The sequence below is a fragment of the Giraffa tippelskirchi genome, chromosome 4, assembly GCF_054371585.1.
Source record: "Giraffa tippelskirchi isolate mGirTip1 chromosome 4, T2T-mGirTip1v1.2.pri, whole genome shotgun sequence".
In the NCBI taxonomy this organism is placed as follows: Eukaryota; Metazoa; Chordata; class Mammalia; order Artiodactyla; family Giraffidae; genus Giraffa; species Giraffa tippelskirchi.
Window position 1 is genome coordinate 195,468,782 of NC_137278.1, and position 72,089 is coordinate 195,540,870.

The window sequence follows — 72,089 nt, forward strand, 5'->3', positions numbered from 1 at the left end:
CTGGTGGTCCAGTGGTTAAGACTCAGCTCCCAGTGTAGGAGGTATGGCTTTGATCCCTGCTGGGGGAGTAAAGATCCCACATGGTGCATGGCACAGCCAGAGAAACAAACAAACAAATCCTACTGAGTTTAATATTCATACATCCATGGCAGTTTTGATTTTTGTTTCTTGTATTTGTGATTGCTCAATTGAGATTGTGGAGATATATGTGATGTTAATAGAAAACTACTTTCCTTCCTTATGGGAGGATCCCTAAGCCCTTGAGTAATAACAAGAAATTAATGAAGCTCACCCTTGATGTTACACCACTTCAAGCTCCTCCTTACTTAATCAAGGAGATTATAATATATTAATAAATGTTCTTCAGTCTTGGTCTTGATGTAATAAGAATGTTTTATCACTTTTACAGATAGATTTCAGTCTCTTCCACTTTGCAATTATATTCCTGAACAATATCCATGTTTATTTATGTAATTTATTATGTTAACCCTTGTTATCTAAATCATATCTATTCAATCAGACTTTTGCTCACTTCCTAGGACTATTAAACACACTGGTTAAGTCTTACATAAAACTCTATGTAAAAATTGGCTTGTTGTTTAGTTGCTAAATGATGTCTGACTCTTTTGTGACCCCATGAACTGTAGCCTACCAGGCTCCTCTGCCCATGGGATTTCCCAGGCAAGAATACTGGAGTGGGTTGCCATTTCCTTTTCAAGGGATCTGCATTGCCCAGGGATTATACCCAAGTCTTCTGCATTGGCAGGCAGATTCTTTACCACTCGGCCACTAGGAAAGCCCCCCAAATTGGCTAAGCACCACTGAATCAATTACATCTTACAAATAATTTTTTTTAAAGATTCCTACTCTGTTCTGTGTAGGAATCAGAGAGAGAGACTTTCTGTCAGAAAGTGAACAAATGGTGTGAGTATTCTTGTTGCAGTTCTCTTGAACAGTTTAGGCTAGGTTTCTCAGTTTCTCTTTCATTTTACCCACTATTTAAAAATCGCTGGAATCTGTAGTCCAAACCACGACTTCTTCTTTCAAGGTGCCCTTTATATTGGATGTCTCTTAGTCACATCAGAGTGTTCAGCAGTTCATCTCTGAGCTCTGACTTCTTTGAATGAAGCCAGAGCTCTAGGTAACATCTTCAGAGAGAGAGAGAGAGAAAGAGGCTCTTGGACCTTCTGAACACAGGGAACCCACAGAATGGTGCGGGAAGGTAGGTATTCCTTTTCTCCGTTCAAGAAAAGAAGGTATAAGTGTGTGATGGAACGATGAGTCATCTGTAGAGAAGAGGTAGACAACAGACAAATGGATAGGAAAGAAATTGGACCACATTGTGGAGTCATGGGTGACTGAAAGAAAGAATAATTCCTCAGAGGCCAGACTCATTTGAAAGTGTAAGAAACCACATACCACAGAGGTTTATGAAAACTAAGAGACAGAAATGATATTTTGAGAAAGATGGGGAAATCAACAGATGATTATAATATTAAGAAGAAAGAAGAAGGAAATGGAAATTACCTTTGGCTGAGGATGAGTTTTGCCTGGATTGTTTAAGACCTGAGAGCTGCTGCTAAGTTGCTTCAGTCATGTCCGACTCTTTGTGACCCCATGGACTGTAGCCCACCAGACTCCTCTGTCCACGGAGTTTTCCAGGCAAGAATACTCAAGTGGGTTGGTTGCCATTTCCTTCTCCAGGGGATCTTCGTGACCCAAGGATTGAACCCATGTCTCATATCTCCTGCATTGGCAGGTGGGTTCTTCACCACTAGCTCCACCTTCAAGAGCCACTATCTGGTTATTTAATCTTGAGGGTGTTTCTAAGCTCTCTCTCTATTTTAAAAAAGATACTTATTTACTTACTTGGCTGTGTTAGGTCTCATTTGAGGCATGTGGGTTCACTTGCCCCACAGCATGTGGGATCTTATCTCCGTGATCAGGGATGGAACCTGTGTCTCCTGCGTTGCAAGGCAGATTCTTAACCACTGGATCACCAGGGAAGTCCCCTAAGTTCTCTTCTTATTTAAGTCTTTTAATTACTCTGAGATTCTTCATCTGGTGTCTTCATTGCTCTAAGCTTCTTAGGGTCTCTTGCTTCCTGGAACTCCTGGTAACTACATCTGTCTTGCTGACTTGACAGGGAAAGCAGAATCCTGCTTCCGTGTGAGGCTCTGGTGTATCGCGGTACTTGGCTTAGCCCTCCTCAGTGCATGTTTCATTGTGAGCTGTGTGGGTAAGTGCATCATTGAGGGGCTACGTCCCTTGATCCCTTCCCCATCAAGTTCTGTGTAGACCCTCTGGGCAGTGATCCTCAACCTTTTTGGCACCAGGCACCCACTTTGTGGAAGACAATTTTCCCACAAACTAGGGGTTAGGGTGGGGAATGGCTTCAGGATGATTCAAGCCCATTACACTTATTATGCACTTTATTTCTGCTATTATTATTACATCAGCTCCACCTCAGCTCATCAGGCATTAGATCCCAAAGGTTGGGAACCCCTTCCCTAGAATATGTTCTCCTTCACGCATTAATATGTTAGCTCTTACTCGGAATGCCATGCTTTTTCTTCATTTTCCTCTCCCCTCCTCCTCCCTTTTCTCTGCTACCTCCATGTTTTGATAACTGGTTCTTCTTCCAGATTTATTTTACCTGGTTTTACTAGCATTTACCCAATCATGATCTCACCTAGATTGTGTGTTGCTTGTCGCCATCCTCGAGGACTCGATCTTCACTCCTGGGTTCACTGTGATCACGTGTCATAAAGCCCTCTAGTGAGAGGATGACCATAACTGCCTTTATGATCATAATATTTTAGATTAGGGTCTTTGGTTTTCATGTGGGAGTCTTTCCCACTAGGAAAGGAAGAAGTTTTCAAGTGGAATATTGGAACTAGGAGAGAATAAAGTATTTCTTTCCTGTTCCCTTTGCCTCCAGTTAAATAGTTCAAGTTCATTTTTTGAGAAGTCTCAAGGGACTTTTTGCTCTCTAATCCACAATTTAGTTCTCTATTCACTGACAAGGTGGTTAAAAACAGTTATTGAATAATCTGAGGGGATGAAACTGACTTCCTATGTCAAATGGGCCATATTTGAAGCTCCTTCTGACATATAAATCAATTTTATAGTCTTCATTAAAGCACAAAGAATTATCGCCAGGATTAGAACTTGCTTTACAGGGTCAAGTGCAAGAGAGAAAGGGGTTTAAGGGTAGTTATTTCAGTAATCAAGAGGAAGCAGGTATGCAGAACTCTGAGACATAGGCTAAGAGAGAGGTAGTAACATTTGACACTCCAGGGTTTCAATAACAGAAGGATGAGAAGGATATGAGTGAAGAATCAAGTCAGGACCTGAGAGAGAACAGGTCTTATTCAATGTGCACACCCTGGACATAAATGTTTATATTCATTTGAGACATTTAAAATGTCTCTAAATGTTTAAAGGCTCCCCTTGGTTGTTATTTATCCTCTATGTTTAAGTGTAGCTACCAGCAGTCAGAAATTTTTAAAAATCCCGGAATAAACTGCAAACTCACTTCAGGATTATTAACATTAAGGAAAGCTACCATATGACACCGCAACCCCACTCCTGGGCATATATCTGGAGCAAAACATGATCCAAAGGATACATGTACCCCAGTGTTCGTTGCAGCCTTGTTTACAATAGCTAAGACATGGAACAACCTAGATGTCCATCAACAGGTGAATGGATAAAGAAGATGTGGTACATATATACAATGGAATATTACTCAGCCACTAAAAAATGAAATAATGCCACTTGCAAGAACACAGATAGACCTAGATATTGTCATACTGAGTAAAGTAAATCAGACAGAAAAGGAGAAATATCATATGACATCCCTTATATGTGGAATCTAAAAAGAAATGATACAAATGAACTTACTTGCAAAACAGAAAAAGACTCACAGACTTGGAGAATGAACTTATAGTTGCTGGGTCAGGGGGTGGGGAAAGTATGGAGGAAAGAGATAGGGAGTTATGGATGGACATGTACATACTGCTGTATTTAAAATGGATAACCAACAAGGAACCTACTGTATAGAACATGGTATTCTGCTCAATGTTATGTGGCAACCTGGATGGGAGGGGAGTTTGGGGGAGAATGGATACATGTATATGTATGGCTGAGTCCCTTTGCTGTTCACCTGAAACTATCACAACATTGTTAATAGGCTATACACCAATACAAAATAAAAAGTTAAAAAAATTTAAAGAGAAGCAGATAGCCAGTGAATGACCAGCGTCTGTCTATTATTGTGATTGTCACAGCTCTAGGTGATTAACTGGCATAGAAAAGAGAATCTCAACTAATGAGAACATACTATATAATAGCACAGGGAGCCTTATTTAATGTTCAGGGGTGACTTGAATGGGAAGAAAGCCCAAAATGGAGAGGATATATGTAGATGTATGGCTCATTCACTTTGTTGGACAGTAGAAACTAATACTATATTGTAAAGCAACCATACTCTTATAAAAATTAATGAAAAAAAAAAAAGAAAACAGAATCTCTGCCCTAGAACATAGAGCTTAAATTTTAATGGGGGAAAGAGTCAAAAATAAATGTGTAGGCATAAAAACAAACATGATAATGCATACAAGCAAGCAGTAAACAATTTTTTTTTTTAATTGGGGTATAAATGGCAACCCACTCCAGTATTCTTGTCTGGAGAATTCCATGGACAGAGGAGCCTGGTGGGCTATAGTCCATGGGGTCGCAAAGAGTTGGACACGACTGAGTGACTAACGCACAACACATAATTGCATTAGTTTCTGTTGTGCAACAGTGTGAATCAGCCATAGGGATACATATATCCTCTCCCTCTTGTGCCTCTCTTCCACGGCCCCATCCCACCCCTCTAGGTCATCACAGAGCACCCAGCTGAGCTCCCAGTGCTATATGGCAGCTTCTCACTATCTATCCACTTTACACATGGTAGTGTAGATGAGTCAATGCTACTCTCTCAATTCGTCCCACCCTCCCCTTCTCACCCTGTGTCCACAAGTCGTTCTCTATGTCCAGGTCTCTATTCCTTCCCTGCAAATAGGTTCATCAGTACGTTTTTCCTAGATTCCATATACAATCAGTGTGGTCTTTATTGAGTTGGCTTAGAAAGAAGAGAGTGGTGGCAGTTGCAGGTAAGCCAACATTGCACAGATTTAGAGCAAAAGGCTCTATAGTGAAAGAACGGATGGATACTAATCCTTCTCCTCCTTTTACAGTGACTTATTTTACATATGACAACATTGGCAAAAGGCTGTCTGAACTGCACACACACCATTCAAATCTAACCTGCTTCAGTGAAGGGACAAGGGTGACAGGTAAGGTGTTGCCATGTTTAACTAGACTTCCCCTTTTCTCAGAGAGAGGTCAGGGTTGAGTTCAAGATTGGTTTATTCTATTTTAAAAAAATTAAGTTGCTGCAGGCTTCCCTGGTGGCTCAGATGGTAAAGAATCTGGTGAAATATGGGAGACTTGGGTTTGACCCCTGGGTTGGGAAAGATCCCCTGGAAGAGGGCATGGCAATCCATTCCAGTATTCTTACCTGAAGCATCCCCATGGACAGAGGCTCCTGGTGGGCTACAGTCCACCAAGAGTCAGCCACGACTGAGCAACTAAGCACAGCACAGCACGCAAAGTTGCTGCATGAATATATTTAATGTATCTCTAAACTTCACTGTTCATATCAGGTTCTAGACTTGCCTTCAAAAAATGCCTCCTCCAGCCTTGTTGACCTCAATATCTGCTACCAACATACTCTCGTAATTTGCTGAAGCCCACCCTGGAAATTATTCCTAACAGTTCTTGTTTCACATTACCCTCACCCTCTACCAAATGGATAAAATCTCTTTGATATCTAAAATGCCCAATTAATAATGCCCATATCGAGGCTCCCCTGGTGGCTCAGTGGTAAAAATTCCACCTGCCAAGCAGTAGATGTGGGTTTGATCCCTGATCCGGGAAGATCTCACATGTTGTGAAGCAACTAAGTTCCTGTGCCACAACTATAGAACCTGTGCTCTAGAGCCCGGGAGTGGCAATTACTGAGCCCACGTGCCACAACTACTGATGCCTGTGTGCCCTAGAGCCTGTGCTTGGCAACAAGAGAAGCCACCACAATGAGAAGTATATGCACTGCAACCAGAGAGTAGCTTCCGCTCACCACAACTAGAGAAAAGCCCCCACACAGCAAAAAAGACCCAGCACAGCCAAAAATAAATAAATAAAAATAATGTCCATATCCATTCCAAGAATCAGTTTTATTACTGGTCAACTTGGATCTCAGAACATGGCTCAGGGTGGTGTTACCACGTCCTTTCCAGATCCTTGGACAGTGATACCGTAGAAGTGAATATTGATTCCACAAGAGTCTTAGGCAGGCAAAGCTTTTTATTAAAGTAGACAGCTTGTACACAAGAGAGAAAGCAGGGGGGAAAATGCCAGCTCCTCAAGCAGTAGGGGGTGAATTGCTTTTATAACAATAAGGAGGGTTTGTCCCATGATCACTGATAATTTCCAACAATTGTCAAGCATTAAAAAAATATTTTAGCATTTTGGCTGTGTTAAGTATTCACTGAGGCACACAGGCCCTAAACAGCAGAGGCTCAGTGGTTTCAGGAGCACATAGTTACCAAGAATCTGCCCGTAATGCAGGAGACACTGGAGACATGGGTTCGATTCCTGGGTGGGGAAGATCCCCTGGAGGAAGAAATGGCAACACACTCGAATATTCTTGCCTGAAAAATCCCAAGGACAGAGGAGTGTGGGATCTACAGTCCATGGGGTCGTGAGAGTTAGACACGACTGAGTGGCTAAGCACAGCACATGTGGAATCTTAGTTTCCTAATGAGGGATTAAACCCAAGTCCCCTGCATCAGAAGGAGAATTTTTAACCACTGGCCCACCAGGAAAGTCCATCAAATTTTTAAAATCAATGGCAGATGTGTCCATGGTGGCTGTCAGGAACAGAGAGAGCTTGTGTGAGGGAAAAGGAATGCATGAAGATTTTCTGCAAGAAAGCACAGAAACAGATAAGGTTAAAATATTTAGTTGAGCTTCTTGTGGCAACTAGGTATACTCATTAGCGCAGCAGAGATAAAGTCAATCTTTTATTCCTGCAAGTGTGTTTTTGTTTTGTTGCTTTTTTTCACCCCTGTCTCTAGGGCTCAAGCTCCTATTTAGCTTCCAAGGGCTGTTTTGTGCAAGGTTGTTCCCCGGTCCTTTCAAAATGGTTGTATTGCTGTCTTCCTGTCTCAATGAGACTGCCCCTACTTTAAACAATAACCCTGGTAACTTAGCGTATGGAGAATTGAAAGTAAAGTGAAAGTGTTAGCTGCTCAGTCATGTACTGTAGCCCACCAGGCTCCTCTGTCCATGGGATTCTCCAGGCAAGAATACTGGAGTGGGTAGCCATTCCTTTCTCCAGGGGATCTTCCCGACCCAGGGATCAAACCCAGGTCTCCCAATCACATTGCAGGCGGATTCTTTACCAGCTGAAAATCTTTACCATCTGAGCCACAGAGAGAATTGGTTGAGTTCAATTCAGAATCAACACTGGTCTGACTCACAAAAGACCAAGAAAGGCAAAATGCATGTTTGCAGTGGTCATTGTGACTTGACTCCTTCCAAGTAATGAAACCCAAAAAGACATTAGACTCCTGCTATTTCAGGAACTAAATATTTCCTCCTCTGCTTTTATGAAGAAACTTGTGCAAGTTAACGAGAGGGCAGAGGTTTCTTTGTATTTCTATGAGATGTTGAAAATTCCCCCATTTTTTTGGTATTTGGCAAGAATGTAGTGCATGGGGGTGTTGAGGAGTAATTTTCCTTACTATCCCTGACCTATGGTTTTTGTTTTCACATTAGAGTGTTTTTTGCCAAACAGCTGTAGAGCCGGCCCTTCTGGGGAGGAAAACATAAGTCTATCAGGATTGTCTTTCTCCTGACTTCTGGAGACACTTCAACAATAACTACTGAAATTTTAAAGAATATTTTTCTGGAAGCCTTTGCCTTCAGAATACTCTGAATTGAACAAAACAGATGGACATTAATTAAGTTAACTCCACATTCATCTGACATAAGAGACTGCAAATTCACTCTCTAAATCTATCCAACTTAATGTTATGGCCACTCAGGGTGTTCAACACAGCCAATTTAAGTTACAGATAAGCTTATAGGATGAAATTATATTGTGTAATACCATATCATCAAATAAAAATACCCAATTTTTAAACAATAAATTTTCAAATTATTATGACAATGAAAAGGAAAAATGAAAGTTCAAACACAAAATTCCCATTTGATGAAGTTAAAATCTAATCGAAATCCACATTGTATCTCCCATTTTTTTCCCCACACAGTCCTGGTGTTGAGATATTCAGAGGCATGGGTAAAGTCAGAGTTTTTTCAGTGGACCTGTGCTCTGCCTAGGCCTGTCCTCTTTTTTCTTTTCTTTTTAAAAAGATTTATTTATTTTATTTTTCGACTGTGGTGGGTGTTTGTTGCCACAGGTGGGCTTTCTCTAGTTGCAGTGCATGGGCTCCTCACTGCAGTGGCTTCTTTTGCTGTGCAGCGTAGTCTCTTGGCGTGCAGGCTTCAGTATTAATAGTTGCAGCACACAGGCTCAGTAGTTGTGATACATAGACTTAGTGGCTCCACAGCATGTGCAATCTTCCTGGGCCAGGGATCAGACTGGTGTCCTTTGCATTGCAAGGCAGTCCTAATGACTGAACCACCAGGGAAGCCCGACCTGCCACATTTAAACTGTTCTGCTTGCCAAGCCCCTAAAAGGATTTTGAAAAGCAGTTATTATATCTAGAGGGGTAGAAAGGGGCTTGTGATTAAGATGGGGCACATATATGCCATCTGGGTAGCTGGTAAAATTCCATATCTTGACCTAAGTGGGAGTTATAAGGATGTTCAACTTTCAATAATTTGTTAATGTATATATCAGTTTTATACAGTTTTCTGTCTGTAATATGTTGGGCATACAATTTTTTTAAATAAAAAATAAATTTATAAATGTAAAAAAAAAGATTATGTTCTCCCTTACATAATTTAATTCGATGTCTATATTTTTGCATCATATTATAGAAGCAAAAAATGGTGACCCACTCCAGTATTCTTGCCTGGATAATCCCATGGACAGAGGAGCCTAGTGGGCTACAGTCCTTGGTGTCACAGAGTTGAACACAATTTAGCAGCTGAGCACACATAGAAGCAAAGGCTTCAATTTCTGGAGCATTGCTAATACTAACGTTTTAAAAACTTGCTACATCTTTTATAAATGTATCTACTAGTGTCTTAATGGCATTACAAAGTGTTACCTCTATTCTCAACATTCATTAAAAAAAAAAAGAGTAACCAAGACTTCCCTGGTGGTCCAGTGGTTAAGACCCCCACCTTCCAATGCAGGGGATGTAAGTCTTATTGGGAGTCAAAAAACAAAACAGAAGCAAAAAACATCAAACAAAAGCAATACTGTAATAAATTCAGTAAAGACTTTTAAAATGGTCCACGTTAAGGAAAAGAATAACATATATTATTTAATGGTTAGATGTTTTACATGATTCTTTTTCCCCCTTGGACTAATATTTACATCACACTTCCCCCATTTGCCAAAATATATAGATAAGTATACATTAATATTTTTATTTTTTCTTCTGTTCAGAAGTTTATTCAACATTATTATTTCAGAAAATCACATCACCAGTGGCAATTGTTTGCGGTATCAGTCTGCATATTTAGTTTTCACATTCATGGTGATCTATGTATAGGTCCAAACATTTTGACTGCTCAATGGCACCCCACTCCAGTACTCTTGCCTGGAAAATCCCATGGACGGAGGAGCCTGGTAGACTACAGTCCATGCGGTCGCTAAGAGTCGGACACGACTGAGCGACTTCACTTTCACTTTTCCCTTTCATGAACTGGAGAAGGAAATGGCAATCCACTCCAGTATTCTTGCCTGGAGAATCCCAGGGACGGCGGAGCCTGATGGGCTGCCGTCTATGGGGTCGCACAGAGTCGGACACGACTGAAGCGACTTAGCAGCAGTAGTCATGCTCCACTTTCATTGATATATTTATATTCTGTGGAACACTGGGCTTTAAGTGTAACAAATTTCTTGTGTTCAAAAACATCACAAATGTACTTTAAGTATTGATAAGTTAAATATCAATAATTGATTGATAAATTGATAAAGCAAAATCCTATTGGAATTCCATCTCTTAGTTAGATGAATAGGACTTGAAACATGCAATCAGATTGTATCTACTTGGTTAACATTATTACTAGAATGAGAGAGAATTCAACATCAATTCTGTTCCTATTTTTCACTTTAGCAACCAAACTTTAGATAAGCCTTACTTACCTAATAAGTAGATAGGCATAGAATGTGCTTTGTTAGGATGTCACTCAAGTTTTTGAAAAATTTCAGAATTATTTGCCAGAAATTATACAGTGTTCTAGTACCAAAAATTATTTGTGATGGTCTGCTGAGAATCTGATTAGGTAATTTTTCAATGCTGTTGGATGTTAAGAATAATAAATGCAATAATTTGCAAAGTCTTGCTATTTTTCAGTCACTAGTCATTTGCTTTCTCAATTTATGAAAAGTACACCAAAAACATTTAAGAAGTCTTAAATAGTCAAATGACTATTAATTACATCTGTTTTTCAATACTTACAAAGCATTTTTTTTTGAGGTTGATTGATTTTATTTTGCTATTTGTTTTTGTGTTTATCATATATTTCTCCTACATGAACATACACACACACACACACCCCCCTCATAGGCTGTCTACTTCAAATCTTAGGAACCCATTTTAGGTCCCCAAGTGGTATAACTGTTTTTTTTTTTTCTTTTTTTTTAAAAATAAATTTATTTATTTTAGTTGGGGGCTAATTACTTTTCAATATTGTAGTGGTTTTTGCCATACATTGACATGAATCAGCCATGGGTTCACATGTGTTCCCCATCCTGAACCCCCCTCCCACCTCCCTCCCCATCCCACCCCTCTGGGTCATCCCATTGCCCCAGCCCTGAGCATTTGTCTCATGCATTGAACCTGGAATGGTGTTCTGTTTCACATATGGTAATATACATGTTTCAATGCTATTCTCCCAGAACGTCCCACCCTCACCTTCGCCCTCAGAGTCCATAAGACTGTTCTATGCATCTGTGTCTCTTATTCTGTCTCGCATATAGGGTTATCATTACCATCTTTCAAATTCCATATATATGCATTAGTATACTGTATTGGTGTTTTTCTTTCTGGCTTACTTCACTCTGTATAATGGGCTCCAGTTTCATCCATCTCAATAGAACTGATTCAAATGTATTCTTTTTAATGGCTGAGTAATATTCCATTGTGTATATGTACCACAGCTTCCTTATCCATTCGTCTGCTGATGGACGTCTAGGTTGCTTCCATGTCCTGGCTATTGTAAACAGTGCTGTGATGAACATTGGGGTACATGCGTCTCTTTCAATTCTGGTTTCCCTCTTACACTGTTGGTGGGAATGCAAACTAGTACAGCCACTATGGAGAACAGTGTGGAGATTCCTTAAAAAACTGGGAATAGAACTGCCATATGACCCAACAATCCCACTGCTGGGCATACAAAGCATTTTAATCAGTCCATTATTCTCAGAACAGTTGGGAAGATGAAATATATTAAAGTCAATATGACCTTTTGACAAATTCTACTCATCACATTTTTCAGTATTTTTGTCAACCTTGGAGCTGGAGATTTGTATTTAATATGTGAAAAATGTTTGCAATGGGTAATTAATTGGCAAAGCCAATCCCTACTATCAAAACAGTCAGTCAAATTAGACTTTTAAAATTAAAATAATCTGTTAAGGCACATTTTGAGAAGTCTTATGAAAAGCCAATTTTTAATAATGAACAGAATGTATAATTAAGATAGATTTCTAAAAGGGGCCAATATTAAAATGATATTCATGTAGTCTATTTTATTCATTTTATAATGTTATAAAATGAATAAGCCTTTAAATGTTTTTGCATTACTTAATATGTAATAATTTGACCATAATTTAAAAAACACAAACAGAATGCTACTGCTGCTAAGTCACCTCAGTCGTGTCCGACTCCGTGCGACCCCATAGACGGCAGCCCACCAGGCTCCCCCGTCCCTGGGATTCTCCAGGCAAGAACACTGGAGTGGGTTGTCATTTCCTTCTCCAACTCATGAAAGTGAAAAGTGAAAGTGAAGTCGCTCAGTCGTGTCCGACTCTTTGCGACCCCGTGGACTGCAGCCTACCAGGCTCCTCCATCCATGGGATTTTCCAGGCAAGAGTACTGGAGTGGGGTGCCATTGCCTTCTCCGACAAACAGAATAGAGCTACATATAACAACATGGATGAATTTTAGCATTATGGAATGAGAAATTAAGCCCAAGAAGACTACATATAATACCTTTAAGAAAGTTCAAAACCCAACAAAGTTATGTTATTTAAGTATACATATACATGTGCTAAAATTATGTATATATATATACATATAAAAGACATCAGTGGATATTTTTACAGTTAGTTGCAGATTTTTTAATCTAAGGAGAGTGACAAACTGGTGCTTTGAAGGATAAAGGGGAGAACTATTTGTTCATACTCTTAAGTGCTTGATACTGTGTAAAAATTACTACTAGGTAATATTTATGAGCAATTATTACATCTTAAGCATTTTTTAAAGTGCTTTGCATATATTATGTGATTAACTCTCACCTTGAGTTTGGTATTGTTATTTCCATTTTAAGGATTAAAAAATGAGGTGCAAGGAGGTTATGGAATCTGCTCAAGGACATATATAATAACTGGTAGAGCCAGAATTCTAATGATAAATAATTATAATTCCCACAATCATCCTGAGAATAATTGTCATTATTAAAATGTTAAAAATCTGAGGCTCTGTGGCTTGCCCAAGATTATTAAGCAGAACTGAAATTCAAGACTCACTTGTGTTGATCACTTGAAACTCCAAAAGAATTTGGTGTTTCTAATGTATAAAGGACATGAAGAATAGGAAAAAAATATTGATAGTGACTTTTTTTGGCAAAAAAAAAATCCAGAAAAATGTTGTGGGCAAACCTTAGTAAATATTGAGGGCTTAATGTTGAAGAATGTTTATTTACAAGCAATTCTATGGCATCAAATTATATAATTACGGTAACTGAAAGAAAATACATGAATTAAGAAACCTATCTTTGAAAAATGACTATGGATCCTCAGAATTTTATATGTATACAACATGCCCCTTTAAGATTATTTGTCTCATCTTAGACTCACCCTTTCCTTTCATGCAACGCAGAAAAGATTTGGGGATGTTGCCCAGGTACCTGGAAGCCATTTGGTTCCAGCTGCTACTTTATTTCTTCTAAGGAAAATTTCTGGGCTAAGAGTGAGCAGAACTGCGTTGCGATGGGAGCTCACTTGGTGGTGATCAACACAGAAACAGAGCAGGTACTTCGGTTTTCTTTATTTTTCATTAAAATAAAAAATGAGGAAAGAGAATAACAAAACTTACCATCTTAACTCTTTTTAGGTGTACAGTTTAGTAGTGCGAACTATATTTATATTATTGTATTTGTAATGTCTTATTGTTGTTTAGTCGCTCAGTCATGTCTCACTTTTTTCTACCCCATGGACTGCAGCACGCCAGGCTTTCCTGTCTTGCACCATCTCCTGGAGCTTGCTCAAACTCATGTCCATTGAGCCAGTGACGCCAGCCAACCATCTCATCCTCTTGTCATCCCCTTCTCCTCTGGCCTTTGACCTTTCCTAGCATCTGAGTCCTTTCTTACAAGAGTCAGCTCTTCACATCAGGTGGCCAAAGTATTGGAGCTAATGTCTTATGGAAAAACCCAAATGAACTTTTTGACCAACTCATTAACAAGATCTAACAACTTTTTCATCTTGCTAAACTGAACTCTATACCCAATGGACAGTGACAACCCATTTCCTCCTCCCTCCAGTCCCTGGAAACCACCCTTTTAATTTCTGTTTATATGAGTTTGACTATGATACCTTATAGATACCTCATACAAGTGGCATCATACAGTATTTTGTATTTTTGTGACTGTCTTATTTCACATAGTATAGTATCTTCAAAATTTATCCATTTTGTAGCATGTGACAGGATTTTTCTCCTTTGTAAGTCTGAATAATATTCCACTCTATGTATAAAACATGTATAACTTATCCATTCACGTGTTTATGGACATTTGGGATGCTTCATCACCTGGCTCTCCTGAACAATGCTGCAATGAACACAGGTGATCTTTGTAATTTTGCTTTTAATTATTCTGCATATATACTCAGATGTGGGGTTGCTGGATCATATAGTAATTCTAATTTGGATTTTTTGAAGAACTACTATACTGTTTTACACAGTGGCTACACTATTTATAGTCCTACAAAGAGTACACAAAGGTTCCAATTTCTCCATTTTATTTTCTTTGTCTTTATTCCAGTAGTGGCCATCCTAATGGTTGTGAAATTATATTTTATTGTGACTTGATTTCCTTTTCTTTAATGATTAGCAGTATCAAGCATCTTTTCATATATTTGTTGATCATTTGCATACTTTCTTTGGAGAAATATCTATTCAAGTACTCTCCCTATTCTAAAAATTGAGATATTTGTGGGGGTTTTTTGTTGAGCTATAAGAGTTTTATATATTCTAGATATCAATTCCTTATCAGATATATGATTATCAAATATTTTCTCCCATTTCACAGGTTGCCGTTACACTCTGTTGATTATTTCCTTTGATGCTCAGAAGTTTTAGAGTTTGATGTAGTTAAGTTAGTTTATTTTTTCTTTGTTGCCTATGGTTTTGGTGTCATAGCTATAAAATTGCCAAATCCAGTGTCATAGAACATTTCCCTTGTGTTTTCTTTCACAATTTCTATAGTTATGGGTCTTATATTTAGGTCTTCCTTCCATTTTGAGTGTTTTTTTTAATGCAGGGTGAGGTAAGGGTCCAAATTCATTTTTGCTACCCCTGCTCTGTTTTGGCTTCATTTGTGTGGAATATCTTTTTCCATTTGTTCACTTTCAGTCTGTGTGTGTCCTTAAGACTGAAATGAGTCTCACTGGAGTTTGTTTTTTAATCCAGTTAACTACTCTATGGTCTATTGCTTCTTGTAGACAATCTCTGTAATTTTAATTATCATCTCATCTGTGGGTTACCTATCTGGGTGTGTGGATCTTGACTTCTCTGTGTCTCTGACCCATCTTCCAGTCACATTGTGGTTAAGTTGTACAAGATCTTTTGACTAGCCTGCAGGTCATTCTCATTGCCAGTTGCTCTATAAATAGTTGTAATCCTGGTGTGCTGTGAAAGGGGGGAACTCGGGGTCTTTCTACTCTCCATCTTGGCTCCTCTTGGTCAAAACTAATAATAATTTCAGAAATTAATCACACACTGCAGTTTAAATTTTGTTAGAACTCCTTTATGTTTAACTTTTGCAAGTATTGAAACCTACTTCTTAGAGAAGTACTGCTTAGGAAAGTAGACAAATGAATTTGAATTTTGATGACCCAAATGTAATTTTACTGATAAACAATGATAAGATGTCGCACACACATTTGTAAAATTTATTAAAGATTTAAAGCACAGAAACTGATCTGCACATTGAAAAAGAATTGTCTCTTGGTGAAGAAAAGAATAAATTGTCTGAGATGGGAATTCATAAAACAGAGCTTTCTTCCTTCTGGGATAATGTTGGTGTTTTTAGCCATCACTCTTGTCCAGTGTGCTGTCATGACATTGTTCCTCATACCTGCATTTTCTTTTCTCCAGAGCTAGAGATAACCCTTACTTGATCCAACCTGGAAATTTCAGTCTGTGACTCTTTTTCTTCACATAGGATTTCGTTATCCAGCAGCTGAATAAAACATTTTCTTACTTTCTGGGACTCTCAGACCCACAAGGGAATGGCAACTGGCAATGGATTGATCAGACACCTTACAAGGAAAATGTCAGGTGAGTACAGACTCAGATTAATGAGCCCTAGTGCCTATTTTACACAAAAAAATTAGAGAAATTTTGTTAGCAGCAACTATTAATGCTAATACTAATGGATATAATAATGAAAACTAGAGTCTAACAATCATTAAGTTCTAACTAAGTGCATGCATTATCTTACCTAAATTTCATAAAAACTTCTTTTTCTAAACTCATTTTACTGATAAAAAATAGAATAAATTGCCCAAGTTCAAGAAACTAGTAAGATGAGAAAATAGTCTCAACTCTGTGTTTATATAAGTCCAAAGATGGTGCTCTTAACTGTTACTTTTGCTGCTCCTAAACAATTCAATTAAGTATTTCTCCAATTAATAAGATTTAAACATCTGAAGCAGTATTATGTTCAAATTCTAATAGGATAATTACATAATGATACTATTTGTTTGTGGCTTTAAAAAACCCTGAATTTAATTATACATTATTACATTTGATTATTACACAACCTTGTAATTGAGCTATTTGGGGAACTTATGGTGATTCCTATCTTTGTAGATGAAAAATTTAATTACTTCCTTAAAGTCAAATGAGTCAGCAGCAGTACCAGGTTCTTTTCATTTCAAAAATAATGTCCTGTCCCTTCCATCCCACCCTACCACAGATTGTATCCCAGATTCAAGCATTCTGATACTCACTTCGTATAGCTCCATGAGAACAGAGAGATTTAGGAATATGATAAGAGTGCATAAGTGAGAGAGGTCAGGATAAGTGCTCTGTATAGGAGAGGAAGTGAAGATCAGATTTTAAAACATTAAATCTTGCCTTGTTTCACAAAAACTTATTTTCCAGGAGAATTTTATATTAGCAAAGAGTGAAAGTATGTGTCTGCACATGTTTTATTCCTAAGACTTTTTTTCAGTGTGGGCCATTTTTAAAGTCGTTATTGAATTTGTTACAATACTGCTTAGGTTTTGGTTTTTTGGTCTCAAGGCATGTGGGATCTTAGCTCCCTGACCAGGGATCAAACCTGTGCCCTCTGCATTGGGAGGCAAAATCGTAACCACTGAACCATCAGGGAAGTAACCTGCATATCAGGTTTTTGAGGATGGCTATATGACAAAAAAGAGGCATCATTGGGATGTTCTTTCATCCTGAACCCCAATTTTTTCAACCCTAACCCTATGAACTTTCTAATCAATCACTCAGCATTCACTGAAGTGTTTTTACCCTTTGTTTCTCCTTAGATTTTGGCACCAGAATGAACCCAACTTTTCTGCAGAGGAATGTGCTTCAATTGTTTTCTGGGATGAGAGAGGATGGGGCTGGAACGATGTTTTCTGTGATTCTAAAAGGAAATCAATATGTGAGATGAAGAAGATTTACCTATGAGTGGAACTTTATTCACTAACATCTTTAAAATTTAGACCCATTGTAAAATTATTATTTCCTCTTGTAACTTACAATAATCCTTATCATATCAGGTCATGGGGATACTCTGATGCCTTTCTCTTTCCAGTTCGTCCTCTTATATTAACCTCTTTTCCACTAATCTTAGGATGAGCTTTCCTTTATTTTGTTTTTTTTTTTAATTTAGTTTGTTATTCATTCTTTTCTTCCCTTTTTTTCATACTTCTTTTCAACATTCCTTGTTCTAGATATTGTACTATTTTGTCTATTAAAAGGCTTTGTTGTTGTTTAGTTGGTAAATTGTGTCTGGCTCTTTTGCGACCCCATAGACTGTATTCTGCCAGGCTCCTTTGTCCATGGGATTTCCCAGGCAAGACTACTGGAGTGGGTTGCCATTTCCTTCTTCAGGGGATCTTCCAGATCCAGGATTGAACCCGTATCTTCTGCACTGGCAGGCAGATTTTTTATGAACTTGTGTTTATCAAAACACTTTATAGTGTTTTTAAATTTAAAATTTTTGAAAACTGAGCTGGGAGAAGATATTTCAATTACTTTTAATGAGCACAGTATTAATACCAACAACCTATAAACAACTGTCATGAAATAATTAGAAAGACAAAAACTGGGAAAAATAATTAAAAAGCATTTCATGGAAGAGGAAGTACATAACCTAATAAGCTGTATTTTTAGAGATGCCCAGCTTCATTCATAACTTGAGAACTGCAAGTCAAGATCATAGTAATATAATATTTCATACCCATTTTAATGGCAAAAACTAATAAATAGGTAATACCAAGTGTTGGAAATGTAGATAAATGAGATCTCTTACACTTTACTGATCTGAATTTATGTTTGTACAACCACATTGGGACGTACATATATCTACATTTTTCATTTATAAACATCATCCAACAAATGCTGTATTAAGAGAAATCTAGGGTCTAAGAAATGTGGTTATTAAAATGAAGAATTGTTTTGTGGGGATAACTTTAATCAGTGTGTGCCTGCTTAGTCACAAAGTCATGTCTGACGTTTTGTGACTCCATGGACTGTAGCCCACCAGGTTCCTCCCTCCACGGGATTTTCCAGGCTAGAATACTGGATTGAGTTGCTATTTCCTTCTCTAGGGGATCTTCTGACCCAGGGATCAAACCCACGTCTCTTACATTTGCAGACAAGTTCTTTACCTCTGAGCCACCAACTTTAATCAGTATGCTTGCATTATTTAGGCACATATATGGTAAAAGTGGAGAAGGCAATGGCACCCCACTCCAGTACTCTTGCCTGGAAAATCCCATGGACGGAGGAGCCTGGTAGGCTGTAGTCCATGGGGTCGCTAAGAGTCAGACATGACTGAGTGACTTCACTTTCACTTTTCCTGTTCATGCACTGGAGAAGGAAATGGCAACCCACTCCAGTATTCTTGCCTGGAGAATCCCAGGGATGGCGGAGCCTGGTGGGCTGCCGTCTATGGGGTCGCACAGAGTCGGACACGACTGAAGCAACTTAGCAGCAGCAGCAGCAGCATGGTAAAAGTGAAAACAAATCAAGGGTTTGATAATCAAAGCTCAATATAATGGTGACATTTGTATGGTAGGCAGGAGGCAGGATTGGCAGGAGCACATAGACATGTTATAACGTTCTAGCTTTTATATTGGCTAATGATATTCATATAATAAACATCAAACACAACAAAAGAAAATGTCAAGAGGCTAGTGTACTAGGAATCTCAAATTATAATTAAAATTTTTTTGTGCACCCAAAGTTTAAATATGAAAAATAATTGATTGCAGACTAAATTAATGAGAGTTGAGGATTCTTTTTTTTTTTTAGTAGATACAGTGTGATATATTTATAAATGAGAATAACCACAATAAGAAACCATGAACGGTATTTCAGAAGTTGAAAACAGTGACACTAGCGGCACTCAATACACAGCATTTTACTTTTCTTCACATTTGGAGCATTTTGTTTTTTAATTATATAAAGATGAGATCATAGTATATAGTATATTAATACTAGTATATTAATTAATATATAGTATATTAATACTTTAATAGTGTGTCAATTAGTATTTTATTAATAGTATATCAGTTGATTAGTATTTTAATTAATAAAAAGTGTGTTAATACTTTAATAAATGACAAAAAAGATGAGACAAACATGTACATTTAGAGAACTGCATATCAGTCCTGCCAGATCCCTGAAGAGGGAATTCCCAGCACGACCTCATTCGAATGCGATGACACAGAGCAGTCCTTGTTTAGATGCACACATTCATCTAGCTTGTCCAGCATGGTCAGCATTCCATTTCTTGCCGGTTTCCTTCTGCCAGGAAAGTTCACGTCCAGTTGTCTGCTTCTTAAAGCAGACATGCACCTTCCTCATCCACTGGCCATTGGAGGAGGATTAGGGCCAAGCAGGTGGCTAAGTGATAAATTCAACCCATTCTTCTGGAGATAGGGGGGAGTTTCCTGGTGGCCCTCTTCCTTCATCATATCTGGAATTGGATGAGATTCTGTAACCTCATCTCTTTTTCACAACTTGCTGAAGCAGAGTTCTGAAAAACAAAACCACAAGCTCAGCTATCCCGCAGAAGAAACCTGTGATAAAAGATAATGTTCATGGAGATTGACTCTTGCTGTCTAACACTTGTCCATTTGAGATGTCCATTGCCTCTCCAGAGCAATGGTGGGGCCTGGCCCCTTTCAGCTTCTATATCTCTCCAAGTTGGTGATTCTTGACTCATGCCCTTGAGGTCAAGTTCATACTGCAGTAAAGGTGATCCCAGGGTCTGCAGCATCCAGAGAGTTTTGCCTCCATGCCACCCTCATCACGATTTTCTCTTCTTTTTAAAGTCTTTATTGAATTTGTAATAATATTGTCTGTTTTATGTTTTGACTTTCTGGCCATGGGAACTTTGCATCCTGAACAGGGATCAGACCTGCACCTCCTGGATTGGAAGGCAAAGTCTAAACCACTGGGCCACCAGGGAAGTCCCATCACAACTTTCTTTTCACCCATAAGGGGCTGGTGGCTGGACACAGGAATACTCAGTCTAGCCACAGTTGCATCTGAAAATTCACAATTTATGACCTTTATTATCAGTAGAAAGTTAGCTCCTGCTTTATTTTTACTCCCAGGTCTCACACACTATTGAATTTAATTGGTGGTTACAAATTTGCATCAAGAAAATAAAAGGGAGTCTGGAAAATGTCATTCATAGCTTTCCATTCTCCGAAGCAATGGTAGGTACAATGAAGGAGGTGGGAGTGGAGACTGAGGGCTGAGGGACTAGGTCTAACATAGCTGGAATACAGCATTCTTTAAATACATTGTAAGGTTTGCTCTAAGCATTTCTATGTGTAAGTGGGAAGACCCATAGTTTTTATGTGTGTGTGTGCTCTGCAAGTTTGAAATCAGTTTATCTCTACTTTGTAGAATGAGTCAGAATGCTCTTCTTCCTTTTCTATTTTCTGAACCATTTGATTAAATTTACCTGTATTATAGTGTCTTTGCATGTTTGGAAAGCTGTAACAAAACATTGGACACTAGGTAGCTTATAAACAACAGAAAATGTATTTCTCAAAGTTCTGGAGCTGGGAAGTCCAAGTCAAGGCATCAGCATGATCATGTGTTGGTGACAACCCTCATCCTGTCTCTTCCCAGGATGGAAGGGAAAGTCTAGGGGTTTCCTGGAACTTCTTTTATAAGGCACGAGTTCCATTCTTTTTTTTTTTTTTTAATGAGTCCCATTCTTGATGGCCCCGTCCTCATGACCTAAGCACCCCCAAAGGCCCCACCACCTAATACCACCATCTTTGGGCATTAGGATTTCAACAGATATATTTTTGAGGGACACAAACATTCAACCGTAGCATACAGGTGTATATATACTTCTTAGAAATTTGGTTAAATTTGCCCATGAAGTTCTCAGAACTCCTGTCTATTTAAGAGGATTTCTTTGACCACATTTTCCCTTTTCTCTATGATTTTGAGGCTTAGGATTTCTAATACTTCTTAGTCATTTCCAATAATTTTTATCTTTTAGAAAACCATCTACTTTGTATTAATTTTTAATTTGTCAGTTTAATTTGCTAGCACAGCTCACAGAACTCAGGAAAGCAGTTTACTTACTAGTGTGTGCACGCGTGCTTAGTCACTTAGTGGTATCTGACTCTGCGACCCCATGGACTGTAGCCCACCAGGCTGCTCTGAGCATGAGATTCTGCAGACAAGAATACTGGAGTGGGTTGCCATTTCTTCCTCCAGAGGGCCTTCCTGGCATCGAAACCAAGTCTCCTGCATCTCCTGGATTGGCAGGCGGATTCTTTACCACCGAGCCACCTGGGAAGCCTCTTACTTTCTAGATTCCTAGTTTATTACAAAGGGTATTAAAGGAGAAGAATTAGCAACCAGATGAAGACATACATAGAATGAGGTCTGGAAGTTTTCAGAGCACAGGAACTTCTGTCTCCATGAAGTCTGGGATGATGCCTTACTGTCCTGGCATGTGGAAGTATTCTTCTTCACTGACCTGGAAGCTCTCTGAACCCTGTCCTTTTGGGGTTTTCTGGGGACTTCATCATGTATCAGTAGAATGAGCAATTATCAGTCACTGGTGATTAATTCAACCTCCAATCCTTTTCCCTTCCCTGGAGGATGGGGAGTGGGGCTGAAAGTTTCAGCACTCTAATTATATGGTTGGTCCCCTTGTTAATCAGCCTCTATCCATAGGTTATATAGGGACATTCCAAAAGTCCCTAATGAGATAATCATTAGCATAAACTCAGGTATGGTTGAAAAGGTTTTAAAATTTTCTTTTTAATTTTCTTTTGTGAACCTTTTATTTTATATTGGGGTATGGCTGATTAACAACGATGTGATAGTTTCAGGTGAATTGTTAAGGGACTTGACGACACATATACATTAAAAAAAATAACTAATAAAAGACACCCATTTTACCTTTATTGCTCTGAGCTATATTAGAAACCAAGGACAAAAAACAAGTGTAACAAAAGATGTTTCTATTGCTCTAATCACTCAGGAAATTATAAGCACTTTGGGTGTGTGAGTTAGGAATGAAGGTTGAAGACCAAATATATCAACATATCTTATTATGTACATCTTGTTATAAATTATTATATCATATCCCGCAGAGAAGTTTTGCATATATATAAGGCTCTTTAAAACAAATTGTCTAATTATTTAATACTTTATTAAACTTTTTAATGGGTACATTCATACACAAATGTTGCAGAATAGGAATTATGTCACTTTTCTTCATTGTGATTAAAATGCTGTAATGTGAGAAAAAGCAGCCTGTCTAAATTGAGCCTAGATTGACTTGGACTCAAGGTCTCTGGCAAAAGGAGGCAAGAGCCTACAGAGGGCTAAACAATCAGGGAAAGGACTGGGAAGTTAGAGCATACATTTCATCTGGATTTTAAAGAAATTTGAATAATTTAAAAAATATTTATTTGGCTGTGCTGAGTCTTAGTTGTGGCACGCGGGATCTTTGATCTTTGTTGCATGGTGTGGCTCTTTCGTTGCAGCATGCAGGGTCAAATTCTCTGATCAGGGATCGAATCCAGGCCCTCTACACTGGGAGCTCAGAGTCTGAGCAAATGGACCACAAAGGAAGTCCCAAATTTGAGTAAGTTTTGTTATTTTACATATGCAGATTCTATAAATTTTTCTCCCCTTGAATAAAAATTAGCCTTTAACAATACTACTTTCTTTGAGATTAATTTCACATGTAAATTTTCCTAGTCTTTCAGAGTAAGATGACTAAGATCTAGCTTCTCTGAATAAATCCAGATTTCCTGCATAAAAGCTTCAGGGAAACAGACCTAAGAGATTCCACAGGCCTCACTACAAGGGTGCATACTAGTGTTTCTAGAAGAATAACTTCAAAGTGGAAGTGAGGTTGTGTTTTCTTTTTATAATAGTTCCAGATAGGAGAGTTGAAGTAAAACTGAGACTGGGAATTTAGGAATTGATGTTGATTTCAAGAGTGATGTTCTATAAAGTAAGCGCCCAAGAAAGTGAAAGAATTGTGAAGCTAGATGATTTTAGGACTAAAATAGAAGTCATACACAATAATAGGCTAACGAAACATAAAATTAGAAAAATAACTCAGATTTATGAGCAATTGGGAAGATAAGAAAAACATACAGCATGATTCAAGATGGCATCTAAGATTTTCTATTTTGAGAGACATTAAAGATTTCTCATCACTTTGCTTTGTTATTTCTCAGATGATTTAAAATATCAACTGGAGCCCATTATACAGAGTGAAGTAAGCCAGAAAGAAAAACAACAATACAGTATACTAATGCATATATATGGAATCTGAAAGATGGTAACGATAACCCTATATGCGGGACAGAATGAGAGACACAGATGCATGGAACAATTTTATGGACTCTGAGGGAGAAGGTGAGGGTGGGTCGTTCTGGGAGAATGGCATTGAGACATGTGTATTGTCATATGTGAAACAGAGCACCATTCCATGTTCGATGCATGTGACAAGGGCTCGGGGCCGGGGCAGTGGGATGATCCAGAGGGATGGGAGGGGGAGGGAGGTGGGTGGGGGGTTCGGGAAGGGGAACACATGTAAACCCATGGCTGATTCTTGTCAATGTATGGCAAAAACTATTACAATATTGTAAAGTAATTAGCCCCCAAGTAAAATAAATAAATTTATAAAAAAAAAAAAAAAAAAAAAAAATCTGTTTTCTGATGTGATGATAAAAAATCAGATAAGAGTGAGAGAGAGCAACCCAACCTGCCTGCTTATGTGAATGTGGAACATGTTGGTTTAGATAACCTGAAATTTTCTTGAATTTAAAAAAAAAAGAAACCTCAGATGTTAGTGTAATCCAAAAATAAAAGAACAAACCCAGCATCATCACTAAAGTTAGCTCCATTTTAGTTTTTCAAGGTCAAGTGATAGAGAAAGAAGGGTTTAAGAATATGTCTTTCATTGATCAAGGGGAAGTGAATTAGAAAATCCATATTTGACTAAGAAATACAGAAAAATCAGACTGAGTTGAGTACCCACACATTAAAAAAAAAAGGTGAAAAGAGGGATGAAATGAAGTGAGGAACTGAAATATCTGTGCCTGTGTTTTCCAAAAAACAAAGAGAGAGTTTTTATTGAGAGAAATTTAGGATATCTCAAAGCATTAAAAATTTCCCTTGTCTGTTATATTATCTCTTATGATTCTTTGTAGTTAGTAGTAGTCAGGAAACTTCAGAAACTCTCAAAAGGAAGAAGTTAGTATTAAAGGGCTGGAATCATGATGGCAAATTGTATTCTTAAGGCACATGAGTGAGAGTGCATGTGGGAGAACAGGGGTAAAGCGATCTGTGAGGGGGTGGTTGTGCTCTGGTGGTTTGTAAGACTATGACGCTCTGTAGTCTAACAAAGACATACAGAGTATAAAGGAACAAACCCCCTTCCTCTTTCCCAGTGACTCTTCAAAAGTCTGCCTAATGGAAAATTTTTATATGCTTTGCTTGTGAAATGTAATCCTACTGAAATACATAATTTTGCCAGGACCAGTCAAACTTTCTGTTCTAATGTTTAAATTTCTGTTCAACTGAATCTTCATTCTGAGTTCCAAATGAGTAGGTCTTGCTGTCTCATTTGGAGGTCATTTTTTAAAAATTTACTTTAAATTTGATTTTTATTTATATTGTGGCAGCTTTCCTGATAGCTCAGTTGGTAAAGAATCCACCTGTGATGTAGGAGTCCCCTGTTTGATTCCTGGGTCAGGAAGATCCTCTGGAGAAGGGATAGGCTACCCACTCCAGCATTCTTGGGCTTCCCTAGTGGCTCAGTTGGTAAAGAATCCTCCTGCACTGCAGGAGACCTGGGTTCAATCCTTGGGTTGGGAAGATCCCCTGGAGAAGGGAAAGGCTACCCATTCCAGTATTGTAGTATAGTTGACTTACCCAGGGATCGAACTTGTGTCTTTTACAGGTCTCCTGCATTGCAGGCTGATTCTTTACCACTGAGCCACTGGGGAATGGCTGGAGATACCCTGGAGTAGGAAACGGAAACCCACTCCAGTATGCTTGCCTGGAAATCCCATGGACAGAGGAGACTGGCAGGCTACAGTCCATAAAGATCACAAGAATCAGATACTATAAGAATCAGTGACTAAACAACATAGTTGGTGTATAATATTTTGTTATAACGTTTTAAGTGTACTGCAAAGCGATTTAGTTATACATATACATATAGTCATTCTTTTTAGATTCTGTTCCCATGTAGATTATTACAGAATATTCAGTAGATTTCCCTTATTTGAAGATCTTAAACAAGCATTTCAAGCTTAACATGTTGAATGCCCTAGATTTTACTAAAAACTGCTTTTTCTAGTGCTCCCATTTCAGTAAATGGCTTCAATCAACATGGAAATGGGTGCTCAAATCATAAATCAAAGAACCATTCTCAACAACTTTCCTTGCTTTACTACCTGTTTTCTGCTGGTCTTTGCCTATTGATAGCAATGTTATTGGCTAGAAATGCCTAGGGATATTCACCTGGGGCCGTGGAAAGTCCCTACAGACTTCTCCCCTTTCAGAACTAATGCTGTGGCTGATTTGACCCTTGGGATCCTTATAATTGTAAGATACCCTTCCCTGACGGCTCAGATGGTAAAGAATCTGCCTGCAATGCAGGAGACCTGGGTTTGATCTCTTGGTTGATCCCTGAGTCGGGAAGGTTCCTTGGAAAAGGGAATGGCTACCCACTCCAGTATTCTTGCCTGGAGAATTCCATGAACAGAGGAACCTGGCAGGCTACAGTCCACAGGAATAAATCTAACTGAGGAGGTAAAAGACCTGTGCTCAGAAAACCATAAGATATTGATGAAAGAAATTGAAGGTGACATAGCAATTGGAAAGATATGCTGTGCTCATGAATTGGAAGAATAGCCATTGTTAAAATGGCCATAATACCCAGGGCAATCTACAGATTGAATGCAATCCCTATCGAAATGCCAATGATATTTTTCATAAAACTAGAACAAATAGTTCAAAAATTGGTATGGAAGCACAAAAGACTCTGAATAGCCAAAACAATCTTGAGAAAGAAGGGTGGTATAAATCTCCCTGGTTTCAAACTATATTAAAAAACTATAGTAATCAAAACAGTAGGATATTGGCATAAAAACAGACATAGAAATCAATGGAAAAGAACAGAAAGTCCAGAAATGAACCCATGTTTATATGGTCAATTAATCTGCAACAAAAGAGGCAATAGCATACAGTGGGAAAAGACAGTCTCTTTAGTAAACTGTGTTGGGAAACCTGGATCACTACATGCAAAAGAATCAAACTGGACTACTTTCTCACACCATGTTCAGTTCAGTTCAGTTCAGTTCAGTCGCTCAGTCATGTCTGACTCTTTGTGACCCCATGGACAGCAGCATGCCAGGCCTCCCTTTCCATCACCGACTCCCTGAGTTTACTCAAATTCATGTCCACTGAGTTGGTGACGCCATCCAACATTCTCATCCTCTGTTGTCCCCTTCTCCTCCTGCCTTCAATCTTTCCCAGCATTAGAGTCTTTTCCAATGAGTCAGTTCTTCAAATCAGGTAGCCAAAGTATTGGAGTTTCAGCTTCAGCATCAGTCCTTCCAGTGAACACTCAGGACTGATTTCCTTTAGGATGGAGTGGTTGGATCTCCTTGATGTCCAACGGACTCTCAAGAGTCTTCTCCAACACCACAGTTCAAAAGCATCAATTCTTTGGCACTCAGCTTTCTTTATAGTCCGACTCTCATATCCATACACGACTACTGGAAAAAATATAGCCTTCACTAGATGGACCTTTGTTGGCAAAGTAATGTCTCTGCTTTATAATAAGCTGTCTAGGTTGGTCATAACTTTTCTTCCAAGAAGCAAGCACCTTTTAATTTCATGACTGCAGTCACCATCTGCAGTGATTTTGGAGCCCCTGCAAAATTAAGTCTGTCACTGTTTCCATTGTTTCCCCATCTATTTGCCATGAAGTGATGGGACCAGATGCCATGATCTTAGTTTTCTGAATGCTGAGTTTTAAGCCAACTTTTTCAGTCTCCTCTTTCACTTTCATCAAGAGGCTCTTTAGTTCTTCTTCACTTTCTGCCATAAGGGTGGTGTCATTTGCATATCGGTGGTTAGTGATATTTTTCCTAGCAATCTTGATCCCAGCTTGAGCTTCATCCAGTTTCTCATGATGTACTCTCCATATAAGTTAAATAAGCAGGGTGACAATATACAGCCTTGATGTACTCCGTTCCCTATTTGGAACCATTCTGTTGTTCCATGTCCAGTTCTAACTGTATCCTGACCTGCATACAGATTTCTCAATAGGCATGTCAATTAGTCTGGTATTCCCATCTCTTTTAGAATTTTCCACAGTTTGCTGTGATCCACACAGTCAAAGGCTTTGGCATAGTCAATAAAGCAGAAGTAGATGTTTTTCTGGAACTCTCTTGCTTTTTTGATGATTCAACAGATGTTGGCAGTTTGATCTCTGGTTCCTCTGCCTTTTCTAAATCTAGTTTGAACATCTGGAAGTTCACGGTTCACGTACTGTTGAAGCCTGGCTTGGAGAATTTTGAGCATTACTTTGCTAGCATGTGAGATGATTGTAATTGTGCGCTAGTTTGAGCATTCTTATGGCAGAAAGCAAAGAAGAACTAATGAGCCTCCTGAGGAAAGTGAAAGAGGAGAGTGAAAAAGCTGGCTTAAAGCTCAACATTCAGAAAACTAAGATCATGGCATCTGGTCCCATCACTTCATGGCAAATAGATGGGGAAACAGTGGAAACAGTGGCAGACTTTACTTTTTTGGGCTCCAAAATCACTGCAGATGGTGACTGCAGCCATGAAATTAAAAAGACACTTGCTCCTTGGAAGGAAAGTTATGACCAACCTAGACAGCATATGAAAAAGCAGACAGCATATGTTGGCAAAAGCATTACTTTGCCAACAGAGGTCCATCTAGTCAAGGCTATAGTTTTCCCAGTAGTCATGTATGGATATGAGAGTTGGACTATAAAGAAAACTGAGTGCTGAAGAATTGATGGTTTTGAACTGTGGTGTTGGAGAAGACTCTTGAGAGTCTCTTGCATAGCAAGGAGATCCAACAGTCCATCCTAAAGGAAATCAGTCCTGAATATTCATTGAAAGAACTGATACTGAAGCTGAAACTCCAATACTTTGGCTACCTGATTTGAAGAACTGACTCATTGGAAAAGACCCTAATGCTGGGAAAGATTGAAGGCAGGAGGAGAAGGGACGACAGAGGGTGAAATGGTTGGATGGCATTACTGACTCAGTGGACATGAGTTTGAGTAAACTCCGGGAGTTGGTGATGGACAGGGAGGCCTGGTGTGCTGCAGTCCATTGGGTCACAAAGAGTCAGATGCTTCTGAGTGATTGAACTGAACTTGAGCATCCTTTGGCATTACTTTTCTTTGAGATTGGAATGAAAATTGACCTTTTCCAGCCCTGTGGCCACTGTTGAGTTTTCCAAATTTGTTGTCATATTGAGTGCAGCAATATATACAGAACACCATGTACAAAAAATAAACTCAAAATGTGGACCAAAGGCTTAAATGTAAGACCTGACACCATAAAAACTCCTAGAGGAAAACATAGGCAATATGCTCTTTGATATTGATTGACACTATATTTTTGATATGTCTTTTTAAGCAAGGGAAACAAAAATAGACAATGAGAATATATCAAACAAAAAAGCTTTTGTATGGTGAAGGAAACTATCAACAAGACAAAAAGGCAGAAATTTGGAAAATTTTTATCGATAAAGGATTACTATGCAAAATATACACATAACTCATGAAACTCAACATCGAAGAAACCAACTCAAAAAATAAAGCAGAGGACCTAAATAGATATTTTTTTAAAGAAGACACACAGATGGCTAATAGACACAGGTAAAGATACTCATCATCACTAATCATCATGGAAATGTAAACAACCTGGAGGGGTGGGATGGGGAAGGAGGTGGGAGGGATGTTCCAGTGGGAGGGGACATAGGTAAACCCACGGCTGATTCATGTTGATGTTTGGTAGAAACCAACACAATACTATTAAGCAATTATCCTTTAACTAGAAAGATACAATTACAAAAAAAAAAAAACAACACAACAAGATATCACCTCTAGTTTACTCTGGACCGTCTGACTCTGAGAAATCTATTGCCATAGATCAGTGTGTTCTTTACTTGCTCCATCAAAAGAGGAAGCTGTAGGTCCCCACTGAATCAGTGGGTTGCTGCTGCGGTTTTCATTCTGTTTGTCCATGCTGGTTTCATCACCACTGTAGTGGGTATGCATCGTTTCTTTTCCTTCCTCTTGCCGACTCTTTTTTGAGTGTGGTCCAGTCATGATTTCCATACTAGATACAGTCTTACTCCCTGTTAGGCTGTGTTTTTAATTTTTCTGTCAGTTGCTGTTAACCAGTGGCTTTTTACATGATGAAATGTCCTTTTCTCAGAGGGCTACAATTCGGTAGTTAACAGTATGGGCATAGTGCCGTATTACCTAGATCTGAATGCTAGCACACTCTCTGTGGGAGCTCTGGCAAGTTTTTAACTTTTCAAAGACATGGGTATGTTATTTGTAATGGTGGGAAGATAATAGTACATACTTTGTTTTGTAAAGGTCATGGAAGTTAATTTTTGTTCAGTACTTAGGATAATCCTGGTCTAATCAATTAATGTGAACTATCACTGCTTTAGAGGCATTTAAAAATAATGTTCCAAGGTTATTACAGCTGGCATGAGCTGGTACTCATATTCTCCCAGATATATTGCTTGGGTTACTTACATTAACTTTTTTTTGACTAAAGGACTTTTAAAAAAATCTTTCTCCACAAACTCTCTGTAGCAGTCTAAATCTTTGTGTGTGTGTGTTTTTAAATAAAGCATTTTGTTGTTTGATGAATCCCTGAAGTATTTTCAACTTTAGAAACTGTTGATATAGTCTATCTTCTTCATTAATGTGGAGGGCACATTTTTTTTTAATTTATTTTTTAACTGAAGGATAATTGCTTTACAGAATTTTGTTGTTTTCTGTCAAATATCAACATGAATCAGCCATAGGTGTACATATATCCCCTCCCTTTTGAATTTCACTCCCGTCTCCCTCCCTACCCCACCCCCTAGGTTGATACCGAACCCCTGTTTGAGTTTCCTGAGACATACAGCAAATTCCTGTTGGCTATCTATTTCACATATGGTAATGTAAGTTTCCATGTTACTCTCTCTATACATCTTACCCTCTCCTCCCCTCCCCCCATGTCCATAAGTCTGTTCTCTATGTCTGTTTCTCCACTGCTGCCCTGCAAATAAATTCTTCAGAAACATTTTTCTAGATTCTGTATATATGTGTTAGTATACGATATTTATCTTTCTCTTTCTGACTTACTTCACTCTGTATATTAGGCTCAAGGTTCATCCACCTCATTAGAACTGACTCAAATACGTTCCTTTTTATGTCTGAGTAATATTCCATTGTGTATATGTACCATAACTTCTTTATCCATTCATCTGTTAACGGACATCTAGGTTACTTCCATGTTCTAGCTATTGTAAATAGTGCTGCAATGAACAATGGGATACATGTGTCTTTTTCAATTTTAGTTTCCTCAGGGTATATGCCTAGGATTGGGATTGCTGGGTCATATGGTGGCTTTATTTCTAGTTTTTTAAGGAATCTCCATACCATCTTTCATAGTGGCTGTGTCAACTCACAGTCCCACCAACAGGGCCACATGGTTTTGAGCTGCTATAACTAGTCTGTAAGACAAGTCAAATTTGCTTCAGTCCCTTGTTTATAATGGCTATCTTCTTCAAAACAGAGTCTTGAGTAAGATGCCTTTGTTTAAATTTTCCAAACCAATATGAATCCTTCTTGGAAGCTAATTTTAAAATAAATGCCTTATACTTGCTTTGCTTAGTTGACCATCACTGAAATGGAGTTTGTTAGTCTGTAATGAATACCTGTTGTCCTCCTTTAAATGATGTACATTTATACCTCTTTTTCAATCCTTGAGAAGTCTAATTCTTCTTTCCTGAAGATGTGCAGAGCTGCCCAGTGACTTGAGCATGCCATCAACCTGCTAATTTGAAATTTTATAGCAATGATTCAATTCATGAATTTTAAACATTAGTCTTGGTTGGCTTTTTACTTCCGAATAGCTTGAGTGATCCTGCATCTTGGTCTAATTTGCATGATTTCAGTTTAAGAACATTTGTGCAAAAGGAACTGTTTTTCTGCACAGTAATAACAACAAAGATGGTGACTACTCATACAACTCAACTTACACTGGCATGGCCCATGATAGTTTTCGAAGTTCCTTGAAATAACTTGCTTAATTTTATTTTCATGGTCCCTCATTGAGGAAGGGGAAAAGAAAGGCCAGAATTGTCCTTAGGGATAAAGTCCAAGTTTTGACATACACTGTCAAGAGTGTTAGTGTGTCAGACACACTAAACAAAAGATCTGGATAATGAATCAGAGAAAACCTTTTAAGACCATCTTAGGAATCAGTCTACAGAGCACCCATACTTGTCAGCCACTCCTCTCTTCAGTCTTTTTCAGTTATATTTGCCAACTTCAAAGTCCTACAGACTCAGTATTTCTCAGCTTCTGAGATGACTTGAGAAATCATAAAGGACACCAGCTCCTCTGATTTGTAGGGTTGAAATCAATTTTGCTGCAAAAAAGCCTGATATCTACAGTGTAAGTTACTTGCAAAGTCTATGATTTTTTTTAAATCTTTACCTTATGCTCATAATACCTTTTCCAATACACTCATTTTTCATCCATTTAATATGATTAGGTTTCTGCCTCAGAGTTTGTGCCCATGAGTCTGGCTCTGGTTTTTTGCTGAATTTTGGGCCCTGTGCTGGAAACTATTCAATTGACCCACAATCCTATCCTTTCTACGGCTTCCCAGGTAGTGCTAATGGTAAAGAACCCATCTGCCAGTGCAGGAGATGCAGGATACTTGGGTTTGTTCTCTGGGTCAGGAAGATCCCTTGGAGGAGCGCATGGCAACCCACTCCAGGATTCATGCCTGCAGAATCTCATGAACAGAGGAGCCTGGCGGGCTACAGTCCATAGGGTTGCAGAGTCAGACATGACTGAAGTGATCTGTGCTTGTACCTATCCTTTTTCCATTTGCCATTCCTTTGGCAGTTCTCTGTACCTACACACATGTATTATCAAGGCTCTCAGTGCTATTACTTGTCTGATTTCAAGTCTGACCAAGGTGTGAACATTCTTCTGCTGAGTCACGACTCCAGATTTTGCTTTCCTTAGAGACTGACAATATATCAATCATGGTTCTACCCATTTTGTTGTTTTTTTCATCTTTGCTTGATATGTAGGAGTCACTCAGCTTGTTTCTAGATTTCTTTCAGAGGGAGTTATTGCATGTGTAGCTGTAGATTTGGTGTGTCCAAGGAAGGAAGTGTGTTCAGGAGCCTCTTATAACACTGTCTTGAACCAGAATCTGATAGCTGTTTTATTCTTAATTTCACTCATGACATCAGTCTATTTTGATCTTGTACTTTTCACATTTCTTTTCCTTTTTTTTTTTTTGCAACCAGACATTTCTTCCAGAAATATCATACATATACTCCTATCTTACTGGCTAAATGCATCATAACTCATTGACTTCATCTGTTAGCATTATTCCAAAGCCATGTGTTTCTTATATTTTCAAAGTCTGTCATTCGATGTTAGGGTCTTATCTTCTAAGGTATAAGGGAGTCTTTCTTGTTAGCTCTTTTGCTTAGTATGTTTGGCTAATTAGTAACTTTGTAGCACATTAGGAGTTCTCTATTTTTTATTTTTTGGACCCACCCCACAGGCATGTGGGATCTTAGTTCTCATACCCAAGATTGAACCTGTGCCCCCTGCAATGGAAGCCCGGAGTGCTAACCAGGCTTACTTACTGCCATGGAAATCCCCTATTCAGTTACTTTGTATGAACTCCTGGCTTCTCTTTCTGCTTGGTTTTTTAGATGAAGCAACTGCTGCATGTTAGTCATTCCTGTTGGTCAATAATCAAATTTTCCTCCAGAATTACTTGTCTTATCATTTCTGTATCTATTATTTAGTTCTACAAAACAGAACAAAGAAATAGATATGCTTGGAAATGCATATACTCGTACTGAAACAAGAAAAGACAAATATTAATGTACATATCATAATAATACATTTGTTTTCCAAAGTCAGCTAAAAATAAACAAGGCTTGAGGGGAAAGGATAGTTAGGGGGTTTGGGATGGACACGTATACACTGCTATATTTAAAGTGGACAACCAGCAAGGATCTACTGTGTAGCACAGGAAGCTCTGCTCAACATTATACGGCAGCCTGGTTGGGAGGGGAGTTTGGGGAAGGGTGGATACATGTATATGTGTGGCTGAGTCCCTTTGCTGTTCACTTGAAACTATCACAACATGTTTGTTAACCGGCTATAACCCAATACAAAGTAAAAAGATATTTAAAAAATAAGTAAGTCTTATAATAGTTATTCACATTTTATATTTGAAATATAAATTGCTTCCTTTTGTATCATTATAAATCCATGTTTTTATACATTCAAATATTTCTAATGTATCATCATAAAATAAATAAATTATGTATGTATATAAAACTATTTTAATATCTATTTTTCTATCCTTATTATTTACTAACTTAAGGATAATAAATCCTTATTACCAAATTCAGACTTAAATGAAGAAAGTAAGGAAAACCACTAGGCCATTCAGGTATGACTTAAATCAAATCCCTTATGATTATACAGTGGAAGTGACAAATAGATTCAAAGGATTAGATCTGATAGAGCGCCTGAAACTATGGACGGAGGTTCATAACATTGTTTAGGAGGAGTGATCAAGACCATCCCCAAGAAAAAAAAAATGCAAAAAGGCAAAATGGTTGTTTGAGGACACCTTAAAAATAGCTGAGAAAAGAAGAGATGCTAAAGGCAAAGGAGAAAAGGAAAGCTATACCCATTTGAACGCAGAGTTCCAAAGAACAGCAAGGAGAGATAAGAAAAGTCTTCCTCAGTGAACAATGCAAAGAAACAGAGGAAAACAATAGAATGGGAAAGACTAGAGATCTCTTCAAGAAAATTAGAGATACCAAGGGAATATTTCATGCAAAGATGGGCTCAATAAAGGACAGAAATGGTATGGACCTAACAGAAGCAGAAGATATTAAGAAGAGGTGGCAAGAACACACAGAAGAACTATACAAAAAAAATCCTCATGACCCAGATAACCACGATGGTGTGGCCACTCACCTAGAACCAGACATCTTGGAGTGCAAATTCAAGTGGGCTTTAGTAAGCATCACTACGAACAAAGCTAGTGGATGTGATGGAATTCCAGCTGAGCTATTTCAAATCCTAAAAGATGTTGCTGTGAAAGTGCTGCACTCAATATGTCAGCAAATTTGGAAAACTCAGCAGTGGACACAAGACTGGAAAAGGTCAATTTTCTTTCCAATACCAAAGAATGTTCAAACTACTGTGCAATTGCACTCATTTTACACGCTAGCAAAATAATGCTCAAAATTCTCCAAGTGAGGCTTCAACAGCACACAAACCAAGAGCTTCCAAATGTTCAAGTTGGATTTAGAAAAGACAGAGGAACTACAGATCAAATTGTCAACCTTCAATGGATCATAGAAAAAGCAAGAGAATTCCAGAAAAACATCTACTTCTGCTTCTTGACTATGCTAAAGACTTTGGTTGTGTGTATCACAACAAACTGTGGAAAATTCTTCAAGAGATGGGAATATCAGACCACTTTACCTGTCTCCTGAGAAACCTGTATGCAAGTCAAGAAGCAGCAGTTAGAACCAGACATGAAACAAGAGACTGGCTCCAAATTGGGAAAGGAGTATGTCAAAGCTGTATACTGTCACCCTGCTTAGTTAATTTATATACAGAGTACATAATGAGAAATACCAGGCTGGATAAAGCACAAGCTAAAATCAAGATTGCCAGGAGAAACATCAGTAACCTCAGATATGCAGATGACATCACCCTTATGGCAGAAAGCGAAGAAAAACTAAAGCGCTTCTTGATGAAAGTGAAAGAGGAGAGTGAAAAAGTTGGTTCAAAACTCAACACTCAAAAACCTAAGATCATGGCATCTGGTCCCATCACTTCACGGTAAATAGATAGGGAAACAATGGAAACAGTGAGAGACTTTATTTTCTTGGGCTCCTAAATCACTGCAGATGGTGACTGCAGCCATGAAATTAAAAGACGCTTGCTCCTTGGAAGAAAAGCTATGATGAACATATTAAAAAGCAGAGACATTACTTTGCCAACAAAGGTCCATCTAGTCAAAGCTATGGCTTTTCCAGTAGTCATCTATGGATGTTGGACCGTAAAGAAGGCTGAGTGCTGAAGAATTGATGCTTTTGCACTGTGGTGTTGGAGAAAACTTTTTTTAAAAAATGAATTTATTTATTTTAATTGGAGGTTAATTTCTTTATAATATTGTAGTGGTTTTTGCCATACATTGCCATGAATCAGCCATGGGTGTACATGTGTTCCCTATCCTGAACCCCCCTCCCATCTCCTTCCCCATCCCATTCCTCAGGGTCATCCCAGTGCACCAGCCCTGAGCACCCTGTCTCATACATTGAACCTGGGCTGGCGATCTGTTTCACATATGATAATATTGTTTCAATGCTATTCTCTCAAATCATCCCACCCTCACCTTCTCCCACAGAATCCAAAAGACTGTTCTTTACATCTGTGTCTCTTTTGCTGTCTCTCATACAGGGTCATTGCTACCATCTTTCTAAATTCCATATATATGTGTTAGTATACTGTATTGGTGTTTTTCTTTCTGACTTACTTCACTCTGTATAATAGGCTCCAGTTTCATCCACCTCATTAGAACTGGTTCAAGTGCATTCTTTTTAATGGCTGAGTAATATTCCATTGTGTATGTGTACCACAGCTTTCTTATCCATTCGTCTGCTGATAGACATCTAGTCTGCTTCCATGTCCTGGCTATTGTAAACAGTGCTGCGATGAATATTGGGGTACACGTGTCTCCTTCAATTCTGGTTTCCTCGGTGTGTATGCCCACAGTGGGATTGCTGGGTCGTATGGCAGTTCTATTTCCAGTTTTTTAAGGAATCTCCACACTGTTCTCCATAGTGGTTGTACTAGTTTGCATTCCCACCAACAGTGTAAGAGGGTTCCCTTTTCTCCTCACCCTCTCCAGCATTTATTGTTTGTAGACTTTTGGATAGCAGCCATTCTGACTGGCGTGAGATGGTACCTCACTGTGGTTTTGATTTGCATTTCTCTGATAATGAGTGATGTTGAGCATCTTTTCATGTGTTTGTTAGCCATCTGTATGTCTTCTTTGGAGAAATGTCTGTTTAGTTCTTTGGCCCACTTTTTGATTGGGTCATTTATTTTTCTGGAATTGAGCTGCAGGAGCTGCTTGTATATTTTTGAGATTAATTATTTGTCAGTTGCTTCATTTGCTCTTATTTTCTCCCATTCTGAAGACTGTCTTTTCACCTTGCTTATAGTTTCCTTCGTTGTGCAAAAGCTTTTAAGTTTAATTAGGTCCCATTTGTCTATTTTTGCTTATTTTTCCATTACTCTGGGAGGTGGATCATAGAGGATCCTGCTGTGATTTATGTCAGAGGGTGTTTTGCTTATGTTTTCCTCTAGGAGTTTTATAGTTCCTGGTCCTATGTTTAGATATTTAATCCATTTTGAGTTTATTTTTGTAGTATTCTGGTTTCATTCTTTTACAAGTGGTTGACCAGTATTCCCAGCACCACTTGTTAAAGAGATTGTCTTTTTGGAGAAGACTCTTGAGAGTCCCTTGGACTTTAAGGAGATTAAACAGTCAGTCCTCAAGGAAATCAATCCTGAATATTCATTGGAAAGACTGATGCTGAAGCTGAAGCTCCAGTACTTTGACCACTTGATGCAAAGAGGTGACTCCTCAGAAAAGACCCTGATGCTGGGAAAGATTGAAGGCAGGAGGAGAAGGGGATGACAGAGGATGAGATAACTGGATGCCATCACCGACTCACTGGACATGAGTTTTGGCAAACTCTGGAAGACAGTGAAGGACAGGGAAGCCTGGCATGCTGCAGTCCATGGGGTCACAAAGAGTCGGACACAACTGAACAACAAAAGTTATTTAAACTTGGTTTTGGAGTCTTTGCAAGTTAACCAAGTTTAGTACATTTCACACAATCTTCAAAGAAGATTGTGTTCTTTACCACAGAATTTCTCATTTCCTCTTCTTTGCCTTATTAGGGCAAAGAAGCTTAATTTCTCTCATTGGAATACTTGGGAATTTAATCAACAGCTTCACCGACTTTTTCTCAACTCTGCAACAAAAGTTTTTGTCTTTACATACATATGCTGTGCAGATTAAAAACTTTTGCTCTTTGTTCACATTACCTTTTACCATCTTGCATGCAACTTAGTTCAGAGAAATTTCCAGGGCAGAGTTTAGCTCAAGCACATAACTACCTTTGAAAATATAATATCCAGGAAAAGAAATTTGAAGAAACGTTTATTCTGCTTTTGATTAGGTTAAGTTATGATTCTTTTAGGGCATGGCTACATTTTTTGCTTGAAAAAATAAAAATAAATTAAGAAATTTTACATGACGCACTGGTCTAGTGATCTTATGAAAATTTCTACTGCTTTTGAGTGTGGCTTTCTCAATTTCCTTTTTCTTTGCTCCATCCTAGAGTGAATCAAAGGAAACCCCCGTGTTTGAAAAGACTTCTTCTCTTGAGGTGTCTTTAATATCAAGAGCTTTCTAATCTTGGCAGAATAGGCAAGATTAATGTTCAATCTCAAGAATTTCTGAATATATTTCTTTATCCACGGAAATATACTGTGGGGAAAAAATTTAAGAGGCTGCTGATGCTGCTGGTTCTCTCCACTGCTGAACCACAAGAGATTTAACACACCATGGGGCAAGAAGAACCACAAAATAAATGTGAGTATTTGCCTCCTTTCAGTTTTAAAGAAGCATGTTTAATTATGACTAAGATTTTAAAATATGAATTGATGATAGTTGTAGTTATGAAGATTGAAGATGGTGATGAGGAGGAAGTTGAAGAAAGTGAAAATGATTTTGGTGAAGAGGAGGGACATAGATTCGAACATTTGGGGTATTAGAAACTTCTTTATAAAATGTATAGAGGGATAAGAGAGGACACCAAGTATATAAAAAAATAAGATGAAAGAGTAATTTGGGAAAATTGTTTAAAGGAAAAAAAGAAGAGAGATACAGAAAACACACTGACTGGGACAGCAGTGAACCTGAGGTTCTGACTTTATCTCTTTTTATACTCAAGTTCTACTCAAGTGACACATAGATGGGTTTGTACTGTAAGAACATTAAAAAATACTTTTGAGAAATATATAGAATGAATGCAGAAATATATAATTTTGAAATTAATATTTCATTTCATCTCACCACCCAAGTTTTAATGGGGTCATGATGTATAATGGTACTAAAAATCACATTTTTATGTAGCAATATGTTTTGGAGACTTCTTTCTGTTAATACATACATGTATACATGATTATTCTAATTGCTCTATAGAATTTCATCATATGAACTCACCATAATTTAGTGTCTCTGCTTTTGATGATATGCATGCAAGTATTTGGTTTCAAGGTTTTTTTTCTTTTTCTATTTCCAAAATTATTGCAGTGAATATCATTTTATAGAAATAAGTTTAATTGCTTCTATAGGCTTGATCTCTAGAATTTAAATTGTGGTAAATGTAATGCATTTAAAATTTTATAAGTGTTCTTAACTTTATCTGTGTAAAAGGCTTTCCAGTTTATAGTTCAGTAGTGGCATTTATTTCCTTACTGAGTGTTTATTTCCTGTAGACCTTGCCACACTATATATTCTCAATTTACTTTTAAAAATTTGACATATGACAAAACCACGCCATAATATTTTGGTTTACATGTCTCTTATGGAGCATGCTGTTTGTTAGTTTGTTTAATGGATTTTTGAAATACTTTCAGCAAATTAAATTTTCAGCAAATTTTCTGCTCAAATTTTTGCTCAGTTTTCAAATTGGTTTTTGAAATTCTTTATACGCTCTGGATATTAGCATTGTGACAAGATTTTTCTTCCATGTGTTCCTTGTATTTTAACATTATTTGTTTATAAAGGAGCTTTGATTTTTATGTACTACAATTATCAATTTTTAAAGATTTTGGGGTTTTGAGTCTGGTTAATAAAAAGCATGTTCCTAATCCCCCCAAAAAACCTGAAAGAAATACATTTTATTTGCAAATAAATATATTTAATTAATTTATTTATTTATCAGTGAACTCTAAAGTTGATTTATTCAGGGGAAATCTTTAAGCTCTCTTCTAGGTCTAAAATATTTTGGATGATCTCATTCTAAGCCTTCTCCTTGGTGGCATTAGCTCCCTTAGTTCTTGTGGCTGAGAAGAAGATAACCTATTTATCTTTCTTTTTGTTTTAGTAGAAAGAGGCCAGCATTCCCAGCTGATCCCTTGGACCATTGCTATTTTTTTCATGTCACTTCTAAGTGCCTGTTTTATTGCAAATTGTGTGGGTAAGTTATTAGCAAAGTGGAATGCTCCTTGAATTATTTACTTGAAAAACTTTCAGAAAGTTGCCCTAAACCTTTTGTTATCATGATCTTCTCCAACATACCAATCCAGAAAGCCCTCAGGGCTTGGATCTAATGTTCAGAGCTACATACTTGACCTTCTGTTTTTAGATGATGCAGCCTTGAGCCAGGGAATGAACGGTGGAACTTAGACCCGTTCCTATACATGGGAAGGTTGGAGACTGCAGTAAATCATTCTTTACTTTGGACCAGGATAACAAGGACTGCATCTTACTAGAAAAGAATAACCAGAAAAAAACCCTCAAATTTCAGATGGACTGTAGTCTGGCTTTGAAAAGAAGAACAGCTGGAAGACTTCATTCTGATATCACGACATTGTATAAAGTTATTATAAATAAAGTAATATAGTATAGGTGCAAGAATAAACAAATAGAGAAAGAATGTTGAGAGCTTTGTTACAGATCTGTATTTATGAACTCTATATAAAACAGGCTACCCACTACAGTATTCTTGCCTGGAGAATCCCATGGACAGAGCAGCCTGGCTGGCTACAGTGTATGGGGTCATAAAGAGTTGGACAGGACTGAGCGACTAAACAACAACAAGCAAAATAAAACTGAAGGGAATAAATCAACTATCCTCCAATGAAAATTAATTAAAAAGTGAACAGAAGGGGATATTGCAAAGTTATATAGGGAGAGGACAGTTTTGTTCAATTACTGTAGTAGAGAGGGTTGATTATCCGTATTCAAAAATGAAATTGTTCTCCTGCCTCATATCATGTTCAAAAACCAACCTAAGGTGGAGAATTGATTAAAATATGAAAGCAAATTAATGTTTTAGAAAAAAACATGGAGAATATATTCATGACCTTGAGAAAGAGAATGATGTCTTAAACATGTCACAAAATGTGCTAGTAATTAAAGAGACTATCACCAAAGTATACTATGTTAAAGTAAGAATTACTGTCCAACAAAAATAACAGAGTGACAACAGAAAACATAGGAGAATATGTTTTAATGCATATAATTAATAAAGGATTAGAGTACAGAATATTTAAACCATTGTTCCAAATCAATAGGAAAAATACTGACAACAGAAAAATGGACTAAGTCCTAAACAGGCACAATAGAAAAGAAAAAAAAATGAAATGTCTGATAAACATATAAAATATGTTGAACTTCATTAGTTTTCAGAGAAATGCAAATTCAACTCACAATGAGATACCGCTAAAAAACTTGGGGATGGTAATAATTAAAGTCTGGCAGTAGCAAATATTGATGATACTGCAGAGCAACTAGACCCTCAGTGAATTTCTGCTGGTGGGAGTGTATAGTAGTACTCAGTTTGGTGGCTCAGTTGTGTCCAGCTTTTTGTGACCCCATGGACTGCAGCACTGGCGCCAGGCTTCCTTGTCCATCACCAACTCCCAGAGCTTGCTCAAACTCATGTCCATTGAGTTGGTGATGCCATCCAACCATCTCATCCTGTGTCATCCCCTTCTCCTCCTGCTTTCTATCTTTCCCAGCCTCAGGGTCTTTTCCAAAGAATCCGTTCTTCCCATCAGGTGGCCAAAGTATTGGAGCTTCAGTTTCAGCATTAGTCTTTCCAATGAATATTCAGGACTGATTCCCTTTAGGACTGACTGTTTGATCTCCTTGCAGTCCAGGGGACTCTCGAGTTTTTTCCAACACCACAGTTCAAAAGCGTCAATTCTTTGGCGCTCAGCTTTCTTTATAGTTCAACTCTCACATCCATGCATGAGTACTGGGAAAACCACAACCTTGATTAGACAGACCTTTGTTGGCAAAGTAATGTCTCTGCTTTTTAATATGCTGTCTAAGTTGGTCATAGCTTTTCTTCCAAGGAGCAAGTGTCTTTTAATTTCAGGGCTTCAGTCACCATCTGCAGTGATTTGGGAGCCCCCCCAAAATAAAGTCAGCCACTGTTTCCACTGTTTGCCCATCTATCTGCCATGAAGTGGTGGGACTGGATGCCATGATCTTAGTTTTCTGAATGTTGAGCTTTCAGCCAAATTTTTCAGTCTCCTCTTTCACTTTCATCAAGAGGCTCTTTAGTTCTTCTTCACTTTCTGCCATAAGGGTGGTGTCATCTGCATATCGGAGGTTATTGATATTTCTCCTGGCAATCTTGATTCCAGCTTGTGCTTCCTCCAGCCCAGTGTTTCTCATGATGTACTCTGCATATAAGTTAAATAAGCAGGGTGATAGTATACAGCCTTGATGTACTCCTTTCCCTATTTGAACCAGTCTGTTGTTCCATGTCCGATTCTAACTGTTGCTTATTTACCTGCATACAGATTATACTGCATACAGCAGTATAACCACTTTGAAAAAGTTTGCCCCAACCACAGTTGGCAATGCTGCTGCTGCTGCTGCTAAGTCACGTCAGTCGTGTCTGACTCTGTGAGACCCCATAGACGGCAGCCCACCAGGCTCCCCCGTCCCTGGGATTCTCCAGGAAGAACACTGGAGTGGGTTGCCATTTCCTTCTCCAATGCATGAAAGTGAAAAGTGAAAGTGAAGTCGCTCAGTCATGCCCAACTCTTCGCGACCCCATGGACGGCAGCCCATCAGGCTCCTCCGTCCATGGGATTTTCCAGGCAAGAGTACTGGAGTGGGGTGCCATTGCCTTCTCCATAGTTGGCAATAAGTATAACCTATTACCAGCAATAGGTATAACCTATTACCAGCAATTGCATACGTAGGCACGTACCTTACAGAAATGCATGCTTGAGTGCTCTAAGGAGACATGGTCAAAAATGATCAGAGGTGCAGAGCTCATACTAGCCAAACACTGGAAACAAGGCAACTATCTACCAGAAGAAGAAAAGATAAATACATTTTAGTTCATTAAGATAATGGATCACTTTTCAGCAATGAGAACTGATGATTTATGGTTGCATGAAACAACGTAGATAAATTTCAGAAACAACCCTGAGCAGAAGACAGAACCCAAAGTATGATTTCACTTATATAAAGTTCAGAAGCAGGCAAATCAGATCTGTATGATTTTGTGATAGGTTATGAAGCGGTAAAATTATGAAGCAAAGCACAAAGGGATTGCTTTAAAAGTCATGGCATGATTACCTTTAAGAGAAAGTGAGGGATTCATGTTTGGGATGTGAAGGTCACCTGGGGCTTTGGTAATGTTGTATTTTTTGAGCTGGGTTGTTGGAATGTTCACTTTATAATAATTTGATAAACTGTACATTTATGTTTTTCACTTTGTTAGACTTGGTTATATTTCAAAGTGAAAATACTGAAAAGATAAGTGTGTAAGACTTGTAGAACTTTGCAGAAGAATACCAGTGTTCACCAAAATCTCCCCTCTAAGCACAAATATTGATAGAAAAACGTGTTTAAAAGCACATGGACATTAAGATTTGCAAAACTACCCCCATAAAGCACAAAATGGACACTAAGGGCTTCGCAGGTGACCCTAGTGGTAAAGAACCCACCTGCCAATGCAGGAGACATAAGAAATGCGGTTTCAGTTCCTGGGTCAGGAAGCTCCTCTGGAGGAAGGCATGGCAATCCATTCCAGTATTCTTGCCTGGAGAATCCCATGGACAGAGGAGCCTGGCGGGCTTCAGTCCATAGGGTCGCAAAGAGTCAGACACGACTGAAGTGTCTTAACACGCATGCATAATAATGAAAATATTAATTTTCAATAATTCTTTTCAACCAATTCACCTGGAGCTGAAACAAAGGAACTGCATAGGAAGAACAGAGAAGGTGGGGACCTTAACTATTATGGTAAAAGAAAATTTACTTAGTGCAGTACGCCCCCAAAGTAAGTGGTTATACAGGAAAAGGAAACTAAGATTTTTTTCCTCCTTCACAGTGACTCACCACAACGTTCTACACTGTAAGAAAGGAACGGGGTTCTTCAGGCTCCCAAAGCAGCACCCAAAGGTGACATGCGTCAGAGAGAAACCAGAACTGAAAGGTACAGAGAGTAGAAGATAATTTCTTCCTTATTTCCATTCAAATTCATAGCCTGATTTAAAGAATATCTTTTCTACATTATTATGTAAAGAGAGAGATGAAAAGAGCACAAGATGAGAATCTGGCACAAGAGTGGACATCAGTAAATTGAGATAAAATTATTTTCATGATTGTGAGCAGTTGAATAACTAACCAGAGAATACGAACAAAACATTTATGAGTCGTTTTTGGCATCCAAAGCATAACATTTTCTTTTGATTCAGATATATAAGGACTGCTCCCTCCTAGAATATGTAAACTTTGTCAAAGTGTCTTTATCTCTTTTATTCTGTGAAGGCTCATTACATGAGCATTTTAGCAGGTTCTTTGCCTCCTTCAGATAAAACGTCCTGCCAAAAGCTTTGTTATGAGAACTCTTTCAATATGGTTGTAAATAGATGTAGGGATGTTGAAGAATGATCACGTCTTCTAAGAGAAAATCTTGTAATTTTCTCATGGTCATTATGTGATTCAGATACTTTTGTTTAGGAGCTATTTAGAAATGTAATTTTCAGGATCTTTTTTTATAGGGGGGACAGAATGATTGTGGTAATCCTGGTATTATTCTCTTACGTGTTAATTGGATATTAGGTAGTAAAATAACTATATGATTTGTTATATATGGCATGCTCCCTTGGACCTAATTTTCCTTTTGATTTTCACATGAGGGGGCACCTGGAATTGCTGTCCTGTGGGCTGGAGAGCCTTCCAGTCCAACTGCTATTTTCCTTTTAATGACAACAAGACATGGGCTCAGAGTGAAAGCCACTGCTCTGGAATGGGAGGTCACCTGGCCACCATCAGCACAGGGGCTGAGCAGGTATGCTGAGAGGCTCATGTCAGTTTCTCTGCTGGTTTGAATCTCTTTGCAGAGAGAGGAATTTCTCAGCTCTGCTCCACCTCTGTGCCTTTGCTTCGTCTCTCCCATCTGCCTGGAAAGACTTTCTTCCTCTTGCATTTTTCTTCACATGGCCAACATCTTCTGGTCTTCCCAGATCTGACTCATGTGATATTTTCTCAAGAAAACTACCCTGACCACCTTCCCCACTTCATCCTTCTTGTTCTAATCTGGAAATGCTTTCAGGGTATTTTGTGCATTGTATGACCAGGGCACTTAATTCAATGTTCACTACTCCAGCTCTCCCAGTGACTCCTCCTTTGCAGAGGAATACAGCCATGCTTTATCCATGTTTGTATCTCCAGTGGCTTGTGTAGTGCTAGGCCCACTTAGATAGACCTTGATAAGTGTTTGATGATTAAGCAAATAAATGAATGGTTAATTAGGACTGAAATATCTTCTCAGGATAAAGAATAGGACAGATAATTCAGATGTATGTTTGTTATTCTAAAAAAAGAAATCTCAAGGTAAAGTCAGTTCTGAACTGAAATTTATTTCTTCATGCAATATATTTCCATATATTAGATACCCTGACTCAGATTCTACTCCATTCTTGGTTAACATGGTTTCCTGGAGGACTTTGTTTTCATGGCTTTGCAGCTATAGGTTCAGCAACTCTTTGGAATAAGTGTAATTTAATGAAATACGCAAACAATTAATGAAGGCAATTTTAAAAATAAAATTTCCTAAAAATCCAATCCCATTAAGAACAGTGCTAAGTAAAATGCAAGCTGATCTCATTTAATCTTCACAGTGACCCTCTGAAATAGTGGAGTTGTCCCTTTTGGAGATGAGAAAACTGAGGTTTGGTGACATTAAAGCACTTACCAACATCACATCATAAATGTGAGAGGCAGAATCTGAAAATATCTAACCAGTGCTTTTGTGTTTAACTAGCAGTTTATTTGACCTCTTTCCTCTTTTCCTAAAATACTTGTTATCAACTGATAAATGCAAATATACTTATAAAAGTTTACATTTTTACGCAGAACTTTATCACTCAATTTTTGGATAGACGATTTTCATATTTCCTGGGACTTAGGAATGAGAACCTTGACGGCCAGTGGCATTGGGTGGACAAGACACCATTTAACCCACAGATGGTGTGAGCATACCAACTAGGGTAAAATAGCCTTATAGGCAAATGTAGGAAGAAGACAGAAAGCAGAATTCATTTTAGGCTGGGATATACCAGTGTAGGGCTTCCCTGGTGACCCAGTGGTAAAGAATCCACCTATCAATTCAGGAGATGGTGGGTTCAATCCCTGGGTTGGGAAGATCCCCTGGAAAAGGAAATGGCAACCCACTCCAATATTTTTTCCTGGGAAGTCCCATGGACATAGAAGACTTGAGGGCTACAGTCCATTGGGTCGCAAAAGAGTCAGACGTGACTTAGCAACTAAACAACCACAATACCAGTATAAGAATGTCTACTCAGAACAGAGCACTGTCTGTTCAGGAGCCTCTATGCTAATTGATTGCTCTGATTCTGTTGGACAGTGCAACTGTAAATGTTTCACTAGGGGCATTTTCTCTGCCTTGTCCTCTGACCTCTACTATACACACACAACATGTACACACACGTGTATATATATTTTTTCATTTCAGATTCTGGCACAAGCGTGAACCTAACAATGATCAGAAAGAAAAATGTGTTGTTCTTGTTAATGACAAAGGCAAATGGGCCTGGAGTGATTTTCCCTGTGACTCTAAGACAAGTTGGATTTGCAAGATAATTGGAACTGCATTCAACTGAAAACCTACGTAGGGCGCCCTGTGATGACAGAAAACAAGAAACAATGCAACTAAAGCAGAACATACATGTATATTGGGAACAGAGAAAACATTTTCCATCGTAGAACATTCTCAGTCATGATGGCCTTATTTATTTATTTTTTTGTTTCATTCATCCGAGATAATGTATTTTCGTGTAGTGTTTTGGTGGAAAGAATCGTATTTTCCTGTGAGAATCAATTTTCATTAACTTTGCTTTCTTGATAGTATTTCAGGCAGGGTATTTACTTTTCAACTGGTGTGTATTGATTACATATTTAATAGCTTGAATGGTGAAATCTCTTAAGTCACCATTTCCTCTGCTCTGATGATTCTTAGCACTTAAAGTTCAAAGGTGGGATATTCCAATTGGTAGTAGTGTATTATTTTTTTTAACCCAAATATCACAAACTCTAAAGTTTTTAAGCAGCATTTTTATTGTCTGGTGCTTTGTTTTCAGGTTTTTTAATAGTATCAGTCAATAGATTGAAATTTCATGAGCAAAATATTTTCTGAAGAACAGTATAGAATAGTTAGAATTATGGTATTGCCCAAGAAGAAAGGGCTTCCCTGGTAGCTCAGTTGGTAAAGAATCTGTCTGTAGTGCAGGAGACCCCGGTTGGATTGCTGGGTCAGGAAGATCTGCTGGAGAAGGGATAGGGTGCCTACTCCTGTATTCTTGGGCTTCCCTGGTGGCTCAGATGGTAAAGAATCCGCCTGCAATGCGGCAGACCTGGGTTCTATCCCTGGGGTGGGAAGATCTCCTGGAGAAGGGAATGGCTACCCACTCCAGTATTCTTGCCTGGAGAATCCTAAGGACAGAGGAGCCTGGGGTCGCAAAGAGTCACACGTGACTGAATGACTTTCACTTTCCAGCAAGAAAAAAATATCCATTTACCTTTTAAAAAATTTACTCCACTTTAAAAATCTTACCAAAGTGAGGAGTCTCAAGCTGATAATTTCTTTTTGAGTGGAAAAGTCCTTTACAGGCCATCTTAAGCAAAATTTTTGTGGTTATCTATAAGGCCTATAACCTGGAGGAGGGCATGGCAATCCACTCCAGTACTCTTGCCTAGAGAATCCCATGCACAGAGGAGCCTGGAAGGCTTCAGTCCATAGGGTCACACGGAGTCAGACACAACTGAAGCGACTAAGCAGCAGCAGCATAAGGCCTATAAAATTCTTCAATTTCAAGAATTCTTTAATTTCACTTCAATTTTTTTTATTTGGTAAATTTAAGTAAAATTAAATTTTATACTTTAAAAGAAATTTAAATTGAAATTTCATACATCATCTGCTGTATGATTCCTATCGATCTTAACCTACATCAACTTGGAATTCAATTCTTTTTTTAACTTTCATCTTTATACAAATATTGCTCTATAGAAATTTTTAATGATAAATAGATAACATTTTAAAAAGATGTAGTAAAGTTGTTTTTCTTTTTTAAAAAAATAGGGGCCAAAGTGGTGATAGTATTTCAAGTGTAACAGAGGTTTATTTGGAGAACATGGTCTTGGGAATATGAATGACTAATTATTCTTTATTTTTTGTGACTTTTTGGGTTTTCTGGTGCCTAAGTATTTATATAACCCCATTTATAAAATATGATATTTAAAAACAGTTTCACTTGGATGATCTTCTCAAAGAAGAATTTTTCTGATAAATAACTTAGGTTCTAATGATCTTTACTCTAATAAAATCGTGATAATTATTTTCTTTGCCAAACTTTGAAGGCAGAGTTAGTTGCTTGACTTAAATTGTAAATAGTGAAATATATGCATTAATATTTTTATGTGTCTTTCAATTTCAAAATAAAATTTAAAATAATTATAGCCATCTGAAGTATAAAAGCAATGAACAAAAACATTTCCACATATTTTTAAGTGTTTCCCCATTTGATGTTTGTGATATGAAAAGAGAAATTAGAAAGTTGAAGATATATTTATTGAATTACTTTCAGGTTGAATGACTTTTGTTTTAAAGGCATATTGATTTCAAAAACACAGATTATCATGCCTATGAGAAATAAACATTTGTAAAGAAAGCTAATATATTATATTCATTTATTCAGTTGAATTTTCCCATTCAATGATTATACATTAATTTAAATGTATGATTTTGAGGGTCTATTTATGGTGCTGTGTTGAAAAAACATGCTTATAAAAGCTGCTGTGTTATTTACATATTCTTGATTAACCTTATCAATATTGATAGACTGTGCTGTGCTTAGTTGTTCAGTTGTATCCAACTCTTTGTGACCCTATGGACTGTGGCCCACCAGGCCCCTCTGTCCATGGGGATTCTCCAGGCAAGAATACTGGAGTGGGTTGCCATGCCCTCCTCCAGGGGATCTTCCCAACCCAGGGATTGGACCCAGATCTCCTGCATTGCAGGCAAATTCTTTACCATCTGAGCTACCAGGGAAGCCCAAGAATACTGGAGTGGGTAGCCTATCCCTTCTCCAGGGAATTCCCGACCCAGGAATAGAATGGGGGTCTCTTGCTGGTAGATTCTTTATCAACTGAGCTACCGGGGAAGACCATTGATAGACTATTATGCAATAAATGGACAGGCTTGAGACTGGAAAGTGTGAAATTGATTGCCCTCTTAGAATAATTTATATTGCTCCTGCTTTTTATGTCTTGGTTTGTTGGCCATGAGGCATATGGGATTCCTGCTCCCTGACCAGGGATTGAACCTGCATCCTCTGCATTGGAAGGTGAAGTTCCAGCCACTGGACCAGCAGGGAAGTCCCTGGATGACAGTCTCTTTGGAGCTGAAAGTTAGCATGCTTTTCTATTAATAAGTAGGCAAAGTAAATGCCTTTGGCTGGAAAGTCCACACCAGTCTTTTAATCAGGAATAAATTCATGACTTGAAAAGTTTCCTACTCATTATATAGGAGAACACAGTGAAGTGATATGCTTGGGTAGGGGGTAAAAAACAGAATGAAATCAAGAAGACAGATTTTTCAGGAACTAGAAAGAAAACATGACACAGAGCCTGAATTTGAACAGTTTAAGACACTTTCCAAAATTCTCTTCTTTGCTGGATTTGGTGCATGTTTGTGTCCCTGTATTTTCACATAAGTACTCATAAATGAAGCATTTGTACCAAAGGGAGACAGGAATAACCCTTCTCGCAGCATTGCTAGAGAAGCTTGGTAAATTCTGGGAAATCCAAAGACTGATAAAGACAAAAGTGCACTTCAGTCGATACCATGAATTATAACCTTCAAAATGACTTATTTTTATTTATATCAAAGCAACAAACATTTATGAAGTCCTAAAAAAGTGCAATGCGTGCTTTTCTCACGTTGGAGTTGTGTGGTTATGATTATCGCTTGCTCTCTCCCATTTATGCATTTTAGGGTTACGCCTTGTGTCTTGAAGATTTTTCTTTTCTCAAATCTTTCTTTCTGGCATTTCGCAAACCCGAAACATACTGAAGAAACAGGGCACATCATTCCAGTTTTGTCTTGGATTTGAGGAGTCCCTTATGGTGGCGCAGTCCTCCACGGTAACCAGGTTGTTGGGCTCCCCTGAGTCCCAGAAGCTGAAAGAGAGCAACAGGGGAGATTTACACAAGGCAAGGTAACCTATGCATGCATGCTAGGTCACTTTATTCATGTCTGACTCTTTGTGACCTTATGGACTGTATGTAGCCCACCAGGCTCCTCTGTCCATGGGATTCTCCAGGCAAGAATACTGGAGTGGGTTGCCATTTCCTGCTGCAGGGCATCTTCCCAACTCAGGGACTGAAGCTATGTCTCTTACCTCTCCTGCATTGGGCAAGTTGGTTCTTTACCATTAGTGCCACCTGGGAAGCCCTATAAACTAGGCAAAATACATTGATGTTTGACTTTACAACAATTTTATGAGATGAGTATTATAATCTCCACTTTGTTGATGAAGCAAAAGAATCTTAGAAGAGCTAAACCATTTCTCTAAGTCATAGAGTTTGTGAATAGTGAAATTAAACTGGACCTTTCTGACTTTCTATTCTGCTGCGATCGCTCATGGCTTTAGGCCCAAAATGGAGACGTTAGGGGAAAAAAGGATATCTTGATGGATTTGTTTCCTTCACACATAGCTCACATCGTGTTTAGCTCCCCTTATCCTATAGAGTTTGTATTCACTGAGGTGCATACCTCAGTGGGGCCACAGAACAACGTTTTAAAGGGTCAGAACATCCTACTTTTAGTCCTTAGAATCTGGTGGTGCAGTGGATAAGAATTCACCTATCAATGCAGGGGACACAGGTTCAGTCCATGATCTGGGAAGATCCTACATGCCACGGAGCAGCTAAGCCTGTGCACCACAACTACTGAGCCCAAGCACTCTAGAACCCGAGAGCCGCAACTTCTCAGCCTGTGGGCTGCAGCTACCGAAGTCCACGCACTGTGGAGCCTGTGCTCCTCAACAAGAGAAGCCATCACAATGAGAAGTCCATGCACTGAAATGAAAAGTAGCCCCCACAACTAGAGAAAGCCTTTACAAAGCAACGAAGACTCAGGGTAGCCAAAAATAATTAATTAATTTTTTAAAATCCAAAGCTCCAAGAAAAGAATCTGTCTTTCTCAAATCATTGTTTTTGTCTCATTGACTACAGTTTGGGGGCATAAGACTCCAAATTCCACTCTTTGTCTCCCCTGCATTTCCCATGAATTAGTGTTCAGCTTTAAGCCTCTTCCCATTTCATCTATTATTTCTCCTTTAGTTCTGAGGTAATTCTAGGAGATGGAGGCAGCAGATCTTTGTGCTTCTCTTTTCTGTTTTATATATCAGCTCTTTTTATTTTTGCATTTAATATCACCAAGAATGGACATGAATATACCTCCTGGACCAGAAGAAGGTTCTGAGGACTCTCCTCAACAGTGGTCTAACTTTACAATTTGGGCTAGTGTTATAATTCTACTGGGCTTCCCAGGTGGCTCAGTGGTAAAGACTCCACCTGCCAATGAAGGAGACACAGGTTCGATCCCTGGGTCAGGAAGATCTCCTGAAGAAGGAAATGGCAACTTGCTCCAGTATTCTTGCTTGGAAAATCCCATGAGCAGAGGAGCCTGGCAGGCTACTGCCCATGGGGTCTCAAAAGAGTTGGACACAACTGAGCAACTAAACAACAACAAATAGTTCTACTACAAGAAGGAAATTACCTCAGAGACTTTGTGAGAGGTGTACCATCTACCCATTGCCACTGACCCTCAGTCACCTGGTCCGTCAGTCCAATATAAAACTCTTTCTTTCTAGGTTTTGCATGGTAAAGGAATTCCTATGGAAGCAAATGAGGAGATCAGTTATTCCAATTCCAAACAAACGTTGAAGGTAATTGTTATTAAGAGAGAAGTAGGATTTGGACTGGAGATGATAGAAAAATGGGCCTGAAATGATAAGATTATAGAGGATTTATTTTGGCAAAGCATAGATAGCATAAAATCACGCCAGTGAAAAGGAACTTGTGACAGAGAAGGAGGTTCACAATAACTCATGCAAAGTTTATCTATGGTTATGGGTAGCACAAAACGTTATAAACCTTAGCTTAAATACAATGGACAATTTCTGCTTGCCCTCTTTCACATGTTTCTAAATACACTGGTCATTCTAAAATTAGGTCCCCATATATACCCTATCATGTGTAAAATAAATAGCTAATGGGAAGCTGCTATATAGCACAGGGAGCTCAGATCAGTGCTCTGTGATGACCTAGAGGGGTGGGATGGGGAGTGGGAGGGAGGTTCAAGAGGGAGGGGATACATGTATACATATAGCTGATTCATCTGGTTGTACAGCAGAAACTAACACAACATTGTAAAGCAATTATGCTCCAATAAAAATAATAAATAAATAAAATAAAATAAGAAAACTAAAATAAAATATATAAAATATTAACTAAAAATGAATAAATAAAGTAATAATTCAGTTCAGTTCAGTTGCTCAGTCGTGTCTGACTCTTTGTGACCCTGTGGACTGCAGCATGCCAGGCCTCCCTGTCCATTACTAACTTCCAGAGTTTACTCAAACTCATGTCCATTGAGTCGGTGATTCCATCCAACCATCTCATCCTCTGTCGTTCCCTTCTCCTCCTACCCTCAATCTTTCCCAGCATCAGGGTCTTTTCAAATGAGTCAGCTATTCGCATCAGGTGGCCAAAGTATTGGAGTTTCAGCTTCAATATCAGTCCTTCCAATGAATATTCAGGATTGATTTCCTTTAGGATGGACTGGTTGGATCTCCTTGCAGTCCAAGGGACTCAAGAGTCTTCTCCAACACCACAGTTCAAAAGCATCAATTCTTCAGTGCTCAGCTTTCTTTATAGTCCAACTCTCATATCCATACATGACTACTGGAAAAACCATAGCCTTGACTAGATGGACCTTTGTTGGCAAAGTAATGTCTCTGCTTTTTAATATGCTGTCTAGGTTGGTCATAGATTTTCTTCCAAGGAACAAGCATCTTTTAATTTCATGGCTGCAATCACCATCTGCAGTGATTTTGGAGCCCCAAAAAATAAAGTCTGCCGCTGTTTCCACTGTTTCCCCATCTATTTGCCATGAAGTGATGGGACCAAATGCCATGATCTTAGTTTTCTGAATGTTGACCTTTAAGCCAACGTTTTCACTCTCCTCTTTCCCTTTCATCAAGAGGCTCTTTAGTTCTTTACTTTCTGCCATAAGGGTGATGTCATCTGCATATCTGAGGTTACTGATATTTCTCCTGGCAATTTTCATTCCAGCTTGTGCTTCCTCCAGCCCAGCGTTTCTCATGATGTACTCTGTATATAAGTTGAATAAGCAGGGTGACAATATACAGCCTTGACGTACTCCTTTTCCTATTTGGAACCAGCCTGTTGTTCCATGGCCCATTCTAACTATTGCTCCCTGACCTGCATACAGATTTCTCAACAGGCAGGTCAAGTGGTCTGGTATTCCCATCTCTTTAAGAATTTTCCAGTTGATTGTGATCCATACAGTCAAAGGCTTTGACATAGTCGATAAAGCAGAAATAGATGTTTTTCTGGAACGCCCTTGCTTTTTTGATGATCCAGCGGTTGTTGTATTTGATCTCTGGTTCCTCTGTCTTTTCTAAAACCAGCTTGAACATCTGGAAGTTCACCATTCACGTATTGTTGAAGCCTGGCTTGGAGAATTTTGAGCATTACTTTATTAGTGTGTGAGATGAGTGCAATTGTGCAGTAGTTTGAGCATTCTTTGGCATTGCCTTTCTTTGGGATTGGAATGAAAACTGACCTTTTCCAGTCCTATGGCCACTGCTGAGTTTTCCAAATTTGCTGGCATATTGAGTGCAGGACTTTCACAGCATTATCTTTTGAAAGTGAAACTGAAAGTGAAAGTCGCTCAGTTGTGTCCGACTCTTTGCAACCGCATGGACAATACAGTCCATGGCATTCTCCAGACTAGAATACTGGAGTGGGTAACCTTTCCCTTCTCCAGGGGATCTTCCCAACCCAGGGATTGAATGTAGGCTTCCTGCATTGCAGGCGGATTCCTTACCAGCTGGGCACAAGGGAAGCCCAAGTATACTGGAGAGGGTAGCCTATCCCTTCTCCAGTGGATCTTCCCAACCGAGGAATTGAACCGGGGTCTCCTTCATTGCAGGTGGATTCTTTACCAGCTGAGCCATGCGTGTGAGATGACTGCAATTGTGCAGTAGTTCGAGCATTCTTTGGCACTGCCTTTCTTTGGACTGGAATGAAAACTAACCTTTTCCAGTTCTGTGGCCACTGCTGAGTTTTCCAAATTTGCTGGCATATTGAGTGCAGCACTTTCACAGCATCATCTTTTAGGTAATAATAATTACAAATTAATAAATAATAAATAAAATGAAGTCCCAACCCTCTTTTTTTCCTGCCTTACTAATAAAGGAATTAAACATGAAAATTTCTTTTTATCCTAGTTTCTTCTAGTAAAGAAAATAAAGTTGGTAATGACTTACAGAAAAGGTAAGAATGGCATGTATTTCAGTAAATTCATGTGACACATAGGAATTGTGGGTCAAATACTATACACAAGCATGTATGGGATAAGGGAAGGTGGGTCCTGTGAAGGATGTTTCACTACACTGGAGGATGCTGTACTCAACTACCTGCTCCTCCTGCGTGTTGATAACCACCAGGTGAGCGCCCATGCTTGAGCAGTTTTTTAGACTTGCTGTCCAGGACATGGTGTTAGCAGAGAAGAAGTAGCAGCTGGATTGAAAATGGACCCAGTTCAATGGACAGCAATTCTTGACTGAACCTGGAAGGAGAGAAGTTTCTGTGAGAGTCCCACATGAACAGGGTAAGATAATAGAAACTTTCCTCTGAGCTGATAAGCTCTTCACTTAGAGTCAGAAGCCTTGGAACCCCTTGTTCATGCTCCACATCTTACTATCCAAGACTTTAGGTAACTCCTCAGTCAACAAATACAAACAGCAATGTTCTTGTCTTTCAAGACATAATCCTTACTTTCTAGATGTCAGTGCCAATAAATATTAACACAACGGTATAAAAGCAGTCTCCAACCTTTTGGCACCAGGGACAGGTTTTGTGGTTTGGAGTGGTACACATTTATTCTAAAGTTTTGCTGTAACATCCTCAAAGTTTCCTGTTTGAATGCTAATTGCACTTCCAAAGTTTTATTCTTGTCCTCTTACCAAATTCTCATTATTCTCTGACAGGCAAGATTTTGCATTTTACTTTTGAAAAACAAGACCCAACTCAGTTACTTATCCCCAAAGAGATTGGGAACCTCTGGTATATACAATCTTCCTTAGTTATGCTATTGACATGGGACCCTATTATCTGTTCGTAGACTTCCAAGTTCAGAGAAAAATTATGTATTTTCCCTGAATGACCACTAAGCAACTGTCTCTCGTGTTTTCCAAACAATGTACCCTCAACAGAATCTCCAAACTAGTTGTCCTACAGTTCTTAGAACTATAGAATTTCAGCCTATGAAGTTTATTAAAAATAAATAGTCCAATCCCTCTTGATTTAATGGTGAGTAAATTATAGCTCAGAGAAGGAAGTCACTTTCTATTGTCAAGTGGCATTTTGCTAAGACTTGGACCAGGACAATATGGAAGAGTACAGGGAGCATATTTCTGAGATATTTTCAAATTTCCCTCCTATATTTTTTTCCTCCTTCACCTCATTTTGGAAGCAGGTGATGGGTGAAATAAAAAGTACACTTCTGGGAATAACATCTTCAACTTCTAGATTCACTCTTCAGTCATACGCCTCACATTTATTCTAAAGGTTTGCTATAATGTTCCCAAAGTGTCCTGCTTGAACACAAATTGCACTTCCAAAGTTTTATTCTTGTCCTCTTACCAACTTCTCATTATTCTCTGACAGTACAGGCAAGATTTTGCATTTTGCTTTTGAAAAACAGGACCCAACTCGATTATTTTACTTATCCCCAAATCAATCTAAAGCCAGAAAATGTTGCTATGTAAATTGAGATGTTCAAATTTGAGGTCTATTATACCTGACCCATCGGGCTTCCCTGGTGGCTCAGAAGGTAAATAGTCCACCTGCAATGTGGGAGATCTGGGTTTGATCTCTGGGTTGGGAAGATCCCCTGGAGGAGGGCGTGGCAACCCACACTAGTATTCTGGAGAATCCTCATGGACAGAAGAGCCTGGTGGACTACATAGGGTCGCAAAGAGTCAGACATGACTGAGCAACTAAGCACAGCACACATACCTGATCCATCATTATAGCAAGAGAGTTCCATGGAATCTCCAGGTGGCTGGAGCTTTTTCTCATCACATAGTTGAAAGATGCCATACGTCACTGTAAGGTAAAGGGGCACAGCTAATATTCATTACCCTTAATAAAAATACATTTTATCTGACACTGATGAACCTATTTGCAGGGCAGGAATAGAGACGTAGACATAGAGAGCAGGCTTGAGGACACAGTCCAGGAGAGAGAGGGTGAGGCGAATTGAGAAAAAGATACATTACCATATATAAAACAGATTGCTAGTGGGAATTTGCTGTATGATGCAGGGAGTTCAACCCAGTGCTCTGTGATAATCTAGAGGGGTGGGATGGGGTGGTAGGAGGCTCAAGAGGGAGGGGACATATGTATATTTATGGCTGATTCACAGTGTCATATGGCAGAAGCCAACATAACATTGTAAAGCAATTATCCTCCAATTAAAATTTTTTACAAATACATTAAAATTTTTTTATAGTAAAGTAGCAGTAGTTATGATATTTCCTTATTATCTGCTTTTACTTCAGCATGGATAGGAACTGAGGTTTTCTTACTCAAAGAAGAGAGAATTCACATTTCACACTTTTCCTGATTTATGAAGATAAATGTACTTTATTTCAGGTCCAAAGACCCAAAGAAAACAGATATTATGTTATGTAAAACTCACATTAAATACATTTGTATGTTTTTTTTTTTCTTGTAACAAAGCCCTAGCTGAGACAGGAGAGTAGAAGAAAACTTTTTTACTCACCTACACAGTAGAATGCATTTTAAAAGACAAATATTTTTGAAATGCTAATGTTTTACTTGATTCCACAAAATATTCTTCTCAGCCAGTTTCTTACCAAAGAAAGACATCCATATGAATTTACCTGTAGGAATTATGTATCTCAATATAGCTGTCTTACTAGCGGTACAATATGCTTGGTAAGTCCTAAGCAATAAGTCCTAGCCTAAGATGAAAATGAATTACCTATTTATTGAATGAACTTCATTAATAACATGATGATGATAATGCAGAAGATTGGTTTCAGTAATGTTAAATGAATGAATTATTGGAATGGCCACTGATCATATAAATTGCCAAATTCAATTTAGCAGCTTGTATATTCTACCTGGATGTATTCTTAGTAGTGTGTGCATAATTTGGAAAAATAAACTCAACAATGAGTTAAATATATATAGTAAATGTGTTTGGACTCTCTCTTGTTGCTGTTGTTTAGTTGCTAAGTCATGTCCAGCTTTTTGCAACCCCATGGACTATGGCCTGCCAGGCTCCTCTGTCCATGGGATTCTTCAGGCAAGAATACTAGAGTGGATAGCCATTCCCTTCTCCAGAGGATCTTCCTGATGCAGACGCAGGGATCTCCTGCATTACCAGCAGATTCTTTACCATCTGAGTCACCAGGGAAATGGAAATACCCTTTGTGGGAGAAGAGAACCCACAGTCAACAAGGAAGAATTCACTCCTAATGTTCACCAGGCAGCTTGAATGTGACCTTCAGAACTCACCAACACATCTGGTGATAAAACAGGCACTCAGGAGCAGGATGGAGGCCCCAGCAATGGCCCATGAGAGCAGCTGGGGAGAGAAGCATCTTCTCTCTGCAGAAAGAAAGACATACAAGTGGTCAATCTTCCTAAAAAGCTATGAAAGAGATATAAAAAATTTGTATTTGACCCTGTTTATTTCCTTCCACTTGTATTACCTATACTGAGTAATTCTCACACTTCAGCATGCATCAAGATCATTGGAAGGGTTGGCTAAAACACAGATCATGGGGTCTCACCTCCAGAATTAAAAATTCGGTAGAGCTGGTATGGAACCCTCAAGTTTCCAGGAGCTGAGAATGCTGTTGGCCTGGGGAACCACACTTAGAGAAGCACAGAAGGAGGTCATGGCTATTTTTAAGAGTCTGACTCAAGGACTCAGACAGATGTGCAATTTTTTTCCTTTCTAACTCTCCCAGATTTTCCCTCTTTCCCTCTCCCTTTCTCCTCCTCACTCTTTCCAATTTTTCTTGTCTCTCTGCTCCTCTCCTCCTTTCAGGATCTCCTTTTCCAAGTGCTTTGTAAATCAATCTGATAAAACGTTGATGACCTAGTACCCCTCCTCCTCCCTCCAGGCACACATATTTACATACAGAGAGTGAATTCCAGAGACTTGCCCAATGGGACACAATGAACTATGGAAAAGGTGGTAGTCTGGTAGCTCTCCCTGAACTCAATCTCCTGCAATCTTTCCAGAAGAACATCTAGCCTTCTAACCATTCTCTTTTATTTCCTCCTTTCATTCTCTGTCTCTGTCTCTCCTCTCTTACTCTGCTGGCATTTACTGGGTAACAAGTCAGTCTCCTCACTCCAGGAGACAACAAAATGGAGAAATGATGACATTTTAAGTATCAACAAAACAAACTGACCTTGGAGAGATATGAGGGGCTTTAAAAATATTGTTTTATTTTGATGGATAAAATTTCTCCACTTTCTTCCAGACCTCATTCATCCCTAAATTTATTGTCCTGTCCCCAGAATGTTTATCACCTCTTCCACGAAAAATCTATGAAAGAAAAGTGCACGCATGCTCAATTGTCTCCTACTCTTTGAGACCCCATGGACGATAGCGCACCAGGCTCCTCTCTCCATGGGATTTTCCAGGCAAGAATACTGGAGTGGGTTGCCATTTCCTCCTCCAGTCTTCCCAACCCTGGGATCAAACCTATGTCTCCTGTGACTCCTGCATTGGCAGGCAGATTCTTTACCACTGAGCCACCAGGGAAGACTGAAGGAAAAGAAATAGTTGCAAATCTTACCTGTGCTTTGTGATGCTGGTGATGTGGATGAATTCATTCTTTCTCTTATCTCTTTCTCTTCCTTTCCTCTCCTCCTCACTGTCTCTTTCTTCCTCCTGCTCTCCTCCTCCCTGTCTCTGTCCTTAGTTTCTGAGTCCAAGAGTGCTTTGTTGATAAGAGTCAAAGAAAATGAAGGAGGAATAATTGATCTGTGTTTTAGGAAGCTCAACCCTAAGACAAGAAAATTAGCTTGTTCTGTGGCTGTGTGTTTATGTCAAGATTTCCTTTGTTGCATAAGGAGGACAAGGGAGTTTACCGGGCAACAGTCTCCTCAGTCCAGGAAACAATGAAATGGGGAAATGAAGACATTTTAAGCATCAATGAAACAGACAGAACTTGTGGAGATATGATGGGCTTAAAAATTATTGTTTTATTAATATTTTGGTGGATAAATTTCTGTGCTTTCTTCCAGACCTCTCTTATCCTTAAATTTTTCCTTGACATCTGTGGGACTCACCTCTGCACTTCCAAACCACTTTGATCTTTACTATTACACATTTGTTAACTGAAAAGAGGGCTTCCCTGGTGGCTCAGATGGTAAAGAGTCTACCTGCAGTGACGGAGACCTGGGTAGGGTCCCTGGTTCGGGAAGATCCCCTGGAGAAGGAAATGGCAACCCACTCCAGTATTCTTGACTGGAAAATCCTATGGATGGAGGAGCCTGGCAGGCTACATTCTATGGGTTGCAAAGAGTCAGACATGACTGAACTGAAAAGGAGACACATCTGACACAGAGCTGGGCATGTGGTATATGTATTTATACCTCAGCCATGTGAATCTCTTGTCACCTTTCATGCTTTTTCTTCCTCTTTCATTTGAAGCTCTTAAACAGTCTATTACTTTGGATTACATATGTCTTTTATCAAGTGATGGCCACTAGGCTGTTTTACAGGTTCAACTCAGATGAACAGCCTTTTGTAGTATAACTATGCACTTTGAAACTCATCTCAGTTTCTTACATCATAACATAGCTTCTGAGGTTCTGGAAGAGGTTCAGTAGGAAGTTTAATTCTACTGTTTTAAATTACTTGAGGGTTTTGTTTTATATTAATATTATAACCTATTTCTCTCAAAGGGAAAAATGAATTTGAATGTTAGAAGAAATAATTTCAATTAGACGTTGGAATACAGTGTGTTTCTGGAAGATTAGTTGCATATAGTCATGTTCTGTTACTTAAGGATAAGATTAACTGGTCTCAGTTGATTTAAATTCACATATGTTATATATATATGTACAAAACCTGGTAATCCCCACACCCAATGACTCACAGACTTCTCATGTGTTAGAAAATATCCCTGTTCTCAAAGGGACTTTTTATTGGTTGAATGTATTGGTCAATTCCCTTCACATTTTCCATTTAACAGTTATATAGATTACAGTATGCTTTCAAATGTTACACATTTATTTTATAAACATACACATTTTTAATGTATGCTATCAGCAAATGGCTTTGAGCCACTAGACAGAGAAATTGTCTAGTGAGTGAGTTATATGGATTATTAAATAGTGAATTGCACTGACTACAGCCCATTATTTATTATTATCAATCAGCAGGAATCAATATGAACAGTTATGTTAATAACTTAATGAATATACAATTAGCTAGATATTAATGTTAACAGTCCTGTTTTTATCAACTAAAATATGAGTATGATTTTATCCCCTTTGTTTTACTACTTTCCTCCAAGTTATAAAAATAATATTCTTATGTTGAATAATATGAGAAAAATGTGACAAGTAAAAGATCTCCATCTATCCTTAGTCCATACTTCTAAAGCCAATCGTGGTTGATGATTTTTTTTGCATACTTTGAGAGATTAAAAAAAAATTATTTATTTATTTTTGGCTGCACTGGGTCTTTGTTGCTGAGGATGGGCTTTCTCTAGTTGTGATGAGCAGAGGCTAGATTTTGGAAATCTACCACATTTTCCTGAAGCTGACATAAGCAGTATGACATAAGCTCTCTTAGCCTGCAGCCCAAATTTGATGTTTATTTGGAGTACCATCTCACCCTCTGTCATCCCCTTCTCCTCCTGCCTTCAATCTTTCCCAGTATCAGGGTCTTTTCCAGTGAGTCAGTTCTTCACATCAGGTGGCCAAAGTATTGGAGTTTCAGCTTCAGCATCAGTCCTTCCAATGAATATTCGGGACTGATTATGAGGATGAGATGGTTGGATGGCATCACCATCTCAATGGACATAAATTTGAGTAAGCTCTGGGAGTTGGTGCTGGACAGGGAAGCCTGGCATGCTGCAGTCCAGGGGGTCTCAAAGAGTTGGACACAACTGAGCAACTGAACTGAACTGAACTGAACTGTGCATATTGCTAATTTATATAGTTCATTTCATTATAATGTATACCTGACTTTGTAATGTTGAACTTACAACCCTTTATATTAACATTTAAAATATAAAATCCAAATATCTGCAGCAATAAATAAATAAATAAACCTGAAATTTTGTCTCAGGTCAATTATTTTCACTGTAATTTAATATCAAAGCCTTACTATGAAAATGTAACACAAGGACATGACAATATAGGAATATTAATTACTCAGCCACAGGACTGGAAAAGGTCAGTTTTCATTCCAATCCCAAAGAAAGGCAATGCCAAAGAATGCTCAAACTACCGCACAATTGCACTCATCTCACATGCTAGTAAAGTAATGCTCAAAATTCTCCAAGCCAGGCTTCAGCAATACGTGCACCGTGAACTTCCAGATATTCAAGCTGGTTTTAGAAAAGGCAGAGGAACCAGAGATCAAATTGCCAATATCCGATGGATCATCGAAAAAGCAAGAGAGTTCCAGAAAAACATCTATTTCTGCTTTATTGACTATGCCAAAGCCTTTGACTGTGTGGATCACAGTAAACTGTGGAAAATTCTGAAAGAGGTGGGAATACCAGACCATTTGACCTGTCTCTTGAGAAACCTGTATGCAGGTCAGGAAGCAACAGTTAGAACTGGACATGGAACAACAGACTGGTTCCAAATAGGAAAAGGAGTACGTCAAGGCTGTATATTGTCACCCTGCTTATTTAACTTCTATGCAGAGTACATCATGAGAAACGCTGGGCTGGAAGAAACACAAGCTGGAATCAAGATTGCTGGGAGAAATATCAATAACCTCAGCTATGCAGATGACACCACCCTTATGGCAGAAAGTGAAGAAGAACTAAAGAGCCTCTTGATGAAAGTGAAAGAGGAGAGTGAAAAAGTTGGCTTGAAGCTCAACATTCAGAAAACTAAGATCATGGCATCTGGTCCCATCACTTCATGGGAAATAGATGGGGAAACAGTGGAAACAGTGTAGACTTTATTTTTTGGGGCTCCAAAATCACTGCAGATGGTGATTGCAGCCATGACATTAAAAGACGCTTACTCCTTGGAAGGAAGGTTATGACCAACCTAGATAGCATATTAAAAAGCAGAGACATTACTTCGCCAATAAAGGTCTGTCTAGTCAAGGCTATGGTTTTTCCAGTGATCATGTATGAATGTGAGATTTGGACAGTGAAGAAAGCTGAGTGCCGAAGAATTGATGCTTTTGAACTGTGGTGTTGGAGAAGACTCTTGAGAGTCCCTTGGACTGCAAGGAGATCCAACCAGTCCATCCTAAAGGCGATCAGTCCTGGGTGTTCATTGGAAGGACTGATGTTAAAGCTGAAACTCCAATACTTTGGCCACCTCATGGGAAGAGTTGACTCATTGGAAAAGACCCTGATGCTGGGTAGGATTGGGGGCAGGAGGAGAAGGGGACGACAGAGGATGAGATGGTTGGATGGCATCACCGACTCGATGGACATGAGTTTGGGTAAGCTCCAGGAGTTGGTGATGGACCGGGAGGCCTGGCGTGCCGTGATTCACGGGGTCGCAAAGAGCCAGACACGACTGAGCGGCTGATCTGAACTGAACTGCATTACTCAGTAGAGCAGGTGGAACATGATTCTAGTGACAGTCATACTGCAATTTTTTCTTCTGAGACAAACACTTCTTCTTCCTTATGGAAGAGTAGAGAATAAGATATTTTTGGCTACTTCACTTTTCTTTAATCCTTTCTTATTCATATTCTTGAATAACCGTGAAACAGTCTTACTATATCAAATATGATTTTTCATGAATTTTGTTGAATGAGATTTTGGAACTTTTCTCCCTTATGAAATTTTGAGGTGACAAAATTGATATTCTGCTGTTAATTTATCTTTGTAAGATGTGAATAATTCCCAAATAGAATTCATCTTAAAAGATCTAAATGGAAATTAAGTGTCAAAAATATTTTATTTTTAAAGAGGATTTTGTCTAACAGAGATATTCTGCAAAGATTAGAATTATGATGTAATTAATTTCTATTGCATTTGTATTTTTCAAATTTTATAAATGTGTGAAGTATGTTATTTAAATTTTTATGAATGATTGTATTAATGTTATTTATAGATATTTCACTTTTAGTGTACCTACTGTCAATTTCCTTGTTAATTTTATCATTTTAAAATAAAGAACTTTGATAATAACTACTATTTAACATTAATAGTTCAGAGTTTTTAAGGAGAGTGGAAATGACCATCATAAGTTAGGACAGATATAAGGGGTGATCCATTTACAACTGTGTATGCCTCCAAAACATTAGCTTTAAAAATAATAAAGTAATCTCTAACTTATTTAGAATATATATTTCCCCATAGAAATAAATAGGTCCTCAAATCAACACTTGGAAAATCCCATGGACAGAGGAGCCTGGCGGGCAACAGTCCACAGAGTCACAGAGTTGGACACGACTGACGCGACTTAGCACACAGTTCAGTTCAGTTCAGTCGCTCAGTCGTGTCCGACTCTTTGCGACCCCATGAATTGCAGCACGCCAGGCCTCTCTGTCCATCACCAACTCCTGGAGTCTACCCAAACCCATGTCCATCGAGTCAGTGATGCCATCCAACCGTCTCATCCTCTGTCGTCCCCTTCTCCTCCCGCCCCCAATCCTACCCAGCATTAGGGTCTTTTCTAATGAGTCAACTCTTCCCATGAGGTGGCCAAAGTATTGGAGTTTCAGCTTCAACATCAGACCTTCCAATGAACCCCCAGGATTGATCTCCTTTAGAATGGACTGGTTGGATCTCCTTGCAGTCCAAGGGACTCTCAAGAGTCTTCTCCAACACCACAGTTCAAAAGCATCAATTCTGCTGCACTCAGCTTTCTTCACCGTCCAACTCTCTCATCCATACATGACCACTCGAAAAACCATAGCTTTGACTAGACGGACTTTTGTTGGCAAAGTAATGTCTCTGCTTTTAAATATGCTATCTAGGTTGGTCATAACCTTCCTTCCAAGGAGTAAGCGTCTTTTAATTTCATGGCTGCAATTACCATCAGCAGTGATTTTGGAGCCCAAAAAAATAAAATAAAATAAAGTCTGACACTGTTTCCACTGTTTCCACTGACTTAGCACACACGCACTCACAAATCAACACAAAAACTTGTTTAACCCATCAAAATTTTGAGGTGTTTGCTAGTAGCTTATTTAGACTATCTTTTTGTAAATGGAGAGAGGTATTGTGCATTTACATAGAAAAACTTGAGTCACTATTAACTTGCCAATCAGGTGACAGAGCAGTCAACTCAGAATGGGTGTGTACTATGCCATGACTTCCTTATTTCCAAACAATGTCCTCTACCATGCTGTGTCAAAATTCTCTTTTCTGCTGAGTAGCAGATATTTTAGTATCTTCGCAGATCCCTTGGTTTTCAGGTCACTTTTACTAGGCAAGTTGTGAAATTTTCTAACCCATCTTAAAACTGATTTTATATATCCTACGTTTATTTTCCTCTTTCTCCAATGGATCTTCTAACCTGCTGAGCCACAGGCATGGGTCATGGCCTGAGGAGTCTGCAGCCAAGAAAGGAGAATGTATTCTGCCCTTTGTTTTTAAAATATATATATATATTTATATGCAAACAGCTTCCCTGGTGGCTTAGATGATAAAGAATCTGCCCACAAGATGGGAGGCCCAGGTTCGCTCCCTGGACTGAGAAGATTCCCTGGAGAAGGAAATAGCAACCCATTCCAGTATTCTTGCCTGGAGAATTCCATGGACAGAGGAGCCTGGTGGGCTAAAATCCATGGGATCACAGAATCAGACACGAATGAGCAACTAACACACACACACACACATATTTGGTTGCAACAGTTCTTAGTTGTGGCCCTTGAGATCTTTGATCTTCATAGCATTCAGGATCTTTAGTTGCAGCATGTGGGATCTAGTTCCCTGCCCAGGGCCCCATGCAATGGGAGGGCAGAACCTGAGCCACTGGACCACCAGGGAAGTCTCTGTTCTGCCCTTTGAATAACTTCCCTCTTCGAAATATCCCCCTCCTTTCAGCTTCTGCATTTGATCTCTCTGTTTCAGGGCACAGAGAGGAGAGAAGTCATGCTATGCTTTTGGCCCACGATTCCTGGTGAGAGAGCATTGGCTGAGGCTTGTTTTGGTTCCTCTGCCTGCTAGTAGTGTAATGTGCAGTTTGGTCACACTTTCTTGGAGGCGTGTTTCAGCTTTTGTCTCTACCACCTAGTACTGCCTCAGAGAAATAAATTCCTCATTTATAATTTTACACCCATAGTTCAGGGTAAGAAATTCCCTCCCTTGGAAGCTGCCCGAGCAGCCAGGTAACTCCTTTGTTCTTGTTTACACTCTTGAGTTCCTTCATGTGAAGTCAAGGAAACCAGGGGTCTTCTTCTCCCTCTTTTTCCTTCCAGGCACACTACGTCATGAAGCACTTTCTCTGGCTGGTATAGACAGCTCCATCAGCCTCTTGCCTTCAGAAGGTACCAGTTGTCTGTATTAGTTATCACCAAATTGTAGGGAATGTGTCAAGCTTTCCCAGAACAACTTGGGAAGCTTTCCCACCAACTTCAGGTGGTGAAGAACAACTTCACCATCTTCATTAGAATATAAGCTCTATGAGGACAGAGAATTAACTAGTTTGTTCATCACTGTATCCCAGGAGCAGAGAACACTTAAGACATCATAGGTATTCATCATAGGTAATTTTTTTAAGGTTTGACATTAATTTATTTTTGGCTGTGCTGGGTCTTCGCTGCTGCAAGGACTTTTGTCTAGTTGCAGTGAGCGGGAGTATTCTCTAGTTGCAGTGTGGGCTTCTCATGTGGCGGCTTCTCTTGTTGTGGAGCACAGTTTCCAGGGTGACTGAGCTCCAGCAGTTGCAGTTCCCAGGTTCTAGAGCACAAGCTCAGTAGTTGTGGCACACGGGCTTAGTTGCTACGAATTATGTGGGATCTTCCCGGATCAGGGATCGAACTCATGTCTCCTGCATTGACAGGCAGATTCTTTACCACTGAGCCACCGGAGAAACCCCAATATTCTTTTTATTGAAAAAATAAACAAAATAATATCAAGAATTTGGTTTTTTAAAAATCTTTAATACCGGTTGGATAAAATCAGTTTCAGTTAACCAAGTAACTGATAGCCTAGTGGCTGTAAACTGGTGGTAATTTGGCTTGCTTCTCATTGAGGATATGCGGTAATGTCCAGACATTTTTGGGCTTCCCTGGTGGCTCAGCGGTAAAGAATCTACCCGAAATGCAGGAGATATAGTTTTTCAGTTTTTTATTTATTTTTCTGGCCAAGAAATTCCTTTGTGCAGTTCATTTCTTCTTTTTTTTGTTGCTGTTTAAAAATGTTTATTTATTTATTTGACTGCACCAGGTTTAGTTGCAGCGTGTAGGTTCTTCGATCTTCGTTGCAGTGTGTGGGATCTAGTTTCCTGACCAGGGATCCAGGCCCCCTGCATTGGGAGCTTGGAGTTTTAGCTGCTGGAGCCTCAGGTCATTTCTTATTTTTCAGTAATAAACCAATCCTTCATATAAATCTTTAAAGGGAGAAGGCAGGTGGACTGGGAAGGGACTGGGCTTCCCCCCCTGTTGGGTCTTCTCAATTGAAAGTGCATAAGGGCAAATGCCTCCAACTTCTTGACTGCTGGAGCTTAACTTGGAGCTGGCCGTGGTGGCAACTCTGGCTTCAGTGGTATGGCAACCTGCCCCAAATAATAGAGGCATTGGAAATAACTGATACTCAGAAATTGCTGCACCAGTAATTTTTTTTTTTCCTTCTTGATTGAAGAAAATATGGTGGCTCAGAGGTAAAGAATCTGTCTGCCAACCCTGGAGATGCAGGAGACGTGAGTTACATTTCTGGGTTGAGAAGATCTGCTGGAGGAGGAAATGGCAACCCGCTCCAGTATTCTTGCCTAGAGAATCCCATGGACAGAGAAGCCCAGTGGGCTACAGTCCACGGGGTCACAAAGAGTTGGACACAACTGAGTGAATAACACTTTCACTTTCAAGCAGAATGTAGATGATAACCAAAGAAGGTCACCGAGGAGGAGTATAGTGGGGGAAGGGAAGAAGGGAGGAGGGAGAAATGAGATGTTTGGAACATGTGGAGACTGAAAGTCATTGTAAAGACTGGCTTTTTGTCAGACTGAAATGGAGAACGATTACAGGGTTTTGAGCAAAAGACTGACACAATCTGACTTAAGTGTCAAAAATAGTCACTCTCAGAATAATCTGAAGGGAGACAAACAGAAGCAAAGAGAGACTTGCCAGGATGTTATTACTGTCATAAGCATGGGGAATCTAAATACAGGTATTGTTTAAATCTGAGGATAGACAGAATGTGATGGTTAATTTGATGTGTCAATTTGACTGCATCGTGGGATACCCAGACATTTAACTAAACAGTATTTCTGGGTGTGTCTGTGTCATTATCATCATTTCACTGATTCTCATCAGATCCCCTGGAGAAGGGAATGGCTACCCACTCTTGTATTCTGACCTGGAGAATTCAGTGGACAGAGGACCCTGGCAGGCTATAGTCCATGGGGTCACAAAGAGTTGGACACGACTGAGTGACTTTCACTCACTTACTCATTTATCTGTGACTATACTGAATCCACACTTTTACCTAAATTTCTTCTTCTTTTTTTGATCACGTCACACAGCTTATGGGATCTTAGTTCCCATACCAGGGGTCAAACTCTGACCCTCAACAGTGAAAGTGCAGAGTCCTAACCACTGGACTACTAGGAATGTGTTCAGTTGCTTCAGTTGTGCCTGACTTGTTGCAAACCCATGGACAGTAGCCCTCCAGGCTCCTCTGTCCATGGGATTTTCCCGGCAAGAATACTGGAGTAGGTTGCCATTTCTTCCTCTAGGGTAGACTGCCAGAAAGTTCCCTAGCTATATTTCATATAATTTTGAGTCCAATGAAGTTATTGAATGACTGACTTGTACCAACTGATGTGTTAAGAACTATGAATGCTATGTAACTGAACAAAATAAAGTAAATGATGAGGAGAGAATAAACAGCAAATAAGGTAAATAAATTTCGTTTCTGTATCATTTCTTTCCTGCAGTAATGGTGCCCTCGTGTGGCTCTAGCTGGTTGTCAAATCATTTCTCAATTACTTTAGGAGTTCAGGGTGCTTATTATGAAAGGCTGTGACATATTTGTGTGCATGCGTGCTAAGTTGCTTCAGTTATGTCCAACTCTGTGTGACCCCATGGACCATAACCCACTAGGTTCTTCTGTCCCTGGGATTCTCCAGACAAGAATACTGGAGTGGGTTGCCATGCCCTCCTCCAAGGGATCTTGCTGACCCAGGGACTGAACCTTTGTCTCTTATGTCTCCTGCATTGAGCGCCACCTGGGAAACTCGACGTATTTGTCTAGTAATGTTAAATTATAATGCAGAAATTCACATTAAACTTTCATCTCACTCTATATTTGGTGATAGAACATCTGTACGTGTGTACACAGCTCATTCTCATTATTCAGGGTCCTTATATCATATGATATCACTGGGAACATGGAACTGGAGACCACTGATCTGCTCTCCTAGTGATAACACACAGGGTTAGGTTTCTGGGAGGCTCCGGTCACATTTTTGTCAATGGATTGGTAAAAAATCTGGCTTATATGTTTTCTATTAAAAACATCTTATTTAATATATTTTGTCATAAATTAGATAACAAGTAAAGACCCACTGTTTAGCACAGGGATCTCTATTCAATACTCTGTAGTGGTCTATATGGGAAAAGAAGATAAAAAAGAGTGGCTATATGCACATGCATGGCAGATTCACTTTAATGGACATCTGAAACCAACAGAGCATTGCAAATTATACCCCAACAAAAATTCAATATATATTTAAAAATTCAAATATATTTTAAATATATTAATTATATATATTTAATATATATTTTAATTTTTATGAGAGGCCTGGCATGCCACAGTGCATGGGGTCTCAGAGTCAGACACAACTGGGCGACTGAACAACAAGAATGCTTGTTGTAAGAATGCTTGACTGGATCACATGACAGAATTTTAACAAGAAGCTGAGTGTGAATTCCCTGGTAATTCCATTGCTTAACTTGACATACTTAGAAGTCAAGTTTGAACCTAAAGAATTGGCTTCACAACAATTCTCTGTTTTTCTATTTTTCTTTCATTGTAATAATGAAGGTTATTACCTTCTGAAGCAAAGATTCCTTCATAGCAGAATTGGTTTTTTCCAGAATTTTTTTCATGTTCTAAAATTTAAGAATGTGGTTAAATGTCACTGGATGTGGGAGTGATATTCTGAAATCCCCATAATAGAATGAGCTATTGTTCCTTTTTATACAAGTTGTTTCACAGACTCAGGGCAAGTTGTGAAGTGGGTGAACTTTTTTCCTCTTCTTTCAGTTTTCCTCATTTATTTCTCAAGATGCCAGTTATTTTGCTATGTCCTAACAGTTCCTCTCATAATGGAAATGGATATTTTTCCAAAGATACTTACTTCTTTCACAAAAGTTAGCTTTTTCAATAGTTATATTTTAGCCATTTGGCCATTGAGCATGTATAATGTCAACCAGGAGTTACTGTTTCATCACTGAGATAAACACTTACCTAGTATAACAACAATAACAATACAATAACAATTATATATTGTTATGCTGTGAAATTTATTTCATGCCCAGTAATAATGCCTAGAAGGTTTCTCTTTGGGCCTGCTTTTGCCTACAGAGATTTTACTAGTTTTGGGCTTAACAGATTAACAATCTCAACCAATAGGGTTTTCCTTAAATTTATATTTTGAGGGGTTGGGAGAAAGTGGGTTATCTCAAGTGATAGTTTTTGTTCTTATTCAAAAAGAAAGACAATTATTTTATAATCATTTCTGCTTTCAGAATGGTTCAGCAGAAATAGTACCTGGAATATTTTTTTTCATTGAAGTAAATTTATCAATCAATAAAGCTGAACCATTTAGTCTAAAAAGTGCTCACTTGGCTTTTTTTTTTTTTTGGCTTTATTGTATTGACCATTGTTTGACTGGATTTACTGTATGAGTTTATGGCTTTAGCTTGGTGTTTCAAAGTTTTTAGCCTTGGACTTGTATTCTCTGACGTTCTGCCTTTATTCAGCATCCACCTCGAGGCAGCAATGTGAAACTTCAGGCATGTTGAAACTTGAAGGAAGAGTGGGGATTCCCACTCACATCTCTCCCCAGGCCTCTCAATTGCCTCCCTCTAGAGGTGAGAAATCTTCCAGACAGGTGCAGACTCACAGGGCAGAAACTTTTCAGTGACTGTAAGTTTTGTCAGAAAGTAAAGGAAAAAAAAAGTGAGTAAAGTTAACTGAGTGATTAAAAGTTTTCCATGATAACAATGGAAGTCACAGGCCCTGTGGGAAGGACCAACTCTTTTGCATCTGTTTTCAGCTCAAGGATATTCTCAGAGGAGGCCTCTCCTGAGGCTTAATAATGAAGCTGCTAAAGTTTGTTTTAGCAGTCATCAGCACAGTTCCCTTTCTGATTGTTGGCATGTGTTTTCCTAGCTCAGTCTTTATTTCTGTCCTATGCCTTCCTAATGCCTCAATGTGCAGGCCCTGCCCTTTGGAGGAACACTCCATGGCCTAGTCCTGTACATCACTTTAAACCATCACCAGTTAAATCAAGCCTTTCAATTAAATGAAATTAAATTAAACCTTTAAATTGGAACAATTGATTCTCTCTTCCTGTTCCTTACAGGTTTGTGTCCACTGACTAAGCTGAGATGTTCTTCACTATTACAGATGAAGAGTTACGGGTCCAATTTAGTGTAGTACCTCAAAGGGCTAGTGCAAGAAACTGTAGGAATGTCAGTCACACTGACAGGTTGGTAGGAAATTAAAGTTTCTCCAGTAAAACTTCCTTTGGCACATATTAACTCATATTCTTTCTGATAAGTCTCTTCCTCTTGCATGTGGTGTTTTCTCTCTACCCCAGTGCTCAGCACTGGGTCTGATCTGATACTTAGTAGCTGTATATAAACCAAGTATTCTTGCCTTGAGAATCCCATGAACAGTATGAAAAGGCAAAAAGATAGGACACTGAAAGATGAACTCCCTAGGTTTGTAAGTGCCCAATATGCTACTGGAGATCAGTGGAGAAATAACTCCAGAAAGAATGAAGAGAAGAAGCCAAAGCAAAAACAACACCTAGTTGTGGATGTGACTGGTGATGGAAGCAAGGTACAATGCTGTAAAGAGCAATAATTCATAGGAACCTGGAATGTTACATCCATGAATCAAGACAAATTGGAAGTGGTCAAACAGGAGATGGCAAGAGTGAACATCAACATTTTAGGAATCAGCAAACTAGAATGGACTGGAATGGATGAGTTTAACTCAGATGA

The 72,089-nt window shown here is 38.8% G+C and overlaps 3 protein-coding genes and 1 pseudogene across 4 annotated transcripts; 2 read left to right on the forward strand and 2 right to left on the reverse strand.

Annotated features, from left to right (window-relative positions):
* Positions 1–1,085: 1,085 nt before the first annotated feature.
* CLEC6A (C-type lectin domain containing 6A) lies at positions 1,086–17,720 on the forward strand. The gene is made up of 6 exons (XM_081587958.1): positions 1,086–1,222; positions 2,147–2,239; positions 5,247–5,345; positions 13,356–13,507; positions 15,919–16,034; positions 17,258–17,720. Exons 1-6 carry the CDS (start codon positions 1,210–1,212, stop codon positions 17,400–17,402), a joined length of 618 nt encoding a protein of 205 aa, XP_081444084.1. The 5' UTR covers positions 1,086–1,209; the 3' UTR covers positions 17,403–17,720.
* Positions 17,721–19,606: 1,886 nt separating this feature from the next.
* On the reverse strand, positions 19,607–20,093 carry LOC145545724 (selenoprotein K-like; annotated as a pseudogene).
* An 18,038-nt stretch (positions 20,094–38,131) lies between these two features.
* CLEC4D (C-type lectin domain family 4 member D) lies at positions 38,132–47,216 on the forward strand. Of its 2 annotated transcripts, none has more exons than XM_081587959.1 (6): positions 38,132–38,473; positions 39,993–40,085; positions 43,971–44,084; positions 44,782–44,933; positions 46,001–46,116; positions 46,620–47,216. In XM_081587959.1, the coding sequence occupies exons 1-6, from the start codon at positions 38,446–38,448 to the stop codon at positions 46,765–46,767; spliced, it is 651 nt and encodes a 216-aa protein (XP_081444085.1). In that variant the 5' UTR covers positions 38,132–38,445; the 3' UTR covers positions 46,768–47,216. The 2 variants fall into 2 exon arrangements, with proteins under 2 accessions (XP_081444085.1, XP_081444086.1); XM_081587960.1 differs by having other exon boundaries at positions 43,971–44,075.
* Positions 47,217–49,626: 2,410 nt separating this feature from the next.
* CLEC4E (C-type lectin domain family 4 member E) lies at positions 49,627–59,605 on the reverse strand. The gene is made up of 6 exons (XM_081587961.1): positions 59,323–59,605; positions 58,025–58,117; positions 56,495–56,584; positions 54,892–55,043; positions 51,945–52,060; positions 49,627–50,341 (listed from the first exon to the last, which is right to left on the reverse strand). Exons 1-6 carry the CDS (start codon positions 59,357–59,359, stop codon positions 50,191–50,193), a joined length of 639 nt encoding a protein of 212 aa, XP_081444087.1. The 5' UTR covers positions 59,360–59,605; the 3' UTR covers positions 49,627–50,190.
* Between the last annotated feature and the right edge of the window lie 12,484 nt (positions 59,606–72,089).

What these genes read in the sequence shown, in the direction of transcription:
- CLEC6A (XM_081587958.1), top strand. An exon ending in TGAAGGGACAAGGGTGACAG is followed by an intron (nt 5,346 to 13,355) that starts GTAAGGTGTTGC and finishes CATGCAACGCAG; the next exon opens with AAAAGATTTGGGGATGTTGC. An exon ending in CCTTACAAGGAAAATGTCAG is followed by an intron (nt 16,035 to 17,257) that starts GTGAGTACAGAC and finishes GTTTCTCCTTAG; the next exon opens with ATTTTGGCACCAGAATGAAC.
- CLEC4D (XM_081587959.1), top strand. Translation starts at nt 38,446, where the DNA reads ATGGGGCAAGAAGAACCACAAAATAAAT. An exon ending in TTTTATTGCAAATTGTGTGG is followed by an intron (nt 40,086 to 43,970) that starts GTAAGTTATTAG and finishes CCTCCTTCACAG; the next exon opens with TGACTCACCACAACGTTCTA. An exon ending in CCATTTAACCCACAGATGGT is followed by an intron (nt 46,117 to 46,619) that starts GTGAGCATACCA and finishes TTTTCATTTCAG; the next exon opens with ATTCTGGCACAAGCGTGAAC.
- CLEC4E (XM_081587961.1), bottom strand. Translation starts at nt 59,359, where the DNA reads ATGAATTCATCCACATCACCAGCATCACAAAGCACAG. An exon ending in TTTTATCACCAGATGTGTTG is followed by an intron (nt 56,585 to 58,024) that starts GTGAGTTCTGAA and finishes TTTACCTTACAG; the next exon opens with TGACGTATGGCATCTTTCAA. An exon ending in TCAACACGCAGGAGGAGCAG is followed by an intron (nt 52,061 to 54,891) that starts GTAGTTGAGTAC and finishes TTGCTTCCATAG; the next exon opens with GAATTCCTTTACCATGCAAA.